Here is a 70,566-nt window from a genome sequence, read left to right on the forward strand (position 1 = left end):
GTAAGTCTGCTTCCAAAGCCCACACTTTCCCCCCTAAACTCGGACAGGTTAATTTTACTTTGATGCAAGCAGAGCCTCACTGAGTGGATTTATACACTGACTTTACGTTGGTGAGGAGTATGTTGGGCTCAAAGACCTCACCCTTCCCAGTCTGTACTCCCTGCAGGGGAGCCAGGGGTTCAGAGGCTGAATATTATGGCCTTTGTGCCCGGTCACATTACTATCATCACCCAGGGGTGCCCATATATAATTATGGGTGGTGCTACAGGCACCGTCACTGCTGTACAGTGACATGCTCACAAAACTCACTGTCACATTTAACCCATGCTGGGACTCAACAGAGGCTGGCTGTTCCTTCCCTTCTCCCAGTCGGTGGAGTGTGCAGCCAGCAGGGGTCGCCAGCACACCAGGAATTACCACTTGCTGGGCCAGTCTCCTTCTGCCCTAACAGGACAGAATATTCCTCCTCCTCTGCTCTTCTCCTAAAATCTCTCTCTGATCCCTCCCCTTTCCTGCTTTCCCTTTCTAGCCCCCTTCCCTTTCCCCAGGCCTTGTAGCTTCTTATCCGCGAGCTGGATAGTTGCCCCTTATGCAGCACCTAAACTGCCCAATCCCAGCCTAGACCAGGGACCAGGGATTCAGGCTGTCATCCTGCTTTAGTGATGCCAGGGAGCTGGTAAGGAGCTTGGAGTGCCCAACCTTCTGGTTCATCCTTGGCCAATTAAGCTTCTCCCTCCTCTCAGTGCCTTCCCAACACCCTGTCGTGACCGTTCTTTTATTGTCCCAATGTTCATGTAAGGATGTGTTGCAAACATCCTCAGACTCCCAGGGTCCTTTAGCTCCCTCATCTTGGGAGAACCTAAGAATGAAGGAGGAGGCAAATCTCTGGTGGAGTGGGTGATCTGCGGCCTGTGGTTTTTGGATGAGAAACCACGATTTGGGGCGTACAGTGGAGGGACCCATGTACCCTGGCTCACAACAGAAAGAAGGGCCAGGTGTCTGCTCCCTGCAGGGAAGCTGTGTCTGCCTTCTGGGAGTGACATCTCTCTGATCTCTTCTGCCTCTCCCCTCCCCTGGTGTAGCAGCAGCGCCCCAGCTTTTCCATGCCCCCTTCTCTCTGCAGCCCCCTCCCCGCAACTTCTGGAGCCCAGTGATTGGCGGCTGCCTGCTGCAGGGCCGGCTGGGTTTATGGCTTTGTGGCCACTAGGTAGAAAGCGAGGCCAGAGACCGAAAATGGAAACCCACCAAGAAATTGAGAATGATGAAAGAGTAAAAGAGAGGGAGACCAAGACAGAGGCAGAAGGACCTCAAGAATAACAGATACCCCAAATCAACATGATGAGAGGAACTAAACAGAGATGGACCCAAAGAAAATTATAGAGATGCTGATAAAAGAGGGGAAAAATGTAAGAAGGATGGGGTGAAAAGGAAAAGAAAAGCAGACAGGAAAACAGTCGGATAAGTCCTGAGAGTAGGGATGTGCAGGGCTTTCCAGGGGGACAGGAATTGCTGGTAATATGTAGAGGGTGGGGTAGACTTCTAGGGACTCCCAGAAATTCTGATACAGAAGAGGCCAGAAGATCTTGCAGTTCTCCTCACACCTGTGCTCCCATTCATCCATTTTAGCCTTTTCCATGTTCACACCCTCCTGAAATTTTAGAGGTTATTACAAAAATGTCCTCCTTAAGAATGATCCATGATCTAGTGTGGAAGGATCTTGTCCAATTTTCCATGAAATGAATGGGAAAACTGAGGTCTGGGATTTGGGAGGGATTTTAACATTAGAGCTACATTTTTTTTGTTTTAAGATTTTTTTGATGTGGACCATTTTTTAAAAATCTTTATTTAATTTGTTACAATATTGCTTCTGTTTTATGTTTTGGTTTTTTGGCCATGAGGCATGTGGGATCTTAGCTCCCCAAACAAGGATCAAACCTGCACCCCCTGAAATGGAAGGTGAAGTCTTAACCACTGGACTGCCAGGAAAGTCCCTAGAGCTACACTTTGTTGCACATGAATTAACTTGCAAGGTTGTTGGCTCTCTGTCATGGCATCTTGATTGGCGCATACCACATTTACCTTATGTTATAGTAATTTCTCTGTATATCCTTTGTGCTAATATATAAATAGGCTCTTTAATAGCAAGATCTGTGTCTGCCCTTCTTTGTGGCACCCATAGTGCCTTGTTCTTGGTTTATTAAGTGAACCAATTAATGGCCACTAGAGATGTATAAGCAGAGGTTGGATGAATATCAACTAGGGGTGGAGTCCAGGGAATTGCTGCACTGAATGAGAAGTTGGAGATATATCTCTAAGCACCTTTTTGGTTTTGAGGTTCTATCAGGCCATGTATAAGAACCTGAGTTTGCTGTTTCTTTTCCCAGTTCTCCAGATATGCAGGGGTAAGACAGACACAAAGTGGGAAACCCCAAATTCCAAAGTAACTACTGTGGGTGGAGCTCTGTACAAGGCATTTTACACATCTGATCTCATATAATCATCACATTAACTGTTCCGGGTAGGCGTTATCCACATTTGCAGATGAGGGCTCAGAGAGGTGAGGTGTTTTGCTCCAGGTCACATGGTTAGGAACTATGACAAATTAAGTCTAGAGGTCTCTAAAGCCTGGTGATTGCCACAACACCGTGTTTCTACCAGTTTAAGAGATTTCCAAGGTTTCAGAAAGGCAAAGAAGGAGTTGAGAAATGGGCAAAACAGGGAGAAGGCATGGCTTCTAAATTAAGGGTTGGGAGAGAGATTCGGAACTCTAAGCTGGGAAAAAAAGTACACTTTTATGAGAGTTAGAACAGGACGTTTCTGCTCTTACCTGATTATCAACAGACCTGGAGAAAGAGGGACAGGGACAGAGATACCCAGAGGTCCGGTGTCGAGCACTGGAATCTCTTGCCATAGGTTCTGGCGTTGTGAGCTTGAGACATACGGGTGCCTATAGAATGCAGTCTTGGGAATTCCAGGCATTTCTCTTTCTGCTAGGAGGGTTGTTGGGAGTCTAGGGATGTCCAGGTTGTGGGTGTCCTATTCAGTGTTAGTGCTGTGCAGTAGAAGTTCTTTTTTTTTTTTTTAATAGAAGAATGTCTTTTTATTTATTTATTTTTATTTATTTATTTATTTTGGCTGCATCGGGTCTTTTAAATTTTTTTTTTTTTTTTTTTTTTATTGGGCTATAGGGGATGGGCTGGGAAATATCTCTGTAAGTTATGCCCTACTAGGGAAATGTCTATTCTCATTTTCCTGCGATAGCTTTCGGAGCTTTTTCTTTTTCTTGGAGCTGCTGCTCTTGCTGGCAGCAGCCTCTTCAGGTCCACTGCTGAGAGGCTCCTCCTTGGAAGAGCATTTCCTCTTTTTCTTGGGGACCCTCTTGTTTCCTGACTCTTCAGGGTCACTATCTGGTTCCTCTTTGGGGAAAGATTTCTTCCTCTTGGTAAGACTTCCACTGCCAGCTGTCTCTTCAAGATCACTACTAACCAGCTCCTCCTTGGAAAAAGATTTCTTCTTTTTGGGTTTGGAGGAGACGGACGGGTCTTCCATTCCATTCTCCTGAGGAGCCTCCTGGGGCTTTTGCTTTTGCTTCTTTTTGGGTCTTGCACTTGTCTCCTCACATTCCTCCGGGGTCCTACTGCTGTTTTCTGAAGGCGCCAGGGCAATCGCAGCCAGCCTTTTCTTTTCCTTCTTCAAGCGTTTCTTCTACTGCTTCTCCAGCTTCCTAGTAATCTCAGCAGCTGCTCCCTCTGCCCGAACGATTGCCTCCTTCATGACATCCAGACTCTTTCGTGGAATCTCTCCAGTCTCATAGGACAGCCGCTCCTCAACTTGTTCTCGAAGCTTCTCCCCAAATACACTGGTAGGTACCTCAGAGAAGCAATCGATTCGTGAAGCAATCCTGCATGTGTTTGCCAGGTATCGGGAGATGCGGCCTCTGTTCTGGGCAGCCGCTCGGCCAATGAAAGTAGAGTGGAAAATGAGTCCGTATTTTGGGGTGTTACCCCTTGTCTTCAGGGCTCTGGAAAGTTGGTCCCTGTGCTGGGCCCATTGAATCACTCAGACACCAGGACTGGCCAGCACTCCGTCGGGTCTTAGTTGCGGCATGCGGGATCTTTATCGTTGCGGCGCGCGGGCTTCTCTCTAGTTGTGGCGTGAGGGCTCCAGAGCTCATGGGCTCTCTAGTTGAGGCGCTCAGGCTCAGTAGTTGTGGTGCGTGGGCTTAGTTGCCTTGCAGCATGCGGGATCTTCGTTCCCTGACCAGGGATCGAACCTGCGTCCACTGCATTAGAAGGCGGGTTCTTTATCACTGGACCACCACGGAAGTCCCTGTGCAGTAGAAATTTAATATGGGTCATATACATAAAGTCTTCTAGTAGCCACATTTTAAAAAGTAAAAAAGGGGCTTCCCTGGTGGCGCAGTGGTTGAGAGTCCGCCTGCCGATGCAGGGGACATGGGTTCGTGCCCCGGTCCGCGAAGATCCCGCATGCTATGGAGCGGCTGGGCCTGTGAGCCATGGCCGCCGAGCCTGCGCATCTGGAGCCTGTGCTGTGCAACGGGAGAGGGTGAAACTAACTTTAATAATATATTTTATTTAACCCAATGTATCCAAAATATTATATCCCTTCAACATGCAATCAATATAACATTATTTTAAATTCATTTTTCTTTTTGGTGTTAAATCTGAGATTTGTTATGCAGTTTGCAGTTGACAAATCTCAATCTGTACTAGCCACATTTCTAGTGTTTAGTAGTGGGGAATTCCCTGGTGGTCCAGTGGTTAGGACTCTGCACTTCCACTGCAGAGGACATGTGTTCGATCCCTGGTCAGGGAACTAAGATCCCGAATGCCATGTGGCAAAAAAAAAAAAAATCAAGTGTTCAGTAGTGGCATGTGGCTGGTGGCCACCATAGTGGAGTGCAGGCTTAGAGCGTGCCTCGGGCCTGCAGGATCTTTGATGTTAGATCCAGACATCTTGGTTCCCACCCTTGATTCTTCTGACACCTTGACATAGGAGTCCTTGTTCTTCTATGAGTATGGAGACATAGTCCCAATTCCCACGGGTCAGAAGAATTGCGTGTCTATTGCAGGGTATCTATTGCAGGCTCTGTGAAGTCCAGCTGCACAATAACTTCCACCGGCAACACGCTCCTTAAGCGCCTCTTGCTGAGCTGCCAGTGACCTCCTGGCTGCTAAACCAGCCGTTTCCAGGGATACTTTCCCTGGCTTCTCTGCTACACCTGCCGCCGCTGGCCTTTCTCCTTGACTCATCTGTCCCCAGTTGCTTCCTATCTCTCTGATCGATCCTTCTATCTTCTCAGTGATTCGGCACTCTCCATCCTTCCCTTCCATGTTGATGGTCTCCTGGGTGCTGCCCTTGGTCCTCTTACCTCTCACTCTACATGCAGGGAGACCTGGGTAATCTATCTTCACTTGTATCACCTTTATTTACAAGGATCTTAAGTCTCTATCTCCAGCTCTAAACCCTTCTGAGCTCCGGACTTAAATATCTATCCAATTGTCTACTGGAGTTCTCTCCTTTGAACGATCCCAAAGACATTGGGAATTTAACAAGACAAAATGGCACGAATCATCTTTTCCCTCAATGTATGATTTCTCCATTTGTATTATTAATTTGGTGAATGGCATCACTGGTTATCTGGTCATTGAAACCAGAAACCTGGGATCAACACGACTCCTTCTGTTCAATTCCCATATCTGATTATCAAGTCCCATTAATTCTGCATCCTGAAGAATTCTGCTTCTTTTCCTCTTGACACTACTTAAGTTCAGTGCTCACTGTTTTTTTGTTTGGTTGGGGGACCTTGCCATGCGGTTTGCAGGATCTTAGTTCTCTGACCAGGGATTGAACCCGGGCCAGGGAAAGTGCCAAGTCCTAACCATTGGACTGCCAGAGAATTCCCTAGTTCAGGGCTCACTTTCCTGGCCCGGGTTATTACAGTGGGTTCCTAACTGGTTTCTTTGGACTTTCATGGTCCAGCAATAGAGTGTAAGCTCCTTGAGGGCAGGCATTCCTATCTGTTCATGCAGATTCCCAGTGCCTAAGACAGCACCTGGCACGTAGTGGGCATTCAGTGAGTATGTGTTGAGGAAATGTATGAGTAAAGGTCTGTTATCTGTCGTTCCAGCCTCACTTCCCACATCGCGTCCAGTCCTCATTCGGCAGCCCTGAGTGTTGAGATTTCTGAGTGAATTAGGTCTTTGAGGTCTTGTCCCGTCTGCCTGCACACTCTGGGCTCCCGTGTACACACTGTTTAAGACTCAGCCCCCATATCATCACCCACAGGAAGCTTTGTCTTCCGAGTCTTGGTTAATTAAGTACCTGTTCTCTGTGGTCCCACAGCATACTGTGCATATCTCTAAAGTAGCGCTTACCTTGTTTTCTTCTATTTGTTAGTTTATGTTGACTGTGAGCTCTTTGAGGGCAGGGTTTTTGACTGTTCCATCTCTAGTCCCAGCAATTGATCCATAAAGAACACTCCATAAAGTTTTTTTGAATGAACGCATGAAATCTCTTTTTCTCCTGTAAAGATTTTATTTTTTAAAATGTAGAGTATTTTGCCATTCTTTTTCTTTTTTTAAATTAGTTTTTATTGGAGTATAGTTGCTTGCATGGAATCTCTGTATCCTAACTGACATCACATCTTGTTCTTTCAGGCCACACAGGGCACTTCAAAGGTACTGGTAATGTTTTTAAAGCTGGTTAGTAAGTCCAGTAATGTGCACTTTATTATTCCTTATCCCTTGTATATGGACATATATATCTTCTTTTGTATGTATGGAGTATTTTATTAAAATAACTTAAAAATTACTTTTGGAGGACTGGTCCTATGTGCCAGTTTCTGTACTGGACTTCAGGGACAAGAGATGTACAAACACAGAACCTACCCTCAAGCTGTTTATAGTCGAGAGAGAAGAAAAACTTGTGAACATGATATAGTGAGTTTTTACAAAGTGCTATGTGTAGTATCACAGAGGATAATGGAGGAAATCACGAAAGGCTTCACGGAGGAGCTATCTTTTGAGCTGAGGCGAAAGCATGTGTTCAGAGGCATGCAAGAGCAGTGCCTATTTCTGTGGAGCCGTTGTGTAAAACTGGACTCCAGGGTTCCTTAGGGTAGGATGGGGAATGGAAAGGCAAGTTGGTGAAGACCCTGACAGGCACACTGAACGATCTGCACATCGCATTCCTGTAGGTAATAGGCAGCCATTGTGGTTCTGTAAGTGGGGAGTGATGTTTGGATTCATTCATCTCTCACCAAATACTGACACCTGAGTTCCTATCTGCTGCTACTTGGTCTAAGCCCATTCAGGTCCATCACTTTCTGCAAGAATACTGGGAAGCAGAGGGAGAGAGACAATCCCTTACAGGAGGGATACAGTAGGAAGGCTGAGTTGCCAAATACCGCATGGTGAGTAGGAGAAAGAACTCCAGTTGGAACCCAGCTGTCTTCCCTCCCTGCCCATGCAGTCAGTTACTCTCCCCTGAGCTCCCTGTGTTGGGGCCATGCACTGGACCCTGGGGTAGACAAATCGTAAGTGACGAAGAGAAATGTCTCTACATTTCTGGGGAACTCCTAGTCTGAAGGTGCCGACTGCACACTTGAAGACATATGACGGGCAGAGAAAGGAGGGACTGGAAACTCTAGATACCCAGGTTAAGGGGTCCAATGAGGGACTGGGGGACTTCGTGGAGGAGGGGAGTAGGGAACAAGTTTGGGAAAGTGAGGCAGCACTGGGCTGGGGGGAAAGGAAATAGGTGAAAATGACCCATGCAGTTTTGGAGGTGGGAAAGAACAAAACTTATGCTGCAGTCGTCGTAAGTGCTTTTAGTCTGGCAGTGTCTGTGTCAATGGCCTTGTGCAGCTGCCCGTGTGGCTCCTGCCGGTGTGTGTGTGTGGCTTTGCAGGGGCTGTGGGATGGCAGTAAAGGCCCTGGGTCCCTTTTTCTGTCGCCCTTCCTCCTCTTCTGCACTGGGGGGGCACCCTTCTAGAAGCAGGATGTCTGGGTTCCAGGTTCTTCCCTCCCCAACCTCCCCCAGACATAAATCCCAAGCGATTTCATTAAATGCACCTCCTGCTGGGGATGTTGGCTCATAACTCCTCTCTGATTAACCCCCACAACCCCGGCAAGTTTACAGGCCAAGAGAGGGAGGGGATAAGGGGGAGGGAAGAAGGAGGGATGGGGGAATCCCAGGCCGGTGATGGATGCCTCTGTCAGCCCGCTCGTATTTATTAATAGTCTTAATACGGGAAGCAATAAAGGAAGAGAGGGATTCTATTAATTAAATCATTGTTATAATTAACTTTCATTAAAGTAGGATCAATAAAGGAGTTGAGATGGAGAGAGGAGAGATCCATTATCTCTAATTTCCTTGGAAGGGATTCAGGGAACGAGATGGGGTTGCTAGGAGACAGCAACGTGAGGGAAGAAGGAAGGATGTGAGATGTCACCCAGGTGGGGTTGGAAGGGGGGCGGGCAGGAGGGTTTCAGGTGGATGGAGAGAGGGGATGGTGGGGGTGGCCCACCCATAGGCCCTGAAGGGAATGGGGGTGGCTGATAAGAGAGCTATTGGGATGGAAACCAGGGGGCTGTAAGCACGGTTAATGCCAGGCATTGCTGAGCACGTGGGTCCTTAATACATGCTTTGTGATGCTGTGTGTGTGTGTCTGCCTAGCCTGTGAAGCTGGCTAGAGTGGATGAATGTGTTTTTGTGATTGTGGAGTCTGTGTGTGCATATGGGTGTGTGAGGATGGCAACAGAGGGAGAGAGGGAGGCAGGGCTGGGAGGAATTCAAATAAGCTCTAGAGGTAGGAGGTTTAGGATATTTTTTACGAAGTGGATACTCAAAGGTGTGCACTCTTCACAGGAGTAATGCCTGTCCTTTGGCTCAAAGTACAGTGAACGCTGCTTTGGAGAGTGAAGGTCTCAGCGGCGGAAACCTCCCCCCACTCCCAAGGCACTCACCTTGGCCCATCCGAGGTCCCTCACTGCCCCACCCCTGGGACTTAACCCTTCCCTCCCCCTCAGTTTGCTCCCTCCTGCACTGCAGTGTTCCCCAAGCCAGACCCCACCTGAGACAAAGTTCCCTCCCTCCTCTCTTCCCACTGGTGGCCAGCACACCAGGGAGGGGCAAGATGGGAAAATACCAACAGCCTCCTGCCCAAGGCAGCGGGGGTGGGATGAGGGGGTCCCTTCCTCCCTCCCTCTTCCCTCCACTAAGGTCTAAGCGTCAGAGGTCTTGACCTTCTCTGATCCAGCCACACCTCATCATAAGAACACATTTTATTAGAATAGTTATACATATCATATAAATATATTTGTCCAGCTACAGGTAGGGAGAGGGATATGGCAGGGGGGAAGCTCTTATTGCTGAGGGGGGACCTGGAGAGGGAGGGAGGGCTGGCAAGTGGGGACACCTGGGACCATTTGTTCTCCCATCCCTCACAGAAGGCACAAACGCATCATTTCTTTCCATGTGAGGACCCTGGGGGGTGGTGGTAGGGAGGGACAGGAGATAGAGTACAGAAAACCTCAAAAATACAAAAGAAACATCCAAACTTAATATCTAATCTTATAGAAAAGGCTGGGCTGGGGTATGGAAGGCAGTGGGGCAAAAGAAGGAGGAACCAGGGAAGTTCAGAACTGGTGGAGACCTAAAGAGGTCATGATGTCAATCCAGGCCCCAGGGAAAACTCAGGTAAACAAACACACACCCCAAACAAGAGAGGGTGGGGTGCCCCAGGAATTGGCTTCGGGGCATCAGAGAGTGTGAGTGTGTGAGTGTGTGTGTGTGTGTGTGTGGGGTGATGGTGGTGGTGGTGTAGTGGCTGGTGTGAGTGACAGGAGCAACCAGGGCCAGGAGGGGGTGATGATTCCCCCTGGAGAAGGCCTCCTCCATCCAGGTTCCTCCAAAACCACTTTCAGGGAGTAAATTCAGCCACTGCTTCCAAGAAGGAACCCTGCCTGGACAGAAGAGCCAGGTAGCAGAGGATGGAGCTGGAGAGCTTGGGATGAAATCACACAGGAGCGGGTCTCAGGCAACAGAATATCATGGAGCTGAGTGTGTTGGAAAAGAGGCATGAAACCTAAGTGTACGTCTATGAGTGTGTGCATGTGTGTAAGTGTGTATTCGTGTGTGTACTGGGGGTGCGGGGGTGGGATCATTCAAAGGTGAAGGGGTCCTGGGTGCTGAAAAAGAAGTGTCCATCCACGTGGTCCTCCAGGGCATCCTTATCACTCTCGGCTGGGAAGCGTTCCTTACAAATAGGACACTCCTTCCATGGGGGGGTGGTAGGGCCCCCAGTGCTGGCCTCTGACAAGGGACCCGCCGCAAAGCCACTAAAGAGAGACAGGAGAAAGGAGAAGGTCAGTGTGCTCCACTGCCTTCCTGGCTTTTGGACCTCTGGGAGAGGGACCCACACATGTGGGCTCCCAGATGACCCTGTTCCTAATGCAGCGCCCTGGCAGTTCCCTCTGCTAGCCTCTCATAGTATCCCTCTCCCCACAATACTGGAAGCCTTAGTTTCCCAGCTCCCCATGCCCTCTTTTCTTTAGTCCCTGCTGGTTTCTCTAGTACAGAGCCCATCCCCCAACCTCCAGCTCTCCTCCCTCCATCTCCGTCTGCTGCCTAATGAGGCTGAAAATGAGTGTGACATCGTCCTTCATCTTCCTGCTCCAGCCTGGAAGGATGACAGCATCACCGCTCCCTGCCCTGAGCCCATCTCACATCCAGGCAAAGCGGGGGGCTGGATGATAAGATCTCTCTTCCCCCCTGCCTCCCCCTCTTGAACTGTGGAAGAAAAGGGAAGGTAGCGGGCAATCTGATACTTGAATTCCCCACCCAAAGCGTCCCCCAGGGAAGTCAGGGAAGAGGGATAGCACCTAAGGGGCGACCAGATGGATGCTGGACCCCAGTCTTCTTTCTGTTCCTGTCCCAAGGGGCCTTGGTCTCCTCTCTTCAATCCCTGACAGAGCCTAGGTACTTACCTGGTGGTTGGGGAAGGGGTAGGGGCAGGAGAGAGGGGATGCAGGGCAATTTGGGCTCCACGGAAGATGGTGCTGCTAGAACAACACAGAAGCCAGTTAAAGGCAGGGCCTCTGAGTGCGCACGTGCATTGATAGGCACCGGTGATTTGGAGTGGTGGGTCATTTTGTGTGTCAGTACAACTGTATCTCTTTTTCTTGGTTGGGGCCAAGAAGAGGGAGGTTGGGGGAAGGGCATGAGGACTGTTCACCTGGATGCCCTATCCGCGGGCATCCTCCCACCTCCCTCCTGTCCTCCCCCTTTGGCCCTCACCTGGCCATGTCATAGAAGGCATTGCCCAGTTCCGGAAGTAGCAGGTTGGCCTCCTCACCACCACTCTGCACAGCTGCCATCAGGACTGACTTCTCATCTTCAGCCTCCTGGGCACCAAAGGGATAGGGGTGAGTTTTGGGGTAGTGTCCCCAGACGGGGGAGCAGCACACTGGGACAGGTAAGGGAAGTCTAGGCCGGGACTGTTAACAGAGAGTTGTAGTAAGAGTGGAGCAGGAGAAGTTTTTTTTTTGTTGTTTGTTTGTTTGTTTGTTTTTTGCGGTACGCGGGCCTCTCACTGCTGTGGCCTCTCCCGTTGCGGAGCACAGGCTCCGGATGCGCAGGCTCAGCGGCCATGGCTCACGGGCCCAGCCGCTCCGCGGCATGTGGGATCTTCCCGGACCGGGGCACGAACCCGTGTCCCCTGCATCGGCAGGTGGACTCTCAACCACTGCGCCACCAGGGAAGCCCAGGAGAAGTGTTTTGATGAGAGCTGGTGCACAGGAAGAGAATGGGTGTGGGGAGGAGCCGCTGGCAGCACAGAGGCTACTGGGTCAGGCTGGTGTCCACTTGGTGGCCCTGAAGAGAGCCTGTGCCTGCCTGCTCTCCCCCAAGAGAAAAGAGAGCCCTGTATGGCTAAGACTCCCTGCTCTGGAGGCTGGGCCACTTGGGGTTGGTTCTACCTCTTGTCCCTGCCCCTGCCCCATCTCCCCTCCGTGCTCACAGAGTCAGAGCTACTGTCCTCAGCTGGTCCTGAGAGGTGGGGAGCGATGGGAGCCGGCTGGCTGATGACAACTAGGGGAGAAGCCTCTCGTGGCCCTGTGGCAGGGGAGGAGCCCAGGTCTCCACGCTCACACAGACCGTAGGGCGGGAGCCTCATGTCTTCTGGAGACTCATCCTCTGAGTCTGTCAGAGCCACTGGGCAGCCTGCAGGTGAGGGAGTGGGCGGAGAAGAAAGAAGGAAGCATTGTTAGAGGGTCGGATCAGCTCTGGCTTCTCTGGATGAGGGATACGGTTAAGCTAATCAGGGGCCAGGGTCTGGGAAGGAAAAAGGCAAAACATAGAGGGCAGAGGCAGCTCCCAGAGGGGTCATGTGGAGCTTTCCCAACACAGGGAGGGAGAGCGGGGAAGAGGTGTCCCAGGACGGGGGGTGTACAGACGCAGCCCCGCAGCGGCCTCCTCGTCCTCTGTGGCAGGGTCCTCATTCCACTTCTCGTCTGCCACCTTCTCCAGGCGGGCCTCCAGCTTTCTCATGTACTCTAGCAGTTCCTGGACGTGGGGAGGAAAGACATGTGAGAGGCTGGGAAGATGCGAACCATGCAGCCCTGCACAGCCTTCCCTTGCATCCAGGATGAACTCTGAGCGCTTCAGGATTAGACGCTTTTGCCAAGGGGGGGGGAGCAGTTTAAGGCAGATCCTCCCCCCACAGCCCCCAGCCCTCTTTCACCCCTTCTTCCCCCAGCAACCCTCCCCTGTCCTACCAAGGCGGCTAATAAGGGGAGCCATGGTCCCATTTTTAGCCTCGGGGCCCTCTTCACAGATGCCAGTTTCTAAGCCAAGAGGTGACAAGAAGATACCAAGTTTCCAGCCCTCAAGTCCCCCACTGGGGCCTCCAGGGGGCTGGGTTATGGCTTCTCACCTGCTTCTCCTCCTGGAGCTGCTCCTTTTCCTTCTGGAGCACGCGCAGGGCTGACCGCAGCTCCACCAGCTCCCGCCTACTCTCTGACAACTGCACCTGAGCAGAAAGGGCCAGAGGGAATCTGGAGCCTAGAAGGTACCTCCCAGAACCTGGGCTCTGACCTGGATGCAACAATCTAGAACCACGACTCTCCATGCCTTCGCTCCTCTCTTGCCCTGACACACAGGAGGCCCCGACACTCTGCTTCCACGAGTCCCTTGTCTTGGCCGCAGGAGACTCACCTGAGTCCTAGTCTCTGTCTCCCAAGTGGGGACCAGAGGATGACTGCCTCTGGGCTGGGGTGCAGAGGGCTCGGTCATAGCAGGGGGCACTCTAGAATTCTCCTAAGTCATCCCTACTGGGCCCAGAATGTGTGCCGAGAGCAGAAAGGGACATGGCATGCTTCGAACCAACGAGGGCTGGGGGGCGTGCAAGTGGGAAGTGAGTGCCTAGAACTTCTGAGCCCACAGCCAAGACAGAGAGAAGGGGCACTGATGCCTCAGGAGGCCCGGGTCCGGGACTCTCGGGTGGCCAGGCGCCTCACCAGGCTAGAGTCCTTTTCCTGGGCCAGTTCAGTCTTGAACACTTGGTTCTGGGTCTTCTCCTCCTGTACTGCCTTTTCCAGTCGAAGTATCTCTGCACTCAGCTTTAGGATCTTGTCCTTCTCGGCCTGGGAGACGCCGAAAAGGAAAACGGGAGGGTGAAGGAAATGGGATGCCACTGGCAACAGCACCATTCCTCACTGTGTCTCTTCTTTATTTAACTGAGTATTTTGGAGTGATTTCCCCTTCTTGCTTTCCTCATCCCCTGTATCCCCAAATGGAGGAAGGTCCCTGACAGCGTGGCGCCTTGCTGATCAGGGACGGGTATCACGGCAGGGCCGGCGCCTAGGACGGTAAATGTTTCTGAATCAAGATGGTAACCAAGACAGGTGCTACGGAGATCAGGATCTAGACACTCTGCTCAGGGAGGGGCCACACCTGGACAGCGACTGTACCTCCCTCACAGCCCCTCCCCACCCATAAGTCCTCTAAGGTTCTCACCCCCGTCTCTCTCCTCCCAGGGGATCTGACCACACAGAGGTGCGGGCAGTAGCAGCCAGGAGCCTGCAGGTCCCCCCATCCCTCTACCTCCACACTCTGCAGCAGCCCCGCCCGCTCCTTGCTCCACTGGCTTTTTTCCTCCTTCAAGTGCAGACTGAGCTCAGCCAGCCTGCCGTTGACTCCAGCCACTTCCAGGCGGCTGCGGTGCAGCTCGGCTATGGTGCGGTCCCTGGCTCCCGCTGCGCTGGCCAGCTCCTCCCCAAGAAGGGCAGCTTTCTGCTGGCTCGAGGCTGCAAGCTCCTGGGCCCCTCGAAGCTGCTCCTTCAGGGGCTCCAGCTCCGCCTCAGGAGAAAGGAGGAGATGGAATCAGGGCTCCCAGTGAGTCTTTGTGAGCCCGGAAGGTAACTAGGCTCCCTCCATCCCCCACCGCATCAGGACTCAGGGTCGGATTGTTTAATCTTGAGCCATGCCTTTCCCCCATACTTGTCTGCAACCAGCCCTGGAACATTTTCCACTCCCTGTTGCCTAGGGGCTTCACTCACCACCCGCTGCTGGGCCTGGCCGAGGGCGTCCTTCATCTGGGCCATCTTGTCCTTCAGGCGCTGGGCCTGAGCACTCTGCTCCTCCTGCCGGCCCCTGGCCTCCTGCAGCTCCAAATGCAAGCGACAGTTCTCCTGCTGTGCCACCTGGAGCTCAGCCTGATGGCAGTAGAGAGCAGGTAAGGAAAGGGGATACATGTTTGGGGTGGCCATGGAGGTGGGCCTCTGTGATGAGAGAAGCCAAGGTTCCACTCCTCAGACTGAACACAAACTCAAGCATTCAACCCTGGCCAGTCCTTCCTGGGTTCTCAGTGCAAAGCGTCTCAATCCTGAGCAACCCGTCTCCAGTGGCACGGCCTGGGGTCTTCCCCTGCCCCATGTCTGCTTCCCCGCTCTTCCTTTTCGATCAAAACTCAATCTGGATGTCCTGCAGGCCTCTCACACCCGGCATATTCTACCTCCCACTCCACCCCCGTCCTTGCCACTCTTGTTTCTGTCCATGGCACTAACTACTTCTCAAGTCACTTGGGCTGGATACCTCAGTGCCACGCGTGGTTCTGTTCTCTCCCTAGTGGCCCACAGGATGGACGCTTCTCCATCCTCCATCTTGTTCACAGCCATTTTCTCTTTTCTACTGTTACCACGACCACATTAGCTCAGGCTCTGGTCATTTCTTGCTTGGACTACTGAATAATCTCACAACTAGCTCATTTTCCACAAGGCAATCAGATTAATAATCTTTTTTTCTTTTTTCCCCCCAGCCATGCCACGTGGCTTGTGCAATCTTAGTTCCCCGACCAGGGACTGAACCCAGGCCCTCAGCAGTGAAAGTGCAGAGTCCTAACCACCGGACTGCACTGGACCGGAATTCCCAGATTAATCTTCTTTAAGAACATTCTTTAAGTATGTGTCCCCCACTTGAAAATCATCAATGCCTCTCACTGCTTACAGAATAAAGACTAAACTCAAGAACCTCTATAATCTGACCTAGGCCTTACCTCAAACTCTTTACCCACGCATTCTGCTGCTCTGAGTGTTCTGGACTCTAAGACTTTGCTCATGTATTTTTGGTTTTTTTTTAAGAATTTATTTATTTTTTATTTATGTATTTACTTATGTGTTTATTTATTTATTTATGGCTGCATTGGGTCTTCGTTGCTGCGTGTGGGCTTTCTCTACTTGCAGTGAGCGGGGGATACTCTTCGTTGTGGTGCGCGGGCTTCTCATTGCGGTGGCTTCTCTCGTTGCAGAGCACGGGCTCTAGGCGCTCGGGCTTCAGTAGCTGTGGCACAAGGGCTCAGTAGTTGTGGCTTGCGGGCTCTAGAAGGCAGGCTCAGTAGTTGTGGCACACGGGCTGAGGTGCTCCGCGGCACGTGGGATCCTCCCGGACCAGGTCTCAAACCTGTGTCCTCTGCATTGGCAGGTGGATTCTTAACCACTGCGCCACCAGGGAAGGCCCTCATGTGTTCCTCTCTTCCTAGAATGGCCTCCCTCTCATCTCTGTCCACTCAAATTCTACCTACTCTTCACTGCTGAGCAAATGGTTTTCAGACCATCTCCCATAGAAGCCTAGGGTTCTGATGAAGCCATTTAGAAGCTGAAATATTTGATTTCAACTTCTTCCAAATTATGAAAAATTATGTTGAAAAACAATGCACAAACTCACAAGTTAGCACACTGGAGATCATCAAGCACTGATATGTGCTTCCAGGTTAATTCAGTTTTGTGTAAAGCTCAGAATAAAGTTTCAATTGTATTTTCTATTGACGTGGAGAGCAAACTGAGATCCCAAGGTAGAAGCTTAAAAATTATCATTTGCACCTGCTTGTGTGTGAGACTCAAGGTGTTCTCAGTACTGTACAACCATGACACAATACAGAAACATATTAGCTGCTGAGGCTGACAAGACAGTCATCCATAACCTCCAATTTCCAAGTCTGGTATCCATCAAAATTATCTGATTGCTTTCATTGCTTTATAAGTAAATGTTATACATTTGAATTTATAAAAGTAAATTTATAGTAAAGCACTGGATGGATAATTGAGAAAGCAAACCAACTCTGAGCCCTTACCTCGCTTTGCTCCTTGTCTGCCTGCACTTCCTTCAGCTGCCCAAGGAGCTTCTCTTGTTCCCGAGTCAGGGCCTTCACCGTGTCTCTAACCCTGTGAGTGGTGGATGCAATGTCAGAAGACCGACTGGTCACCAGAGAAGGAACAAAGACTCAGACTTCTGTCTTGAGCCCTTCTGCTGGGGCTCCTCTAGCCCAGACCTCCACTTCTCTCTGGGATGCCCAAATCCCCAAGCCAAGACGATCCAGTTCTAAGCCCCAAGTACCCAAGGTTCCTAGTTTTAGAGCAGAATATAGAAATAAACAGTTGTTCTTTTCTCCTTATGTATCACTTTAAGGGATGTTCTGCTAATGGCTTCCCAGTTGTTTGCAAAAAATCAAGAGACCGGAATTCAGTCTTTTCTAGACAAGGGGCAGTCATTATTGACGATAAACTTTTGATCTAGGTCAGAAGTTGGCAGATGTTATCTGTAAAGGGCCTGACAGTAAATATTTTAGGCTCTGCAGGCCATGTGGACTTCTGGGGCAACCTCTCAACGCTGCCACTGGAGTGTGGAAGCAGCCATGGACAATATGTAAATGAATGAGTATGGCCGTTCCAGTAAAACTTTATTTATGAACACTGGAATTTGAATTTCATATGATTTTCACATGTCACAAAATATTACTCTTCTTTTGTTTTTCAACCATTAAAAATTGTCAAAACCATTCTTCCCTTGTGGGCCGTACAAAACCACGTGCGTGGCAGGCTGGATTTGGCATGTGGGTCATAGTTTGCTGAACCCTGGTCTACACAGTCCCTGATCTTTTCCAGATGCTCGGTTTGATCCCAATTTTTCTATTCCATGATTTAGAACCTAGACATTTAGTATCTCCCTAGGGCAAGACTAACATATCCTGGACTGAAGAAGCCTTAGTGATCAACTCACTTTTTACTCTGGGTCTTGGATAGCATGCCTCTTTCCTTTAAAGAGGTTTTCTGAAAATATCAAATCTACCACTACTGAATGAAAGAAACTTAATTATGTCATTTGATGAAAGAAGTGTTTCTCCTGGTGAAAATCTGAAGGACAGGCATGGGAGGTGGTCAATATTCGTGCCATTTGGTAGAAAGAATAGTTGTCTGGCAGAAGAAAGAAATTTATTCTATGTGGCTCCAGAGGTCTAAGCCAGGACCAAGGAATGAAAGTTACAGGAGGGTAAATACAACACAAGAGATACAAAAATGACAGCTGTCTGATATTGAAAGAGGCTGTCTTCTGAGGTAGTGATCTTTCCTCACATACCCTCTTAAATACTTTACATTCCTCCCAATGCTAAGATTCTATGATTTGTACCTTTTTTTCAGGGCAGAGATCCTATAACATTTCTGGATCACTGGTTCTAACATTTCCTAATAGTGAGAACAGAGTCTAATCTTATGCTTTGCTGGGGTAAAATCTGAAATCCATCCTCTCTTATCTTGCCTGGACCGTCCTATCCATTCTCTTCTTCCAAATCCTCCACTCCTAGCTCTTGCTTTGCCTTTGCTGCACAATAAATGGTAATGATGATTATTTCCAAAGGTGAGGAATACAGAATAGGTTAGGAAAGATGGAAGCGAGCTTGGCAGAAAAATTACCCCCAGTAATTGGAATACCCTGAGTGAGGTTGAGAAGGGAAAGAGAAACCATGTGAGATGGAGAGCAGGTCTTGCCTACCTGACACGGGAGGCTGGGGTTCGAGGGTCACAGGAGCAAAGGGAAGTAATGGGGGTAGAGGGGTCCCCTCACCTGTCCAGCTCCACCTCTTTCGTCAGCACCTTCTCACTGATAGTCTGGATGTCATCTTCCAGCTCCAGGATGCGGGCCACGTGGTCTCCCTGTTGCCGGCTCAGGATGTCCCTCTCTTCCGTGAGCTCCCCGTGGGACCGGGAAAGCCCCTGGAATTAAGGTTCCCCAAGAAGAAGAGAGAAGCTGAGATGCATCTCTCAAAGAGTGCAGTAAAGGCTTAGGAGAACTCCTAAGTTTGACTATCCACCCTTCTACCCGGTCACCTTCCTTGAAGAAGAAACTGTAAGGGAACATCCCCTTCCCGGTGAAGACGGCCACCTCCACCCTAACTCAGCACCCCTGTGTTCAGAGAACTGAGTCTCACTACAAATTTGGGACGTGTTTCCCATCATATCCAGTTTAACACTACTTGTGACCGCCTAAACCTATATCTTAGATGCCAGCACCATCTTAACAGCCCACTAACGTCTCCCCTTTACTGTCTTCACTGGGTTCAGATTTTGGACCCCAGGTGAGCAGGCAGGCCCCTCCCCCCAGCAGCCCTGCTCCCACCTTGTACTGCTCCTCCAGTGCCACGTGCTCCTGCCTGGCAGACGCCAGAGCCGTCTCAAGCTCCTGTACTCGGCTCCTCAGCTCTGTCACCTGCCCCTCCAGCTGCAGCTTCAGCTGCATCAGGTCATTCCTCTCTTGCTGGCTCTCATCCAGCTGGTTCTACAGGGGACGGGATGAGAAGGGGAATCTGCCTGTGAAGCGCCCATTCCAAGGTCCCATCCCCACCGCTCTGCAGATGCATGTCAGGGCTGGGAAGTTACATCAGTACAGGCTATAAAGAGGCGAGTCAGGGGAGGCCTGGTGTGCTACTGAACCCTGCCCACCACCCATCAGACACACCAGCTCCTGGCACGCTGAACTGCCCACCCCTCTTATCTTTTCCCCGCTGAGGCCTGGTCCCTCCTTTGCCCAGCAATTGCAGGAACCCCTTGTCTGGCAGAAGTCTTTCTCAATCCACATGGACAAAGGGGATGGTTCCCCTAATTTTACCCTAACTGTTCTGGAGTCAGACAGATGTGGGTTTAAATCTCCAATACAATTTTTACTAGCTAGGTGACTTTGAACAAGTTACTTAACTTCTCTGAGTCTCTCTTCTCATCTGTAATGTGATCCCTTAGCCTGGGTTGTTTTAAGGTTTAAATGAGAACAATGAATGTAAAAACAGAACACGGGTAGGAGATCACCCACCTCTGACTTATGTAAGATATAAACATCTTCCTATTCTTGTATTGATTCCATATGTTTAGAGGGTTCCACAGGGCAGGAGTTTGTGTAAATCACAAACTACTCATTCCCACCTGCTGAGCTTTCCTCAGGCCTGTCCTCTTGTCTGGGGAATGTACTTCCTCCCCACCTAGTCCTGTCCTTCACCTTCCTCCAGGAAGTCTTCCTTGCTAACATCTGCCTCCACTCCCTAATTCTTCTCTATTTGGTCCAACAGAAAAATAATACAAGCTACATAAATAATTTAAAATTTTCTAGTAGACGCTTAAGAAAAGTAGTAAGCAGCAGATGGAATTCATTTATCTAACCCAGTCAATCCAAAATGTTATTTCAACATGTAATCAATGTAAACAATTACTGAGATCTTTTACATTGTGTGTGTGTGTGTGTGTGTGTGTGTGTGTGTGTGTGTGTGTTTTGGCTGTGCCACGCAGCTTGTGTGAACCCAGGTCCTCGGCAGTGAGAGTGTGGAGTCCTAACCAGTACACCGCCAGGGAGTTCCCTACATTCTTTTTTTAAATACTAAGTCTTCAAATCTGGTGTGTATTTTATCCATACAGAACACCTCAATTTAGACCACTCACATTTCAAGCGCTTAAGAACCACATGTGGGTAGTGGCTGCACAGGCCTGGGGCCCTGCTGATCTGTTCTCACTCCTCACTTGCCGTGGAAGTGGGTCTCATCCTCCCCTTCCTTGCAGTGTTCCTTCCCTGCGTGGCCTCCCTCTACCCTTTGCATCTTCCTCTAGCGCCTAGGGAAGGCTCCTGGAGAAGGAAGCCTCAAAAAATTCTTAGGAAATCTTGAGTGATGTTGGCCTGTGGGTGGCTTGCTTTCCTACCCTATGTGTTCGTGTCTGTCTGTGTCAGATTGAGACTTTCCTGTAGGCAAGGCTTTGTATAACTCCCAGTGAGGTCTGCAGTTGAAGCTACAGCGAGGGGAGGGTGAAGCGGGAAGGGGCCCCTTGCAATGCTATCCTCCGGCACCCTCGCCCAGGAGCAGCTCTGTTGCTCTGCTCTCACCTGCAGCACAGTTGCCTTGGGAACAACCAGCAGGATGTCAGAGCCGCCGTCAGTCTCCTCCAGGGTCACCAGTTCATCCATGGGCCGTGGCTCTCGGAACTGGAAAGGGGGGCTCTGCCCACACACCCGGCCCTGGCGGTTCACGTACCGGAACTGGTAGAGCTGGGCTCCGGGTTTGGGCAGGTAGCTGGCTGTGGGAAGAAGTACAGACCCAGGACCCCAATATGATCCCAGGCCCTCAAGTGCTCAGCAGGTTCCCCCTCCCCTTGATGTGTCTTATTATCCATTGTCTTTGGCCCCAGCCCCTTGTTACCTGTTCTATAGACTGTTTTCTCTCCTCTCCACCTCCCACAGGCTATTTCTGATCTCTGGGATACTCTTCTCCCTCCTTTCTGCCTAGCCTTCTCTTTCCTCTCTTTCCCAAACCTACCCTCCTTAATAATAATAATAATAACAACAACAACAACAATGCTAGTTACCATTTTTTGAGTACCCATTACATACCAGGCACTTTGCTAACAGCTTTATCTGTATCATTTAAAATTTTCATATTGTCCCTGTAAGCCAGGCATCCCCTTTTACTGTTAAGATAACAGACACAGAGAGGGTAAATAATTTGCCCAAGGTCAAACAGCTTGTAAGTAATTAGAACAGAGATTTGAACCTGGGTCTTTCAAAATCTAATGACCATCTTCTTGTTAATATATGAAGCCACTTTTCCCTCTTCCCTACCCCCTAGTCCCACAAGAAGAGTTCCTCCTTTTTTGGTAAGAGGCAGGACTAGCGGCCCTTTTACAGTTCCTTTCTTGTCTGAATCCCTGATTCTTTGAAAATCCCATGATTCTGTATCTGCTGAGACCACTACCCTCTTCCAAACCTCCATCCCCTTGACTCCTCCCTCCCGGTTTTCCCTCTTCCCTTGTACCTTGGAACTGGACACTGGCATGGATGGGGGAACCATCAGTTACACTTTCAGGCACCGAAGACCACACAAACGTGTGGTAATCCCGGACACAGGCAGCCTCCACCTGTCAAAGCCCACGGTGGGAGAGGGGTATAGTGATGCAACTCCCAGCTCCGGAAGGTGGAAAAGGCTGAGGGATTGAACCAGGGGTGGGTAGGATGGTGTTGCAGTGGCAAGGATGCTAAGAGACAGGGAAAGTGGAGGGATGCTAGTGTGTCAGGAGAGAGCAAGGCTAAGATGGGGAGATGGGCTTTGCTTACACACATGGCCTTGTCATCTGTGACATCGTTCTCCCTTCCTCTCTATCATCATGAGGTTGAGAATTCAGAAACCAAATCATTCCCCTTATTCCAGACAACCCATGGCCCGTAAGCCTGAGCCAAAAGGGGGTCCAGGGATACCTTGAAGATGCCAATCCAGTCGCTGGCACTGGGCACAGTGCCTGGGGGGAGCGTGTAGTGACACTCCACCTTGGTGTTGGGGATGTAGGTCCGGGCCACATTCAGAAAGTTGACTCCACCCCGGGATGGTGCCCGGCTTAGCGATGATTCTTCCATTCTGGCCCTGAGATGGCTGCCCTCCTATGAAATGAAGATTGAATATCCCCCTCTGCCTCTCTGCCCACCAACTCTGTCCCCACCCACAGCCCCTGCTCCTGGAGATGAAGGCGTATCTGGTTTCCAGCCCCTGAGGGTTTAGGACCCTCTAGAGGTATCAATCTTAGTCTCTAGGGCATAGGTCTGGCCTTCTGGGTCAGTACCCATCCTGGCTCACACTGTACCCTCTGAGTCACAGACTCTCCCTAGAGGTAAGAGCTCTCTAATTTCTGCTCCCTTTTCACAGCCCCATTGACCAAGCCTCAGTCTCCCAGGCTCGGCCTCCTGTAGTCCCTTCTTTTTCATCTCTTAATAGCCTTGACCATTCCAAATTCTTCAGCCTCCATCTCCCCACCCCATCCCCTATATCTTCTGGCTCTTGAATTCAACATCCAACTGAGGCGGGGGGCCCCCTCATTCTGAGCAGGCCTCCTTGCCCACTCCAGCTATACCCAGGAATGACTTAGGACACCTGAAAACAGCAACTCTCTCTGAAAGTAACGACTGAGTCTTTGGAGCTGGAATATGGCTGGGGGTACGAAGAGACCAATCTTCAAGCCCCTGAACTCTCACCCTCTCTCCCCGTCTCTCAGCTGTCTTCCGCCATGAGCAAAAAAAAAAAAAAAAAAGCCTGCACTCTCATCCAAGAAACAAAGGGAAAGGGAGGATAAAAGGAAAGATAGGTTCTGTCCCTCACTCATTCCTCCAGGAAGTCAAGAATTCTGGAGGCGGCTGCTTCAAAGGGTGGAGTGAAACACTCAGCAGGAACGTGGTGCTGCGGGGAGATGGAATGTGGGGGCCTGGAGCCAGGAAAGCCCCACCCCCGGGTAGGGACAGCCTGGAAGTAAGGGGCCCTGGGAAGGGAAATGTACACATAATGTTGAGAGAAGGAGAAATGGTTCAAAAAGAACCTCATATTCTTCTCTTCAGGTCTTGCCAGGAGCAGGGCTAGAAACCTACTGGTTTGACGGTTCGTTAACCCATCGCTAGTATTCCCCTCCCCCCCCATTTTCCCTGCTCCCCTTAGCCTCAATTCTAAGTGCCTGAACCCTTCCATCTGCTTGGATTGGTAGTTGGAGGCATGCTATAGGATGGGATTAAGACGAAGCGTTCCAAGTTAGGTGGGGAGAGTTCAATGGAAAATATGAGGCTAGGGTGAGGAAAGATAACAACAGTCAAGAGAACGCCTAAGCCCAGGGCTGTGAGATGGCCCTTGTCATCTCTCATCTCCAGCCCACGGAGCTTTGTCCTGTGTCAGTCACAGTAATGCACGTCCAATCAACCATGGCCACTAGTCATGTGCACGCCCCCAAACATCACAAACCCACACCAGGCTGAAGCCAGGTGGGTAGGGACTTTAAAAGAGGACAGAAAATCAGTAAAGAAGGGAAGGTGGGACAGCTCTACAAAAAGGAGCTACTTCTCCCTCCAAAATAGAGACTGAATTGACGACAAGAAGTTTCTCTGAATTTTCATCTCTCTGAAAAATCCCTAGTTAAAACTAGTCCATGTTTTTTTTCAAATACAATTCTTCTGGCTTTCTAAGAGGGGGTGAACTGTCCTCAAAGACATTGTCCTGGGGACCCCAACTATTCCCCACAAACAAAATTCAAAAAAGCTGGAAATATCCCCCACGCCTGAATGAGAGCTCTGGGCAACTAAGGTGTATATGTGTAGCCAGATTCAGGTGTTTGCATGGGGCGGGGAGGGGGGTGTCCCCCTCCCCCCCACGCTGTAGGGCTCTAGAGTTCTTTGACACTCTACACCTTGGAAGCTTCCCCCGCGCCAAGGGATTCAGCGTGGTAAAGGCCTTTGGATTGGTGGCGGGGTGCGGGGGTTGGCGGTTTGGGGGATTAGGGGTAAGGGAAGGTTTGTGGGGTCAAGTCTTGCCGGGCCGAGAACGAGCCGACTTAAGCCTCCCTCACAACTCCCTTAGGCCTATCAAGCTTTATAGAGAAGGACTGAGAGGGAGGCGAGAACAGCCAGGGGGCAGCCCCTGATCAGGGTCCCCTTGAGACCAAGAACTCCCGAAACAGCGGGGTGGCTTCTCCAGTACGGAAAGTGTTAACACCCAAAAGCTCCTGCTTCCCCCTTCTACGGTTCCCTTAGATTATCCTTTCACAGACTGGGAAGTGGGGGGATCCCCCATAAGATCGCCCCCAAATTAGGCCAAGTTTCTTACCCCACCGACGGATCAGCTGTCCCCTCACCTTTCACCAACAACAAAAACAGCACTCGGCTCCGAGAGAGGGAGGGAGAAGGGTGGGCGCGAGGGCTTCTGGGGTTTGTGGTTCCTCCGCGCGTTTTTTGCCAGTGAGATTGAGCATATCTGGGACTACATGTGCCAGGAGGCTGTGCGCAAGGAGGGCGGAGTAGAGGGCGGCTGTGGTAGCGGCGTCACCGCCGCATCCTGGGAGGCGTAGTTCTCACTTCCGCGGCAGCAAACGAGGGTGTGGCCAGCAAAGGACTTCACAGCCCAAGAGTCCTTGCGAGGGGGCAGGCTATATGAGTGGCGACTGCTGATTGGTACCGTGCGTGCTTGGGGGGTGGGGAGGAGTTACGGCTCTAACGCCCCCACAGTAATACTTCTGAGAGGGCCGAACGAGTTCGGGTGCGCGCTCCCGTTTACTTTTAACACCAACCTGCGAGGTAGGCAGTTTTGTTATCCACCCTTTACAGATGAAGAAACTAAAGCCCAGAACGGTTACGGAACCGGTCTAAAGTATCAAAGCTATGAGATGGTAGGTTTGCACGACTCCAAGTGCTCTCGCCACTACATCACACCTACGTACCATTTAGGGGATAGGAAACTGTATAACAGCTGTGGTAGCTGGTTCTCCTTTGCTTCAACCTCAGGGACAGCCCCTGTAAAAACTGTGTTGTGTGCACCGCTGACCGTTTTTTTCCAACCTGAAGGTTTCACTGCCAGGGGCCTGCCAGTACTCACAGTCCTGGCCTGGGCATCCCTGGAATGGCCTCTAGGTCCAGGAGGAGGATCCATTGGCTGACGTGGTGGTGTGGGGAGAGGGGGAAGCTGAAGTGAGAAGAATCAAGTTGAAAAGGGAACCTGGCATAATTCAGGACGGGTCACAATTCAGAAACAAGACCCTTGTGGGGCTAGTTTGCCCAAGCCTCTTAACTGGTTTGAAGTAATTAGAATAACAATCCATGTGCTTTTGTTTAGAAGAAGTGAAAGATTCACACTCTTCCCACACACACACCCACCCCAAGTCACATTAAAGACTTGGGCATCCTGCGCCCCCTACCTGCTCTGGACCCTCCAAGTAGTCTGAGGCATTCAGAATGATCTCTCTCTCTGTCTCCGTAATAGGGATTTCAGTCTAAAGATTGATTTGATCTTCCTGGGTGCCTGATTTAATTCTCTGCTGCATTGTTACGGAGCCTCTGCCTTTTCCAAGTTTTGGGGTAGTATTTTGCTTTTATGACTGAATAGGGTGGCTGGTGCCTGCCCTTGGGTGCCTTTCATCTGAAGACCTCCAAGCACTTAACAATAAGTCATTGGGCTTCACAAACATTAAGGTGACATGTCTGTGTCATTAGTCAGGATTTATGAGTTACGGAACAAGCTGGTGGTTGCAGAGATGGCTCAAGGTCCTGGGGTGGGTTCAGAGTGAGGCCTGTTCAGGGACCCAAGTCTCAGTTGTTCTTGGTTTTTGTCTTCCACCCAGAATAAAGGCTTGGGCATCCTGCTCCCCCTACTCAGTCTCAGCTGGAGCTAAAAATAATAACAACTTCCATTTACTAGGTGTTTACCATGTGTTTAAACTATGCTAAGGATTTTTCCATTTAATATAACAGTCTTATATAGTTGGCCTTATTATCAACCCCATTTTACATATGATGAAAATTGAGGCACGGACAATTAGGAGAGTTACCTGGGGTTATCCAACTAGTAAGTAGTAGAATCAGGATTCAAGCACAGCTAGTCAGTACACCATATTACCACCCCAGAAACTCCTGTTATGGAATACTAACACCCTTTGTTCTAAGGAACAGTACTGTTATTCAGGGGACAGGTGTTCACTGAACATTTATGTGCAAGGTGATGTTAAACAGATTAATTCAACAAATAGATGTGACAGGTACTATGCTAGGTATTCAATAAATTTAGTTGAAAGAATAAGTATACAATATAGATATTTGAGGGAGGAATTGGATAGTTTAACAGAACAGGGTCTGAGATGGATAAGCTTATGCCAGGCTGAAGCAAAGATGCAGCGGTGGGAATGTATAACATGTACTGGAGCCTAGGAAGTCACATAAGAAGAGCACATCAATCTCAACTTTTTTCCCCCAAACTCAGATTATTGATAATGACTGCCTGAAATGTTGTGTTGAGGAGGATTCTGAGGAAAGAGTGCTAGGATTAATCAGTAATATCTGTCATGTACTCCAGATGGAAGATGGCCGTTGTATTAGATTGACTTATTGTTTGAAATCATTTCCTTTCTCCTTCTCTGCCCATTGCCACATGACTTGCAGTATCTCCTGTGGAAGGAGTATATGTCTCATTTCATTGATTTTGGACTCGATCATTTTTCGTGTTTTGGCCAATGGGTTGTGAACAGATGTGACTCATGTCATGTTTGAGCATGTGAATTTACACTTTCTTGTTTCTCTCTGCCACTAAAATGGACATATTCCACATGAGGGTTGCTCCTTTTGCCTGTGTCCCCGAATGAGAAGTGCTGCCCATGGTCTGCATATACGGAAGTCAGAGATCAGTCTTTGTTGCTGCAAGCCACTGAGATTTTGGGATTGGTTGTTCTGGCAGCAAAGCTGACTAATGGCCGTACCTGGGTAATGGTATAAAGTTTGAAAGGTAAATGGTATCAAGTGTGAAAGGTAAGTTTAAGCCAGGGTGTGAAGAATCTTGAATGCCAGGTGAGGCAGGGCCTGCTATGTGTTTATCAGAATCTCTTTCCTTCTTTTTCTTGGACACACAGCTGGACCACAGTTTTCGGTTTCCCTCTAAGTGATGCAGTTCCATGCCTGCCCTGTGAAACCTCCCAAGGGAGATCCTTCCTGTTCTTTCCTTTTTGGCTTGATGCATAGGACCTTAAGTACAGTGGACTTGAAGGCTAAATGTTAAAGATCGTGGGGCCACAGGTAGGAAGGAACCTAACTCCCTGAATCACTACTTGGCAGAGAACTACCTGCTAATCAGGAACATGTGTTTTGGACTTCACGTGACCAAAAAGTCAATTTCTATTTTGTTAAATCACTAAAATTTCGGGCTTTATGTTTTGTAGTAGCCAGTGTTTTCCATCAGGTTAAAAGATTTGGACTTGATTCCCATTAGGAGTAGGAAGTTAGTCGCTGAGAATTTTTTAACAAGGAGAGTAATGTTGTGAAGACTGGTGGAAGTGATAGCTGTAGGGATTAAAGAATCCTTCTGGGACTTCCCTGGTGGCTCAGTGGTTAAGAATCCATGCTCCCAGTGCAGGGGGCCCGGGTTCGATCCCTGGTCAGGGAACTAGATCCCACATGCATGCTGCAACTAAGAGTTTGCATGCCACAACTATGGAGCCTGCGTGCCGCAACTAAGGAGCCCGCCTGCCATAACTAAGGAGCCAGCAAGCCGCAACTAAGGAGCCCACGAGCAGCAACTAAGACCCAGCACAAACAAATAAATAAATATTAAAAAAAAATCCTTCTGAGTGAGGTTGTGAGATCTTGGGACTGTTGCTGTTTTCAGAATACAGGCTGACTCCTGATGGGGCTGGGGGAAGAGTGACATGATCTTTGGAAAGCTTTCTAGAGGCTATGGAAGAAGGTGCTACAAAATGAATCCTATCTTCCTGAAGTTTAAAGTCTCTTTTATCTTTTGTAAAAGCCCTAACTCTGGTATTGCTTCATCTAGCCCAGTGCCTGATATGTAATAAATGTTGAATGGAAGGTGGTCTTGGACTCTTGGAATGTTTTGAGGAGCTACCACTAATGGAGTGCCTACTGTTTGAGAGGGCCCTTTCCCCCACTGAATCATCACAATAACCCTGCAAGATGCTATCAAATTTTACAGAGGAAGAATCTGAAACTAAGAGTAACTTGCCCAAGGTCTCTCAGAACAATCTTATTCTGAAACCCATACCTTTTCCAATATAACAAGATGCTTTCACAGAAAATCATAATGGCTAGTATTTGCTGAGTGCCTGCCATGTGCCAGGCACTCTGCTGGGTGCTTTACAAACATACAGAAGCAGCTGGTGCATCAGACATTGTAGGCTGTTACCAGTGTATCCAAACTGTGTACTCTGTGGGAAGTAGGTGTCTTAGTCTGCTTAGTCTGCTGCTTAGTCTGCTCAGGCTGCCATAATAAAATACCATAGAATGAGTGGCACAAACAACAGGAATTTATTTCTCATGTTTCTGAAGGCTAGAAAGTCCAAGATCATGGTGCTGGCTGATTTGGCTCCTGGTGAGGACTCTCTTCCTGGCTTGTAGACAGCTGAGTTCTCACCATGTCCTCACATGGAAGAGAATGAGAAAAGACAAGCTCTCTGATCTCTTCTTATAAGGGCACTAATCCCATCATGAGGGCCCCACCCTCGTGACCTCATCTAATCCTAATTACCTCCCAAAGGCCCCATCCCCAACTACTATCACATTGCTGTTTAGGGTTTCAATATATGAATTTTGAGTGAACACATTCAGTCCATACCAGTAGGAAAAACATTAACATTATTTTAGGGCAAAGTTGGATTCTTTCGGATTTCTCTTTAGGGTCCCTAACCCATTTTCTTTTGTCCTCTTAGTTCTTTGGCTTTATTTCTTCAGGCTAGGTGGAAGGGTGGTATAGTATAGGGTTCTCAATAATACTCAGGTCCTGGAGCTCCTCCTTCACTCCGTGGACTCACAGACCCCCTCTAATCTCAAAGTGTTCAGATCACCTTAGTCCTTCCTTTATTAGTGACGAGAAGATGTGGCTCTGCGAACTCATCCATCTATTTATTCTCATTCATTTATAGTTATTTATTCAACAGATTTTAAATAAGCATTATTTGTCAACTGCTGGAATAACAACCAATGACAATGTAGCTTTCTGGTTTCAAAGGCCTTTTAACCTTCTTGGACTGATTTGATCCCCACAACCAGTACTATGAAATGGCTTGTATTATTATTGATACTATGTAATTTTTATTAATGAAGAAACCAAGGCTCAGAAATACTAAATAACTTGACCAGAGTCACAGAACTAGTATGATATTCAAATCAGGAATTGCTGGGACTTCCTTGGTGGTCCAGCAGTTAAGCCCCCACACTTCCAATGCAGGGGGTGTGGGTTTGATCCCTGGTTGGGGAGCTATGATCCCACATGCTGTGCCATGCAGCCAATAAAATAAAATAAAAAATAAACCTAAAAAGCGGTCTTGTCTTTAAAAAACAAAAAAGAATTTCTGAATCCCGGGAATTCCCTGGTGGTCCAGTGATTAGGGTCCTGTGCTTCCACTACAGGGGGCATGGGTTCTATCCCTGGTCAGGAAACTAAGATCCTGCATGCTGGGCGGCGAGGCCAAAAGAAAAAAAAAAGAATTTCTGAATCCCCTGTGCTTCCCTCTGCCTTCTACATCCGTTACAGTCCAAATTCTATGGTGCCTTAAGCCTGGTTTCTTGCCATTTTGGCCTCATTACCTTGATTCGTATATTAGAGTAGATATAACAGCTGCAACAGACAACCCCCAGATCTCAGCATCTTAACATGATAAACACTATGTATCACATAGTCTAATGTGAATATTTGTAGTCAAGTAACTTGGGAATCTGGATCTGTTCATGCTGTGGATCTGCCATCTTAACCACATGGCCTCGGGTTGCCCAGGTGTCATCCTGCCAGCAGATGGGGAAGAGCAAGCATGTGGAGAAGCCATAACCATTATTTTTTTTAATATAGATTTTTATTTGTTTATTTATTTATTTATTTATGGCTGCGTTGGGTCTTTGTTGCTGCGTGCAGGCTTTCTCTAGTTGCAGCGAGCAGGGGCTACTCTTCATTGTGGTGCGAGGGCTTCTCATTGCGGTGGCTTCTCTTTGTTGCAGGGCACAGGCTCTAGTTGTGCGGGCTTCAGTAGTTGTGGCTCACTGGCTCAAGAGCGCAGGCTCAGTAGTTGTGGCGCACAGGCTCAGTTGCTCGGTGGCATGTGGGATCTTCCCGGACCAGGGCTCAAACCCGTGTCCCCTGCATTGGTAGGTGGGTTCTTAACCACTGTGCCACCAGGGTAGTCCCCATAACCATTGTTAACCTCCTCAGTCCAGAAGTAACACATCACTTCTGCTTATATCCCACTGGTGATAACGAGTTATATGGCCTCACCTCACTGCAAAGGGGTTGGAGATCGAATTTAGCCGTGTGCCAATTCCACTTTCCATCAGCGTGGGGTTGAGTCAACATTCTAGATTTGATAGAGTTGTCCTGGGAGAAAAGATACCTCTGGAAAGACCTTCAAATGTTGGTGGAGCCTCAGGCCCCAAAGTGACTGGTGATAGAAGTGGTCTTTTCCCCTCAATAGAGCGTTATTCCTATAGTTTTTATTATTTTTACATTCTACTGAAAAGTTTGAGATTTTTCACATTATTACAAAATAAACAAAGCTGTGTTATGGTCATAAATTTAGTCGTTGATTTTATGCCCTTGACAGTTCTATCACCTTTCTAGCAGTTTCAAAATACTTCTCCCTGGGAAATTGTGTGGGTGGGCATGTCCCCTAAGCTTTGCAGACCTCCCCAGTGCCATGAGAATAGAGAGGGTAACCCTGGAGCCTGGGAAAGCAGTAAGGAGGCAGCTCAGTCATCTTGCTGAGAGCTGCTTCTCATCTGCTAGAGAGAATGGAGCCAAGTGGGTAGGCTCAAGAGTTATTTAGGAGGTGGCATGGGCAGGTTGTGGGAGTCAAGGAGAGGGAGGCAAGTCATTTTGATGCCTATGGACGTGTGACTCTAAAAAAGTTAAACTTTTAGCTTAAAAGAATTGTCGCTTAAATCAATGAGTGCAACAGACTTCCTAGTCCTATCCCTAACCCAGGGAGATGGAAGAGTCATGGCTGATCCCAGGTTCCTGGCTTGGTGGATGGGAGTTCCTCCTTGAGATGGGGACCTTAGTGGAAGGAGCAGGTGTGGGGCTGAGGCTGGGTGGAGGAAGTTGTTCTGCTTCTGGACATACATGGTCCGAAATACTTCCCAGTCTCCGGAAAGCCATTCCTTGTACTGTGGAGCTAGGCCTTCCTGGCCATCTTTCTGTTGCTCCAGACTTGCTCTTAAAGGAGAAGATTCAGAAATTCAGGCATTGGGAGAAACAGAGGAGCCAATCATAGACAAAATAAAGAGTGTGTGGGGGGTGGGGGGTGGGGTGGGTATGTGTGTGTGTTTGTGTATAAATACCATTAGTAGCAGGTTGGGATTACAAAGACAATAGATGTTCATCTGCACTCACTGTGCATAACATTTGCACGTTAATTAGTGCACATAAAAATGCATTGAAAAAGGCCCCCCCCAAGTCTCAGCCCCTCTCCCAATTGAGGAATCATCCTTCTCTTTTCTGGTTGCGCCGCCAAACCCCTAATTCCTGTTGTGTAAATTTGGGCTCTTCATACTTGAAAAAACTGGTTGGCTTCCCTCCTGCCATTTCAGGGTAACTTCCCTTTGTGCCTGGGTCAGAGTTATGGGGGAGGGAGTAGCTGTTGAGGGGCCAGGATGGGGACAGAGACAGGCTTAGTCTGGTCCCAGGGGGTGTCCTTGTCTGTATCTATCTGGGTCCCTCTTTCTGTCTCTTTCCGCTCACAGATTGTGTGGCATTTTGGAGGGTGGAGTGCCTGGGCACCCAGCCCACTACATCCCGCCCCAATCTGGCCCTGGGCACGAGCCACATGGTGCTGGCCATCAGCCTGGCCTCTTGCCCATCCATTATAGCCTCAGCTGCCAGACTGGCACAGGTATCAAAAGGAACTTCTGCTAGGCCCTGACCTCCCCCAATTCTGTTCCTAGGGCCAAAGTGAAGGAGAGTCAGATGGAGAGAGCACACTCGTGGGTGGGGAACCAATCCCAACACCCACTCCCCATGGTGGAAGAGGGTGTCTGGGCCTTGGGGAGGACTGCTGAGGCGCTAGGCTGCAGTCCATGGAGGACCACCTTAGTGTGTATATGGGCTGGGGGTAGTGTTGGGAGGAGACACCATCAGTTGCTATGGTGTGAAGGAAGACTCCCTACTAGGTCCTAGGAGATGTCTCCCTTCTTCTCTCTGTGTCCGTGCAAATCATGTGAACTTGTGCCTGTTTCCTACTTGTGGGCTTATCCCCTGGTGGGACCATGCACAGAGCTCTGATGCTGTGGGGAGGGGCCTTTAGCTCTGCCCAGGCAGCGCAGAGGTGAACCTGCAGTGAATATTGCATGTCAGGATATATGAATCTGTCCCATGCAGGAATGACATCTGTGAGAGTGCCGTTAGGGTACAGGAGACGTACACGTATGGCTGAGGCGTGGGGCCTTTAGTCCCCTGGTATGGACCAACTGTGTCTGCTCTATGGGGCACACGAGTACCATATACACGGACCCTGGTTATAGAAGACATGCACCCTCATTCCTGAAAGCAGCGGTCTGGTCCGGCTGTAGACTGTATCTGGGTGTGGGCAGCAAGGGATGGTCTTGGTGGGTGGTATGTCCCTGGAGAGTGCTGGTCATGCCTTGCCTTTACACCTGTGTGAATTGTATGTTCAAATATGTGAATCCCCTAGAGAGATGTTGGGTGGTGAGGGGGTGGGAAGCCTGAAAAAGATGGGAGAATTTATGAGCTGCTTTTGTCGGGAGACAGTCGTAATGAAGAAAATTCAATTTTCTGCAGCTCGAAGAGTCAATATGTTAAATCTTGGAGAAGCTGTGGAGTGACAGCGGAATGGCAAAGTCAATGGGACGTGTGTGTCGGGAAGCCGTCTATCTGTGTCTGCGGTGAGGCTGCCTCCTCTCTGTACCCTTGAACTACAGCTGGGACAGGATGGAACCAGATACCTGAGTTCTGAAACTGCCCCTCTCTCCCTTCCTCCTCCAACTCAGTGGCCATCGTCTCTTGCTTCCTGCTTATAGGGAGAAAAGTTGCTCTTTTCCAGGCCCAATCCGATCCTAGCACTTCCCCAGGAAGTCCTTCCTGTAGTCTAACCAGCACTCCCTCTTGCTGCAGTTATTAATTTCAGAGTGACTGTTTGTAGCCCAAAGTGATTAGTAGGAAAGTTCTCTTTTCTTTCTAACTTTTCATCCCCACTCTCCCCTCAGCTACTCCATGACTGGCCTCCTGTTTCCCAGCAAGTTTCAATTTTTCCTAACCAGTCTTTACCCCCTCCTTTCCAGCCTTCTGTTCTAGGAGGCAGGAGTGTGGAGGGGTGGGTGTTGGGGAGAGGAGAGGGAAGCTGGGGTTTCCTCTGTGAGCCACAGTGTCACCAGGAGCTATGATTAGCTGAGCTGCTGGCTGTGTAATTAGTGTGTGCCCGCGTCCCAGGGGTCTGGTGTGTTAACAGCGGGTCCCTGTGGTAAGTAACGAGATCATGCCCATGGCTGGTTGCACACGCTAATTAATTAGTGCTCCTCTGGTGTTGAGGAATGAGGAGGATCTGGGGGAGGTGATGGTGGGGGTGTCTCAAAGCCCAAGAGCCTAGCTCTTCAGAGCCCAGAGGTCACCTAAGGTTCTGCTGGAATGGGGGCATCAGGCTGGTGTGCAGAGTTAGGGGTCAGAGACTTGGGTGCCCTAGCTGAAGAGAGGGAGTGTGGGGTACTGGGCTCTTGGTGGTGGGTGTCCTGGGCTGGGCTGCTGGAGGTGGATGGAGGGGAGGACAGCCCCCTCAGCTTAGGGAGCTCTCCAGGCTCAGGGCCTGTCTTAGAGCATCCTTTCTCCAGGTGGCCCAGAGAGGGAGTGGAACAGGGAGGAGGCATTCCAGACCCTTCCAGCCTCATTCCTGTCCCCTCTACCCTCCCTCACCTCACTAAGCCCAGCTTCTCAATCAGCCATTTCACACTTATTACACACTCACTGTGTGCACAGAGCTCCAAAAGCCTCTCTCACCGTTCTCACTGTAATAACCACTGCCTTCCCCCTTGCCTCCCTTGCAGATAGAGACCCGAACTCCTCAGCTCCTGGGTCTATCTTAAGAGCCCAGAAGCCGCTTCTGAAGCCTGGGATGTGGAACCTAGATATCTGGGAGAAATATCATGGAAAACCTGAAGAAACGGGGAGGGGAGAAGGTTGGGAGAGAGCCTCACAATTTCGCAGAACACTGTGGTCACAGCAGCAAGAAGGATTAAGGTGAGAGGAGAGGAAGATCTTCCAGTGAGCAGGCAGCTCTACTCGTTTCCTGAGGCAGAAATCCTCCGCCGATACAGGAAGGGATCAGAAGGGAAAGGGAACCATAGAAGGAGATCCTCTCCCCTTGAGCGGTGGGATTCAGCAAGGCGGGGCGGGAGTGGGGAAGGGGAGACAGAATAGAGAAAACGGGCAGAAAAGAAGACGAGACTGCGGCAGGGAATCTTTGGCTTCCGTGTGGAGGCGCGAGTCCCATTCCAGCACACGGTAATTGCTAAATTACCCGCCATCTGCTCGGCTCTCAGACATAAATTATCTGCGAGGGGAAAAGACGCAGAGGCTGCGCACTTTCCTTTCTCTCCCCCAAACCCAGCGAGGAGCAGAGGGGGTGCCCTTCCCTCCAGCCCGAGTGGCGGCGAGGGTGGTGAGACCACCTGATGGGGGAACAGTCACCCTTTGCCTCTGCCCTCTCCCGAGAGGGAGTGCCTTTGGGGTGACCGAGGTCCCAGCGCTGCCAAGAGTCCCGTCGGACTTGGGGCGGGGCGAGCTGTGGGCTGGCCTGGCCGGGCCTCGCGAGGTCACTTCGGAGGGGGCGGGGCGCGCCTTAGTGGGCGGGGCTTCTCTCAGGTGTGACCGAGTTGCCTCGGCAGGTTTTTCCCTGGCCACCCTCTACCTCCCCCACCTCCCACCCACCGCTTTGCTTGTGGGGAGAAGTCTCTTCAGCTCTCGTTTACGCTTGTCCTGTCTGCCAGAAGGAAGAGAGGGAGGAGGGCAGGCAGAGGGCTTGAGGAGAGAGGAAGGAGGGGCAAACCTTCCTTTCATTCTGCTCTGAACCTCGCCCTTCCCCTCTAGAGTCTGAAGAGTGGCAGAGGTGTGAAAGCAGATGTAGGGGCAATGACTCGAAATGGGGCAAAATGGTAGAATGCAGCAGGTTGGAGAGATGGAGGTAATGGGAAAGCAGAGCCCGCTGGGAGGTGGGTAAGAGAAGCAGGTGGTCAGGCTGGGGAGGTGAGCCAGGAGGGGAAGGGAGCAGAGTGGGAGGTGGGCAGAATGAGGGGGTCAGAGAGATGGGGGTGGGACGGGGTGGGGAGGTGGAGAGATGGAGCAGGTGGAGGAGGATGGAGTGGTAGAGAGATGGGGTGGGGTGGGGAGGTGGAAGAACGAGGATGGGGCGATGCCAGATGGAAACTCGGAGATGGTCAGGGTGGTGAGTCTTCTAGAAGGAGAGCCGGAGGAGGATCAGGGTGGGGATGACAGACAGGAGTTCAGGAAGCAGGTCAGGCTCTGGAAGGAATGTAGGGAGCAAAGGCTGTGGCAGAGAAAGCAAGGGCGTTTGTGGGTCCTTGGAGGGTCCCAGGAAGGTGAGGGTAAGACCTCCAGAGCCACTTCCCACTCTGAGGCAGAGGCGCGACTCTGGAGGGGAGTTGAGGAGGCCACTTAAGAAGCTGGGGTGGGTGTGCCCATGGGGGTGGGGGTGTGTTGGGCGGCTTCCCAGGCCCGAGAGCAGAAGCTAGTGGGGTTTCTTCCGAGCGATTGTTTAGTATTCATGGGGCGACGCAATCTCTCCCACATCTGCTTAGCACAGCAAGTCCTGTCATATAACTGTCTCCCGCACTGTCTGTCCATAAAGAATGTCTCGGAATTGGTGTAATTCAGAGAAATTAATGACGACTTTCCGCGGGACTGCTCCCTGGGGGATGATTAACACTTCATCGTCCATCTGATGCGCGGGGCCCATCGCTCCATTGCGAACATTTGGGCCGTGGCCAGCCGCATTAAAGGTTATTACGGAAAACGCGACCTGCAAACGGGCGAGAGGCATGATGGACCAGGAGGGGCGGGGGCGGGGGAGTCGGATGGAGCCGGCCAAGTCCGAGATCAGGTTTTCCGAGGTGCGCGCACCTGGGGGTCTGAGGCTGAGGGAGACTGGGTTTCTGTTTCAAGGACTGCAGGACTGGGAGGGTGTTGGGGAGACGCTCACCACGGGGCACTGGGGAAGGGGAGGAGGTGCTTTCCACGGTGGACACGTTGCTGATGGAGGCTTTCCCTGTCTTTTAATCCCCACAGAATTATTGGGTAAATTTTATTTAACCCCATCTTACAGGTGATGAAACTGAGGCTCAGAGAGGTTATGTAAGGTGTCCTAAGTAACACAGTTTATTAAGAGGCAAAAGCAGGATTTGAACTCGGGTCCTTGATTCCTGGGCTCTTGCTCTTTCCACCACACCATTGGGCAGAAGTTCTCACTGTTTTATGTGTCCGCCTCAGCTTCGCGCACATAGGGGTGTGTGTGTGTGACAGATAGGTGCTCCAAAATGTTTGTTGTATCAATGAATGAATGAGCTTTGCAGGTTCCACTTCCCTGGTGTGGGCGAGAGTCCCAGAGACTCTGGAGGCAGGAAAGGGAACACAGCAAAGGAGTTTCAGTTTGGGTCAGGAAACTGGAAATAGGTTTCCTGTGGATTTCCATGCTTCCCCCCCCCCCAACCCCGGGCATTCTAGACCTCTAGAATCTAGAGGGCTGGGCTCTTCATCCTTAGAAGAAAGGAGTAGAGACACATGTATGTATGTATACATGTGTGTTTGATGAAGGTAGGGGTGTGTGTAAGTTTGTGTGTATATGCTTGTCTGTAAATGTATGAGTTTATGAGCATGTGTCTTTGTGTTGCATACGTGTGAGAATGTTTGTGATGTTTGGTTGTGGATATGTGTGTATTTTGAAGGTATGTGTCTATGGGTATGTATGAGTGTGTGCCTCGCTGTGTGTGTATCTGCGTGTGTGCAGGTGAGTGTGTGTATGATATGTGTGGTGCCCCGGGGGGAGCCTCACAGCTGAAGATGTCTTTCATTTGCCCAGATCTCTAGCATGTTCCAGGATGTGGTGTGTGGTGGGGCTGAGGTGAGAGGCCAGGAGAGGAAGGCTGTTTCTGCTTGGGGCGTGGGGGATTGGGTAGCCTGATCGTTGGGTGCCTCTGCCCCGCCAGGCATGCGTCAGGGTCCTGGTTCTGAGGCTGGGTGAAGACTGGGCCCTGAGGTCTTCACTCAGGGCTTGTATTGGATGTGCTCAGAGGCCCTGCTCTGACCAGTGGAGCCCAGACAGTGGAGGAGTGAGGCCTACTCTTCACCTCTTCCCCCACCAGGTTTTAGGAATGTCTTCTAAGCAGGCTGCAATTCCTAGCTCTAGGCTCCACCCATTCCGCCTTAGGGTGGTAGAGTCCCTGAAAGTCTTTGTGTGAAGCCTTCCGACTCTGGGGGGACCATAACCACGGTGAAAACTCCTCTCTCTAGTCAGCACTACCCAGACAGGTCCAAAATAAATGTCCTTGTCTCTTGGAGACATACAAGCTGAGGCTTTCAGACCCCTTGTGCTGGGAAGTTCTTCCTGAGTCTAACCTCAAATCCTCTTGCTGCACCCTGTGCCCAGTAAGCCCAGGCCGAGTTTGTGAACTTGGAACCTAGCACCTCCTGCCCTTTGGCATGGAAACGGTTTCCTCTGAATAGGGGAGTGGGTCTGGAGTTTAGGGACACTGAGAGAATGGGGGGCTAAAGCCTGGTGGATCACAGATGGGTTGGACCATTCTTGGGGAGGAGGGCAATGATCAACAGGACAATTTCAGAGACAGGAGTTCAGAGACTGTGGGTTCCAACTCTCTTACTGTACATACAGAGCCTCAAAGGTGGGAATACTCACTCAGTGTCCCCTGCCCCATGGTGGCCGCCTCTGGAAAACCCAGGCCCCTGACTCCTGGTCTAGGAATCCTTCTTGTGTCCCATTTGGAGAACCCTAGACTCTGCTTCTATTCTCTTGGTTTTAAGGTGGTGGGGAGAGAGGGAGGAATACTTCAGCTAATTGGGGGGCTGTCTCCCTTCTCGCTGAAGCCTACAGCGACTCCTTCCTAGCCTTCCCAGCTGGCCTTTGAGGCCTCTTACCCACCAACACCTGTTCCTTCAATTTCCCATCCCCCTCGCAGGAGCCCGCCATCTGCTGTCTTAGATGCACCTGGGCAGCCGTCCCAGCATTTGGTCCTCCCCTGCCCTCTCCTAGCCTCATGGTCTATCCCCAGTCTGAACCATTTCCTCTCCTCCTCTTTCTGCAGACTAGCCTCTTGACCCTTTGCAATATCACCCCATACTCTCCTTCTCTGGGAAATCTTCCTTGATTAATCCTCCTGTTTCTGGATCCCAAACGTTCTCTTTCTAAACCACTGCCAGGGGAGCTGCAAGTCTCTCCTCATTCTTTTGTCTCCTCTTTCCAGCTGTGTACCTTGTCCCTGTTTCCCACTCCCACCTCTGAATGGAAGGTGCTTCTGCGGGCAGGGCTGTTTGCTCCTCCCTCCCAAGACTCCTCTCCACACACCAGGAAGGTCAGGACTGCTGTGGAGAATTGACTGAACCCTGCCCTGTTTTCTGTGTTCTGAGAATGTCAGAGATAATGGCATCCAACTGGGTCTCTTCCCGAGGAGGGAGGTGGCAGTGCAGAATAAACACCTTCCCGGTGTTTATTCTGGGTTAGACCTCACCCCCAGCTCCCGTTCCTCTTCCTGTTCTTGGTTGCCTCTGGCCCAGTTAACAGGCCCCTCTAGACTACTGCCCTAGTAACCCTGGGATTCTGGGCCTGGTGTGGGGAGTGACGGGCAGCTCCACTATGATGCCACAGGGTTGGCATCCTGCCTGGGCAGGAGGGGGTGGGATGCGTGGAGGTCTGGGTGGAGGAGTGGGTCCTGGCGCTGGTGAGGCATCAGCTCTAGCTCTGGACCAATCGGTGTGTTGGCCGCCACCTTGTGGCAGGCACTGAGAACTGCAGGGATGGGGGCCTAGTGCTAAGAGTGGGACCTCCAGGCAAGAGAACTGGGAAGGCCGGTAGGGGTGTGCACTGTGAGGGTAGCAGGCCTCAGAATTCCTAATTGACATTGATGGTTTCTTCAGGGAGCTTTTGAATTCTTAGTTGACAGGGGAGTAGAAACCTGGGAGGAAAGCCAAGAGGCAAGAACACTTCTACATGGAGAGAGATAATTGAAACTCTGTCCTCAAGTCTCAAACCTACTATTCAAATTCTCCCTTTCCAAAAGAGTCCTAAAAGGGAAACAGCATGAAATGAAAGCAGGAGGAGTTGAGGTTTGACCTGCAGAAGAACTTCCTAATAAATCCCAAAGTGTATTTGGATGTCACTGCTTCTGATAGTTGCACAGCTTTTTCAAAGCCACCCCCTACCCCCATACCCAGTAAATTGCCCACCTTCTCCAGCTTCCCTGATCTCATCGTGCTCAGCTCATTGGGCCTATTCTGAAAAGCCCAAGTTCCTTAGCCTACCCTACCCCAGCCTGTGCTGTGGCTATTACCAAGATGCTAACCTGGGAAGTCCCTTCTGTGGTCTGACTCCAGTCCTTCCTATAGCACTGGAAATGGAGGGAACCACCATACAGCTAGCAGATCTGCAGCGGGGAAGGTGGCCAGAGAAAGGAACCTGTGAGGAAGGTTCTGAGGGAGGGCAGTGCTGCCTCAGTTTCTCCTTCATTCTCTGCTCCCCTGCCCTACTGGATCCTTGGAAGTGAAAGGGGATGGGACAGAGTGGTCCACTTCATGGGAGAACTCTCTCTGTTTGGACCTCAGGATTCACAGGTGCTGGGGGAAGGCGAACCCCTGAGTTCCAGTCATGGCCCTTGTTATTCTCTTCTGTAGAGCAGGTATTGTGGGGAGGGAAGATGGGGGCAGGATTTTGTCTTCATCAGCCTGAGTCTTTCTGGTTCCACCTAGGGTCCCTGTGAAGCCTTCTTCTTTCCCTGCACCCACATCCCGGTTCCTCAGAAGCCCTCACAATGATCCCTCCTCCTCCACTGCCCCAGTCCAGCCCCCTTCCTTGGCAGGCTGAGAGTCAATGGGTCCTCGCCACCATCTTCCCTGTGCTCCCGGTGGCACTGCTTGGAGATCTTGGCCAGGAGCTCTGGCTCTGCAGGCTCCGGGTCGGGGCCACGCCCTGGCACCCTCCCTCTGAGGTGCCATTCCTCCCCTGCCTCATTTGCTGCCGCTGACCTTACTGAGTTAAATTAAAAAGCAATGTTCTGTGTGCGGCTCCAGCCCCGTGGAGCTTGACTCAGGGAAGACGAACACAATTACCGGCCCCTCCATCTCCCTCTCGTCTGGCTGCCTTATAATTTTTCCCCCCGCTGCCTGGTATGCAACATTTATGTTTTTAATAACACCAGAATGGTTTTGACCTTGGGAATTCATAGCAGAATGGGCACCGTGAGAGGCCCCAACGTGATTGGCATTTGTCTCAGTACTTTGCAGGGAGGAGGCTCTGGCTGGTGCCTCCTCAGTACTGGGGAGGGTGTGGGTGCTGCACCCAAGGGGGACATCTCAAAAGCCAGAGTGGACAAAGGGGCACATGGGGAGGGGGAAAGACAGGGGGAGGGTTTTGTCTTTTCAGATCTCCCCTGGAGGATGAAAGTTGGAATAAGGTGTTTGAGAGACTGGGATATTTTTCTCCTCCTGTTTTATAGGGAAGGAGTCCTGGATGGGGCAATGGCGTGGAGTACACATGTGGGGGGCTATGTGGAAGGCGTGGGGTGTGGCACCCCTGTATGCAGGTACTCACACATGAGTTTGGAGTTTGCATGCGTCCCCCTCTGCCCCAGGCTCCACCCCTCCTCACTCACTCTCACCTTTGTCAGCTCTTTAGCCCCAAGGAGAGTAGAAGGAGTGAGGACCGGCCAGAAGACTGGGGTCATACTCTAAGTAGAACTTCCCCACTGAGTGTAAAGGGAATAGGACAGAGCCCTCACCTGGCTTGCAACTAGGTTTTCTTCCTTGTCCCTCCCACCTTTCCTTCTCTCTCTTTTCTGTGCTCACCTCTCCAGGTGACTCAGCTTTCGAGGTTAAAGGAGGGCTAGTGGCAAGAAGGGTCTGGAGGAGGAGGCCGGTCAGCAGAGGATGGGAGAGGCAAGGAGCAGTGAAGGGCCTGGGAGAGAGGATTTCTGGGAAGAGAGAGTGGCCTCTCTCCTCCATCTGAACAGGGCACTGGTAGGAGGGACCAAGGTTACAACCAGGAAAGTGCATCTCTGTCTCAGCTTTGAGGAGCCTCTGCAAATACGGTTAAAATCGCAAATTATAAATGAAGAGAAATTCCTTTTGCAGTTCAGGAAGTAGGAAGAGAGGGGCGGAGGGGTGTGTGCGCCTAAGGATGAGGGGGTGCAACGCTGTGCTCTGTGGTTAACAGTCCCATGTGCACCAGTTACATATGTAAACATGGGGAAGAGTGTAGCTTTGACATTTTTTTTTTTTTTTTTGCCTGCGTCTGTGTGGCTTGCGGGATCTTAGTTCCCTAGCCAGGGATTGAACCCAGGCCCATGGCAATGAAAGTGTTGAGTCCCAACCACTGGATCGCCAGGGAATTTCTGACATTGATTTTTTTTTAAACCAAAGGTTATAAGCTGGTTTTCCATTGGGGCCTGTAAAGTATGCTTTTCTTTCAGGAAAGGCAACCAGCATAATGGGAAGACCCCTGTATTGAGAATCAAGAAAACTTGGGTTCTAGGTCTGGCTTCAGTTATCAGCTGGGAACCTATGAAACGTCCCTTCTTTGAGCTTCGGTGTCATTTGCTGTACAACCGTGATGGAAAAGCCACAGGGCCCTTCTGTGCCAGCAGACCCAGTGCTGGGGGGCCAGAAAATGGAAGGGGGCTGGGGTGGTTGGTAGGTGATGGCCTTTCAGGGGCCTAGGAACCAGAGGAGAGATGCTGGTGGAGAGGGATGCAAGAGGGATTTCCTGAATTCGGAAATTCATGGGTTCTTGCTGGAGCAAGACTCCCCCAGCCTGGGCAGTCCAGCCCCATCTCAGCACACAGGGCCAAGGTCTGGCTCTGCAGGGAGCGCCATTCTCTGCCGCCCTCCTGTGGCCGCCGAGCCCTTTGCAGGTCGCCGCTGAGAAGGTTCCGCCTAAGTCCGCAGAGCTACGTCCCTCGCCCCCTGGTGGAAATTGAGTATATTACAAGAAGCGATCTTCGGTTGTTCAACAGCATTTCCCCCCACAACCAGCTTCCTAGTTTCTGGAGACCTTCCTAGTTTCTGGAGGCTTTCATGACTTCCTTAAAGCTGGGAAGGTCTTCCTGACATGTTAAGTTTTTCTTTTGGGGATGTGCGGTGGAGACAAGGGGCTGAGACCAAGATATTGACCAGAGAGGGCAATTTCTCTTCCTTCTTGGGTTCCATCTACAACCCCAGTTTCCTAGGATCGTCGGTAGTTCTCAAAGATATCAGGGTCTAGTGACATTCCTGGAGGAAATGGGTCTGGAGCGGACCAGGCATTATGCGTCTGGGCTTCCTCGAATTTGCACCTGAGCTCAGTCGTCAGCAGGCAGATGGATTGGCAGGAACCAGGAGGCAGGAGACAGGGATGATGGAGGGAGATGGCATATTTGACAGATGCTGACAGGGCTCGTTATTTGCTAGCTCTGGAATCCCCTCCCACCCACCAGGCTGCCCTTGGCCCTCCCCTTCTAGTACTCAGCGCTCCTTAGTGACTGACTATCTTTGGGGAGAAACCTCGTGGGCCAGGCTGCACTGGGGAGGGAGAGGAGGCGGGAGGAACACCAGGTAGATGATGGGATGGAGTGGTTGGAATGACTGGGATTTGGAACTGGGGTCCGATGATCACTGGGGTACTTGGAAGGCTTCGCAGGGGAAATTGTCAAGGGGGCAGTTGCTGGGGGTGAGTGAGGAGAGGGAATGGGGAGGCATATTTAAGGGAATTGAGCTCCACAGATTTAGGTGCTAATTTTGAGAGAACTGGTGAAACATGAGTCAATAATTTTATCGGGAGCTTCCTATGCACAAGGAAGGGTTATAGGTGCTATGTGGGGCGATGAAAGAGGGGCAGTCATCTCTCTCTTCTCCCTGGACTTGTTGCTTCACGTGTGCCTATCTGAGGGGTGCAAGGAGCTGCTAGGCTATTCTCGACCCGGGATGATGCTGAGACAAAGCTCCAGGGCGCGTTTCTGTTCTTCTCACCCCTGACACCTGCCCACCTTAGACAAAGTACCTCCAGGCGACCTCACACCTCTCTTCATTCCTTTTCTCTTAAAATGCGCAAGACGTGTGGATACCTGAGTGAGAGAAGGGGCCCTCGGGTCCCCTCCCAGGATTTCCAGTGGCTCCCAGTAGACGAACTGGGGCAGGGGAGGGGTGAGCCACACAACCCTGAGCGGCAGGGTAGCAGGCAGGGAGGGGCAGGCGTTTGGAGTCGTGGAGAATGTTGGGCGAGGAGGAGAAGGCTGCAGTCGGAGCCAGCGCTGCATCCTAATCAGCGCTGCGGAGGCTGCGCCGCGCGGCCGTCAATCTTCCACACAAAGGGCCGCCTGCCCCCGTCCCCTCGAAGCCCTCCGCGGCAGCCCACCCATGACTGCGGGGCAGGGCGGAGAGGCAAAGAAGAGGGAGACAGACACATAGACAGGGACAGAAAGGCCCAGTAAATTCAAGCCAAGATCGACACTGTGGGACCAACATGGCAGAGTCGGTCACAGCACCCTGGAGATTAAAAGAGATCGAGACACAGAGGGAACGGAGACAGACACTGGCAGAGTGGAAAGGAAGAGACAGGAGAGGGACCCAGAGACAGGAGAGAGCAAAGAGAGAGGAGCATCCGGAGAGCAGAGAGAAAAATGGAAGACAGACACAAAAACAGAGACACCCAGAGGCCAGAGACAGCAGAGACAGACAGGGACTCAGAGACAGACAGGGACTCAGAGACAGAAATTGCACCTAAGCCACGGGGAATCCGAAAGTCATGGACCCAGAGCCAAAGGCAGATCCACCTGGGGCCAGGGCGAAGAGAGAGGGAGAAGGGAAGAGGAGAGAGGGAGAAGGGAAGAGAAGAGATGGGAGACAGAGGAGGGGGTGGGGAGGCAGTGAGAAGGGGCAGGTCGAGGTTGCAGAGGATGGGATGGAGACCCTGAGTCTGGGGCTCTGCTGGCTTCTCAGAACCTGGGACTCTGTTGGGAGGAGAGGGTGTGTGTGTGTGTGTGTGTGTGTGTGTGTGTGTGCAGGAACACAGCCATTAGAGCTCTAGTCAAAACGCCAGAATCATCTGGTGCTGAACTAGACTTCCACACACCCTCCCTCTGCAGTGACTGCTCTGAGCAATTGAGGTGCAGCATGGAGGAGAGAACAGGAAAAAGATGGAAGTTAGAGAAAGACTGAGATTGGAAAAGGAATGGCAGAGCCTCAGTAGAGATCAGGGGAGAGAAACTGATATTGAAAAAGGGAGTAGAGAAATTGACAGAAGACAGACAGGGACAGACAGGTGGAGAAAGAAATATGCTGGAGGTTGTGTAGATGAAAGACACGGAGGGGGAGGGAGCCTCTAACTGCAGGAGGGAGAGGGGAATGGAGAGAGACTTGGCTGTTGAGAAGAGAGGAGAGAGACTAAGGGGGTGGGGTGTAGCAGGCAGGGCACCTGTCTCTCCAAAGAGGTTGGGTTGGGATGAAACAACTCTTCGGGTAAGTTGGGGAGGCAGTCAACTTGTGGATTTTTGGGGTGACCTTGTGTGGTTTTTGTTTTTACTACAAAGAACCTATTCCAATGCATGCCATCTTCTTCAAAGTAGCACTTTCGGCTGCTGCTACTGCAGTTGCCTGGTCATTCCTGGCATCCCTCTTTGGGGATCACCTTTAGAGCCTGCTGTACAGCTCTGAGCATCCTCACCAGAGGCAAATTCTTTAGGGTGAATCTAATTTTTGAAAAGAGCCAAATTTTCTCCAAGGGTGCAGAATGAGGTAGCACCCAGTTGGGAAGCCATACTGGGAAGCAGTATTTCCAGTTAAGAACAAGGTGAATGTGGGAAGACCCAGTGGAGGGTATGTCCTCCAAAGTGGCTCTGAAAGGTCATTCTGAAGGAGACACTTGCAGGATGTGACAGAAGGAGACTTTCCTGATGGCTTCTTGAGGACCAGTTTCATTTTTCTGTCTGTTAAAACCAGGTAATAGTACTCCCAGGAACATTCCAGCCTGGCACTGAAGCCTGACATTGGCCTGAAATATTTGGTCAAGTGGTCCTGCCCTTGGGGAGCTTACAGTCTCTCTCCCTGCCAACGTAATAGCGTGGTGACACACACCACTGCACAGATCAACAAGTGTAAACGACCAGGGCAGATTCAGAGTCAATTAGTTCATCAAGGAAGGCTGCCTGGAGGAGGAGAATTATATGTAGACGGTGGAGGGAGAAACCCAACAAGGCATGGAATGGAGTAGGAAAAGAGGAAGAACACCTCTCTGATGGCTCTGGAGCAGGAGCAAACCATCACCCAGGCAGGGGATAGCTTTGCTGGCCTGAAATAAAAAGTTGGGGTGGGGAACCAGCATGAAGGGGAATCGAGAGGGGCACATTCTGAAGGTGGGGCTGGGTGATCTGAATTTGCTGTGAGAGGCATTGGGGCCCAATGGATGGTACACTGACGTGTCAGGCAGTGACACATGCACGCACAACTGTCTGGAGAAGTGTGTACCCAAGTTTGCATGTCTTCTGTGTGTGTTGGGGGGGGCGTGATCCAGTTGGCTTTGTGCCCCAGGCTCTCGTCTTTCCATCTGCATGTGTGACTGGCAAGTTGCTGTGTCTGAGAGCGTTTGCTCATTTGTGTGTTTCCATGTAGTCTACGTGTGAATGGCATCTCGGTTTTTGTGTGTTTTATTTGGCTACATGCAGTGGATGTGCGCGGGATCGTGTGCGTGTGTGTATGTGTGTGTGTGTGTGCGCGCGCGCGTGTCTATGGGAGATATGTGGCCGGCAGGGAGCACTGGCTGCCCAAGCATCACCGTCTGTCTCTCTCCCTCCACTGGCTCCATCTGCCCTCCCTGAGGTCGTGACAAGGAGGCAAACAGCAAAACAGCAAAATGCTACGCCCAGAGCGACCAGAAACATTGTAAGCCAAGCGAGACTCCCCCTGCGGAGGAGAAACCGGCTTGAACAGCCAGGACAGACCGACAGACACACAGTCTCCGCAAACAGGCCGCTCCGCGGTCGCGCTCCCGGTAGCAGGTGCACTCACACGCACACGTACTCAGTCACACGCAGGCCTGCCACGCACAGGACATACACACTCGCTCGTGACCTCCCTCTCCCCACCCCTTCTCCGAGCCCTGCCTTCCATCCCCTCCAAACGCCTGCCTGCCTGCCGGGGTTTGGGGCCACGGGGCTGGGGACGCTCGCTCGGACCTCGGAGCCAATCACCGGATGTTTAATTGCTCCTTTGGCTGTGTAAGGGTGTGTGTTTGTGCGCACCCCCCTCCTTCACTCCTTCGCCAGTCCCGCCACCTCCTACCCCCCTTCCGGCCCGCCGCAGTTTCCGAAATCTCACCGCGGCTGAGAATTCATTAGCGGGAGGCGGATGTAAACGCAGCGCGGTGGAACGTTTTAATTAGGCCTGAACAATAAACAAGCTAAACGAGGCGCGTAGGGCTCCCTGGCGGACCCTCAGCCTCCTCCGCGCGGCGCGGACTCATTACAGCTGCAGCCAATTTCATGCCAGCGCCGAGCACGGGCTGGGCCAGGCAGGGGTGGGCAGGGAGTGCGGGCGCGTGGACGCGGAGCGGGGGCGGCCGGCTGGGCCGATGCCCGCCCCGCCGGGGTCGCGGCTCCCCCATTTCTCCACCATTTATCTGCCTTTCTCAGTGTCCTTGAGATGAAGGTCTCTTCCCCCACCAGACGGCCAGAGTGCGCTTCTGGCTTTTTTTTCGCGTCTACTCTTCCTCGCTTCTCTCTCCGTCCTTCCCCCCCACTTTCCCTCACTGCGGCTGACTTCAGCTCCCCCTCTCCGCGCTCTGCCTCTAACCCTCGGGTCCTCTTTTTGTTCCAGTCTCCGTGTTTCCTCCACAGGGTCTCTCCCTCCCTCCCCCGATTCACACTTTCCCTTGAACTTTATCTTTCCTCCCCCTGCCGCCGCCATCGATCTCTTCTTCGCCTTGTAGACGACGTAGCCCGCTGCCTCCGCGCCGTTGTCCTTCAGTTCTGTCTACACGCGCCTTGGCCTCCTCCTCCGCGTTCACCTTCCTCTCTCGCGCGCTCCGCTCGCGGCGGCCGCGGCCTCCCAGCCCCCGAGCGGGCCCTCTGTTTCTGCCCGGGGCTCTTTCTCTGACCTGTCTACCCCTAGGTTTCAGGTGTGGTCCCTGGGCTTTGCTCCCACCCCATCCTGATTCGGGCTCTTCTGGTCTGAGCCAGAGTTTGAGTTTGGTCTGTTTTTTTCTCTGCTTTCCTTTTGTGGAGCTGCAGGCATGGATTGCTGGCTCCCAGTCTCTGCCAGGACGTCCCTGGTTGTGGGTGGCAGTTGTTAAGCAGTGGGTCTTGGGCTAAGTTTGAATCCCAGCCCTAGTTCCTCACCGTGTAGCCTCTTAACCTGGGCGTACTCACCTGTAAAATGTGGGAAATAATCTTAGGTGCGATTAGCACTGCGATTATAGATGTAACACACTTGGCACACAGAATGTACTCAGTAAATATTAGACCATTATTATTCCTCACCCTTCCTCAATTTGCTCCCCCCCCCCCCCCGTCTCCTTAGCGTGGAGTTAAAAAATGTTTCGAGGACAGAAGAACCAAAGTAATAGACTTTATAGGCCCCAAACCAATTGAATATCAGGAATTTTAACAAATGCTCTAAGCTCTGAACCCTGAGTGTGGACAAGAAGGGAGGATGGGGATTGCACTGAACGGCAGAACATAGGAAACCACGTGGATTGGTGCACTGGACTGAGCAGATTCAAGTCCAGGGAGTATGGGGCATGCCCAGAGTCCAAGCTGTGTCAGTCCTGCAGCGGCTGCTCTCTGTAGATGCAGGCATGGGACTTGATCTGCTGGGAGGCTGCAGTGTGTCTAGGACTCCAGTTTCCCCAGTACTCCAACCACAGACAGGAACTAGACTCCTAGAGCCTCGGATCCACATCTTCCTCTCCCCTCCATGCGGGTCACACAAGCGCGCACACACACACACACACGTATCCAAAGGTACCCTGGAATTCTAAAGGAAAGCAGTACCGCGCTGGACAGCAATTCCCTCCAGCTGCCTGGACACTAAACCTTACAGGGCAAAGTGTGGGCTCAGAACTCTATCCTTGCTTGGGTTTCTTTCTCACTTCCCTCCGCTCTCCTAGGGAGCAGAATCAGTGAGTCACACACTCTTCCCAAGTAGAGTGAGGGGAGATCCAGAGGGAGGAGCGTGGGCCCTGCCTTGGGAGAGCTCCTAGGCTGAGGGTAAGATGAGGCTAATAGCCAAGACCTAGAGGCACTCTGGGCACTCCCCCATCAAATGCTTGTGAGTTGCGTTGGTCAAAAGCAACTGGGCCAACAACATGACTGTCAATAGTCATGCCAACATGACTCTGATGACAGGAGACTGGGAATGACTGAAGGAGGGAAGGTGGAGGAAGACGAGGAGGTTTAGAAGACTTCCTAGAAGACAAGGAAAATGGCACTCATTAAGTTAGCTGGGAGCAGGAAAATTGAGAGGAGAGGGACAGAGTTTGAGCTCTCAGTGAGTGCATTATCTTGGGGTAGGGAATGTGAACCTTGGAGGCAGATGACGAAGAAACAGGTAGATTCGAATGTAGACGCGCCACGCCTGTGTTCTCTTTGGGGAATTTGTGCTGGGGAGGCAGGGGGTTGGAGGAGGCAGGGTTTGGGAGGGCAGCATTGCTGGAGGGAGGGGCTTGGGCTTCGAGCTGAGATGTCCCAGAGGACCATCCCTCCAGGGATGGGATGTGATGGGGTGGCCGTGGTGGTGGTGTTGTGGAGCAGCAATAAGTGTCCCACACTGTAGCTCCACAGTGACCCTGGGCTGGGTGGACGAGATCCTGGGAAGCCAGGCTGACTTCCCTGGCCTTGCTGTGGCCTCTTACAGCGTGAGGATAAATGAGGCTGGATTTCATGGGCTAGTGAGATGCGGCTGGGTGGAGACAGCTGCTCAGACTGTGAAATGTGGGGAAGAGGCCTCCTGGGGTCAGTAGACAGAAAGAGGGAGAGGGAGATGGGAATGGGGAGGGGTAATGGGAAGACCGAAGACTTTGAGACCTTTATCCTGGCTACTCACCCCTTTCATGGATTGAGTTATGCATATTAAAGCTAAAAATCTTCAATCAATTACCTGGTTTAGCCTTCCATCTTCAGAGGTTAAGATATTACTTCCCCATTTTGCAGATGAGGCCTAGACAAGTTGACTAACTAACAGGGGTCTCCTGAGCAGAAGATGCTGAAAAAGGCACAAGGAGGCAGGTCTTTTGCCCTCTGGGGATTAGTCTCTTCTTTACAGAACTAGACCCCAAGCCTGGCTGCTTCCCAAGAAACAGAACCTGCAGGAGTTGGCACCAGACACACAACTTGATTCCTTGCTCTGCCACTTACCAGCTCTGTGAACCAAAGCAAGTTACTCAACTTCTCTGTGCCTTAATTTCATTATCTATAAAATAGCGATACCAGTACCTGCTTCTGTGGCTTTTGATTGAGGATAAAATGAGATTTATGCAAAAGAACTGTGTACTGTTGTGAAGTTTTATAAATCTAAAGGTATTAGGCTTTTTTTTTGTGGTACGCGGGCCTCTCACTGTTGTGGCCTCTCCCGTTGCAGAGCACAGGCTCCGGAGGCGCAGGCTCAGCGGCCATGGCTCACGGGCCCAGCCGCTCCGCGGCATCTGTATCTTCCTGGACCGGGGCACAAACCTGTGTCCCCTGCGTCGTCAGGCGGACTCTCAACCACTGCGCCACCAGGGAAGCCCTAAAGGTATTAGGCATTTTAAATCATCCTCATCCTCACTTTTGCTATCTTCCCAGCTTATTCTCTCCATACCTGCTGGACAGTTCAGCCTCTTGCCTCCCAAGTCCTTTGTACCTTCTAGCCTCTAATCCTGGCATTTACTCCTCTGATATTGCTTTATACTCTCAATCTTTATTTCTACTCTCCTTTCCATAGGCCTCTCAGTACTTGAAGGATCTGGCTACACTCTATTAACTTACATGCATTTTTTTTTTTCTGCCTGGATCTCCTGTCTTGTGTGTCTCTCTTCTCACATTCCAGAGATCAGGGCCCTGTCTTCTCCTCTCTTTGGACCCTTTCCCTTCCCCAGGACTGGGTTCGCAGGGTGAGTTCAAAGGAAGGACACTGAGAGGTACAGAGAGGTTGAGATAAAACGGAAGAGGGAGGGCTTGGGGGACAGGACAGCAGGCTAGGCACCTGCACGTGGGGCTCTTACCTATGGGCTGTGTAGTCCTTCGGCAGCATGTTTGCCATGACCCTGGAGGGAAACAATCATCTCCCTCCTGGAGCTTAGGGTTAGGGGGAAATTACTTTCCTCATGTTTAGAGAGACTGTATTTTGCCCCATGATGTGGGACACATCATCTGGAGGTCAATCCCACATGAAAAGAAATGGCAGTCAAGAGTGTGTTTTCCTTTTCCTCTTTGGGGTATGTACTTGTGTGTGTGTGTTCCTCTGTGTGTGCATGTGCTTCTCTTCTTATTTGTTCTAGCATTTACCAACCCTAACTCTAAAATACTTTTCAAAGTGTACTTTAAATTTCTTTTGCTGAAATGAAGCCCATCTCTTTAGTGGAGATATTTTCTAAAGTTCAGTGTCTTTCGTAAAACATGTGTGTATGTGGGGGAGGAAGAGGGTAAAGGGTAGAACTTGGAGAAGAAATGTAATTACTCAGCTCCTGGCTTTAATTACACATAAGCCCTGGACATTCTGAACTTTATTAAACTACTAAGTGTCCATGGGAGTGGGTGGACCTGGTGGGTTCTGTTCCCTTGTCTTCTCTGCAGGGTTTCTCTGGACGGTTTCCTCTCCACCCTCCCTCCCCATCCCAGCCTTTGGCTACACCCCGTTTCACCCAGCTACAGGTGGCACTATAAATCAGCTCTCCCAGAAATGAGGCTATCACCTGTCCAGTCCAGGTGTCTCACTGACTCTCTTTATCTTTCCAAGATCTTCTGGTTCCTTCTCTCCAAACCCACACGCTCTCCCCAACACTCCTTTTTTGGATAGCCCGTCTGTCTGTTTCGGAGGGAGGGGCTCTTTCTGCAGGGAGCCCCCTCCCTTCCTAAGTGGCTTACTAATTACAAACAGAGAAAGCCTGGTTTGTGAGGTTAGTCTGTCCCCAGCTCCCTGGCTTGGTGGAGGGAGCCAGGAGCTGAGGGATTTAAAGTGCAATTTCCTGTACCTTTTTCATTTCCTGCTGGGGGTTGTGGAGAGCAATAAGCAAGGTGGGTGGCAAGGACCAGACGGATTCTGCGGGTGGGGGATGGGCTGGGGGAAGCGCCCTTCCGTACACTCTTCTGCCGTCTCCCCCTTTCCAGGTCTCAAGGTGAATTCTTTGGGGATGGGGAACTTGATAAATCAGTGCGTGGCACTCCTTCCAATCCCCCTCTTACCTCCCTAAGGTAAAGAAACTGAGTAGAGAGGAGTGGGAGATGATCCAGGTGCTGCAATTATTAGCATAATAGGATACTATATATAGGACAGGAAGGAATCTTAGAAAATCTTACAAATCAGCTGGATCTCCTCAGGTAACAGATGGGGAAAATGAAGTCTTTGGAGAGGAGGTGTTATCTGCCCAAGGTCACATATTTAGTGGTGGGCTGGTGTGGCTGGGATTTACCTGATCCTCTGGGCTTGAAGTTCAGTGCTCTTTCCTCAGTCAGCGTGGGCTGGGGGTCGGTGATTAGTCTGTGTGCGTGCCTGTGTGTGCGTGCAGTGCGCTTGGGGGACGCGATGGGATAAGGAGTAGGGGGTTACAGGGAGGTGTCTGGATAGCTAGGGATCCAGGTCCTGAAATATTCACCCTTTGGTAGGTCTTGCAGAAGAGCATAAGAAAGTCCAACCTTGGGGAAGGTTTCTGGGAGTTGGTCCAGGAAACAGACTTGTGAATAAAAAGGAGAGAAGGAGGCACATGACCCTTGGAAATGATTAGCCCCACAGCTCTTCTTACCCTCTCTGCAGTCAGAGGTGGATGGGGTGGGGGAGGGGGGCACGGCACAGGACAAAGGAGCCAATTATTGAGTGAGTGGATTAATTGATTAATTGTCCAGAAGCTTCCAGTGATCCCCCAACAATGACATCCCCTCCTCCCGACCCCAGTCAGGCATGGCCTCGGTTGGCCCGGATTATTAATTAGGGCTTGAAGTCATTTAACGATGATTTCATTATCGATGTGCTGTCTGTCTCAGGCTCAGCCTGGTTGCCAGGGCGACTCTGATCGATTGCCTTCCGGTCTCCTCCAAGTCCGCCTGCTCCTGCCTCTCCGGAGCCTGGCTGTTGGTGAGCACTCCCTGGCGATCCCCTCTAGTATTACAGAGCTCCCCAGTCGCAGCTTTGCTTGATCCAGCCAAGAAACAGATCTAGAGCTGCCTCGCAGCGTCCATCAGCTGGCCTGGAACCTGGGCTGCCCAACCTTGGTCCCTATATCAGAAGTACTGACCTACCTAGCTGTTGACAGGGACCCTGGGTATCGGGTCTTCCTTTTCCCTGCTTCGTGATGTACCTCCTTTCCCGTCCTCTGGTGGCCATCCACCCATACCCCTTTGAGATGGCTGTAGGAAGAGGTAGGTGACTTCAGTTATTGTCCTGCAGCCTCCGAATTTACCTCTGGGAGGCCCAAACCCACTGCGTTAAGATTCTTCCTGCTGCTAAAGAGACTCTTTGGGCTCTAGCTATAATCAGACATCAGGCCTCTGGGACCTTCAAATGCAGCTGATGGAGAAAGAGGTGGGGAGAACAAGTCCCCTTCAGACTGCGTGAGTTGTTGCCCTGAGAGGAGCTGGGGGAGCTAGTCTTTGCAGAGCTCAGCTCAAGAAAGCCTGGGGAAACAAGGCGGGGTCCAGCTTGCCATGCTAAGTCTTAGGTCTTCGGAAACTTGGCTGGTTGCTCCATCACTGTCCCTTAAAACCTAGATTCACGCAAGTACACTGGCCTCAGGATCTCTATTCTGTGCCTCAGTTTCTCCTTTTTGTGGGTTTCATATTTCATGTGTATATTCGTGGGGGCATTTTATAGTGGAGAGTTGCTTGAAGGCATTGATCACGATTGCTCAGAATGTGTCTACATTGTCGACCCCCAATTAATGGACAGTCACGAGTACCTTATTTCACTTATCCTTTGCATGCTGCTTATTTAGCTCTCAAAGGCAGACATCTTCCCAGTCCTTCCCTCTCCTCGCTCTTCTCCGAGTGATCCCTAAGCAAAGTGTGTCCCCAGCACTTCCTCGAGGACTTGCCCGCCTTGCTTGCCGGCCTGCCTCTATTTCTCTCTCCTCTGTCCCGCTGCACCTCGCACTGTTTGCATCAGGCTCCATTAACTCTGCAAAATTTCGGGCCAAGCTTCAGCCTCTTTTGGTTGCAGCATTTTGGGGGAGGAAGTAAGGAAGGCGGGCTGGGTTTTCGTCTTCACGCAGGGGTCTCTGGGATCCCCCCGGCGGGCACTGGGAGAGAGCCTGGGGGCAGCTGTGGCAGCAGCTTCAACCTATCAGCTTTCTGGGCACATCCACCACCGAGCAGCACCTGAGAGGGGAACCGCTCAGCAGTGAGCCGAGTGAGATTGAAGAGGATCATAAAGAAAATATATCTCCTCCTCCCCGGCCTCGCTCCCTCCTCCTTCTCTGCACTTGCCTCCTGCTCTCTCTTTGTCTCGCTCCCTCCCCTCTCCTCACCGCATCCCTGTTTTCTTTGTTTCTTCTTTGCCTCCTTCACCTTCATCTCTGTCAGGCAGATCTGTCTGTCCGGGTCTATCTGTCTGTCTCTCTGACTCCAGATATTTTTTGGTCCGAGTCTTTCTAGGACTCTGTCTGCCATCAGCTCCTCTCTTTCTCTCTCTCCCTCCTCCCTTCCCTCCCTCTCTCTGAGGGTCTCTCAGACCATCACATCTTTATGAGTTTCACCGTGTGTGCCTTTTAGTCTCTCCATCCCCACCTCCTCCCATCTGTCTCCTTTTGCTGCCTCCCCCATCACTGTTCCCATCTCTTGCCTGCCCTTCCACCTCTCTTTTTTGCTTCTCTTATCTGTGTGTCTTTCGGCCTCTTCCCCTGTCTCTGGCTCCTACCCCTGCCCGCCTCTCATCTTCCCTCCTCCCACCCCTCAAGGTTCAGCTACTTCATGTGAAATCACCTGGATGGGCTCCAACTGTCAGGTCCCCCCATTCTGTACCCCCTCCTCCAAGGGAGATTTATGGCCCCAACTCTGCATCCTCTGCATTCCCCCCAGCCCTGGGCCGGTTCTTTTCATTACCTGGTGATTATCTGGGGGCCCTGGCATTTCCCCCAGCCTCCACCCTCTACCCAGCAGGCAGTGGATAGCACGGGGAGAAAGGGGAAGGGATTACTCTTGGGACCAGATGCAAGGACGTGGAGACCCTCCCCCTGCACCCGCCCTTCTTTCCCTCCAGCAGATGCACATCTGGGAAAATCCCAGCTTGAGGCAGGGGAAGACAGCCTAGGACTGTTGGAACAGACATAAATCAAACGCGCAAATGCCCCTCCCCTACTGTTCTGTCATTACAGACATCCTTCCAATTCCTGCCTGTCTCCTTTGCCTCTAGGAATTTTGGTTCTGTACCCTTGGCTGGGGCCACTCATCCAGTATCCAGCATAGTGCCTGAAACAAAGGAGGCGCTCAATTAATGCTCTATGCCCGGCAGGAGACGCGTTAGGGCAGGGTCAATGACTTTTCAGTTTTCCTCAGTTGGAGGTTCTTTCTGAGATCTGGAGCAATTCTTTCTACTCCAATGTCAGTATCTGTTTTAATACAGTTAGTATAGACTCCAAGTCTTCAGGGTCCTGTCTTGACCCTCTCCTCCCCTTCCTCCCATCTCCACCCCAGTCTTTACTGCACCTAACTTAGGGTTTAGAGGAATAGCAGTACTGTCAAGTAAAGGCAGGGGCACCCCTTTTTCTCGAGACCGACGGCTTCTTGGGCTGATCACTTGTCCATCCAGCCCTCAGTTCCTAAGTTGCCTTACCTTCTCCACCTCTGCCAGTTTACAGACTTGCCTCTGTTTGAAGATTAACATTTTGGGAAGGAGCAGGCACCTTCCTTTGGTCACTATTTCAGAGTCTTGGAAGCCCTACTTTTTTTTTTTTTTTTTTTTTTTTTTGCGGTACACGGGCCTCTCACTGTCGTGGCCTCTCCCGTTGCGGAGCACAGGCTCCGGATGCACAGGCTCAGCGGCCATGGCTCACGGGCCCAGCCGCTCCGCGGCACGTGGGATCCTCCCGGACAGGGGCACGAACCCGCGTCCCCTGCATCGGCAGGCGGACTCTCAACCACTGCGCCACCAGGGAAGCCCGGAAGCCCTACTTTTTGAAGGTCTCGAGCAGGAAGCTCTCTAGGCAGGGACTGTAGCCTTCATCTTTATTTCCTCTAGCACAATACTCAGTGCATATTCACTTAGAAGATGCTGTGAAGCTGAACGACTGTCTCAGTCTTCACCTTGTGGTGAAGCTTAAACCAGTTCTCTTTTATTAATTATTTTATCTCTGGAGTGATGGGAAATGTGGGTGAGGACGGCTCAGCTGGGTGGTGAGGGTAGAGCGACCTGGTAGGAGGATTCTGGAAGAGGCTGGTGGGGGGTTTTGCTTCTATCCTTGTTTAAAGGACTCTTGAGTGGAGGTCCTTTAACTGAATCTGGGACTGGCCCCCAAATCTCCACGTGTAGGGCTCCACCACCTCCCCAGACTCTCCTCAAACCCTCCCTCATACCCAGGACCCTGGAAAGCGTGTTTACTTATCAATTCATAGTCTTCTGTTCAGTCTCCAACCAAAAGCTCCATTTAAACCCTCATTCCACCCCCTCACCCATACAGGGCCCCGCTTGGCTTCCATTGCCCACCTCCAGCTCCTGCGGCATTCCAGGCTAAACCGCGTCCTTCACACTTTCCCACCCCTTCCCAAAGCCCCGCCCAGCTTCCCAAAGCCCCGCCCAGCTTCCCAAAGCCCCCCTCCCCGGGTGCCCTGACCTTCTTCCCCGAGCTGCTTGGCCAAGTCCCTTACTTACATCTCCCTAGATTTGGCTTGTTTTTTTCTCCTCAGGTCTTTCTCCTCTGAGGTAGAAAAAGACCATCAGTAAGTGGTTTCTTGTGGTTATAGACTTGGTAAGCAAATAGCCAGGGCCAGAGAGGAAGAAGGCTGGACCCGGAGGGCTGCTGCCTATAGACGTCCTGTGGGGTTTGAGCAGAGGGTACTCCACGGTGCCAGGGCAGGACTTTGGGTTGGAGAGTGCAGACGAGAGGCCTCGAGAGCTTGGTGGGTGGGGTGGGGCGGGTAGGTTTGCTGGAGCTAGAGTGATTTGGAGTACATTCTCCTCCAAACCAGAAAAGTCCTCAGCAGAGCGGGTCCTAGAAAAATATGAGTTAGGGGAGGTTATTCCCTGGCCCTTCTTCTGCAGAGTCCTTCCCTCTTCTGCCCTGCCCTCCGTCCTGGCCTTTCCTTTCTGGACCGGTGTGGGGCTTGCTTTATTCATCTTTCTTTCCCACACGGCCTAGCACATAGTGTGCTTAGACATGACCTTTGAATGAATGAAGATTCTTCCTGCGGGGTCTGCTGTCTCCTTCATGTTTTGCCACCTTTTCTCACTTGAGGTTCTGAAAGTATCTGTATCTCATCTTCTTAGGGAGGACATTGATGTGGATCCTGCAGAACATTAGTCCAGCTTGATAAGGCCGTCCACACTGATGAGAGAGCTTTGGAGGGGCTTCGTGCTGGATGCTCAAGGAGCTAGACATGTATTTTTACATATGCTGAAGGTAGTCTCCTTGCCTTTCTCATCTAGTTTTAAAAAACCGAGGTGGGGACTATAGGCTAGGTTGGATTGTGGGGGGGAAGATTACCAAATTCCACCAGGGGTTTGGCTGCCTAGTGGTCTTTATTTATTTATTAAAAAAATTATTTTATTTATGGCTGCATTGGGTCTCTGTTGCTACGCACTGGCTTTTCCCTGGCTGTGGCGAGCGGGGGCTACTCTTCGTTGAGGTGCGTGGGCTTCTCTTGCTGTGGAGCACGGGCTCTTGGCGTGTGGGCTTCAGTAGGTGTGGCGCACGGGCTTAGTTGCTCCGCGGCATGTGGGATCTTCCCGGGCCAGGGATCAAACCCATGTCCCCTGCATTGGCAGGAGGATTCTTAACCACTGCACCACCAGGGAAGCCCCGCCTACTGGTCTTTAAAACATTGTAGGAAGGCTTGTCTGAGGTCCCAAGTATATTATAAATGATCCAGTGCTAAAGAAACATTGAAACTTGATGGCTCTGTTCTCTCTCTTGGAATCTGTCAATTTTATGTACATGATAGGCATATTTATCGATTGATAAAGCATTGGAGGAGAATCCTGAAATAGGACTGACTTCTTGGGTCTCCAAGAGGCAGTTAGCTGCTATCACAAAACATGTTTGCAACTCTGATTTCTAAGGCACTTGGAGTCTTAAACTGTTCTCCTTAGCCCGTACCCCTCCACACACTTTGGTTAATACCCCAACACCAGGAGCCCAGACACACTCATCCATGCATGACACCTTTTTATTGATTGTATGTGGCAAGTGTTTATTTCTAAGTTGTCTTCTCTTGCCCTCCAGCAGCTCTTGGGCAGCTTCCCTCTGTTACCAATTGACATGTGATGTATGCTTCCAGAAGGCAGACTCATTTTAACTTTAGTTTAAGCAAAATCATGTGGAAAGGTTCATTTCCTTTAAAAAGTATATTCCAAATTAATAAAAATTATTTTTGGATTCTATTCTATTCTATTTGTCCTTTTTTCCCTCCTCTTATTGTCACAGAAATCACAAGGCAGACTGGAGAACAGAAAGAACCCCTGGAAGTCCAGAGGTTAGGAGTCCGTGCTTCCACTGCAGGGGGCTTGTCTAAACAAAGAGAGAAAGAGAGAAAGAGAGAGAGAAAGAGAGAGAGGGAGAGAGGGAGAGAGGGAGAGAGGGAGGGAGGGAGGGAGGGAGGGAGAGAGGGAGAGAGGGAGGAGGGAAGAGGGAGGGAGGAAAGAAGGGAGGGAGGAAGGAAGAAAGGAAGAAAGAAAGAAAGAACCAGGGAAAAAGGATAGAGAGTGTCTCCTAAAAAGCATGGTGGTGAAGTTTCTTTGCTGTAGATTATGATGCATGAGCTGGGTGGGTCTTGGTGGAGAAGTCATATTGATCTATATTTGGATAAGACCTCAGGACTCTGAGGCATGATACAACTTTCATATGACAGATGATCTGGTGTCTTTCCTAAAACAAAACAAAACAAAACAAAACAAATTAACTTTCTAAAGGACATGGTGGAGGTGTGGAGCAGCAACCTAGGGCTGTAAGAGGAACCAAGTGAACTCTGGTGAGAGAGGACAGAAAGAGAGATGGTCATCTACTCATATGGGGGGACAGAAGGATACCTGTAAAGATATGAAGGAAGATAGCCAGAGAGATAGTTGGTGTTTCCTAAGCCACCTTGTGTGCAATGCGTTATTGTGGGTGTTGGGAGAAAGTCCACGGAGGAAGGGGCCCGTGGACTCTGGCTGCTCACAACTGCTAGTAGAGACAGGATATAGTGATACATGGGACCACTGGATGGATTTCTAGATTCTAGTTTTACAAGGAAAGGAAGGTTTGGGAAGGGGGAAACAGAACTAAAGCTATTTAGCAAGGCTTCTTGGAAAAAAATGAGTGTGGATTAGTGCTCACTGAGACAAAGCCCATCCTGTACTACAGTTGTAGATTGGAAAACAAGGTGGATAGGCAGATGGATTTCCTTTTACTGTTTTCTCCTGAGGTCTTTATTTAGAAATTCTGGGTTGATAGGATGCAGGGTTGAGAAAAGGGGAGTAGAGAATCATAGGGGGAAGGGGAGAAGGAACTGACTTTCACTTTTGACGTCAACATACCACATCATTTACTAATCCTTTAATTTCACACCCTTCTTGGCTTTTTGCAGCTCTCTTTCTGAATCCTGTTTGGAAAATCTAATTCTGATTCTTTCTAGTAGCCCATCTAGTTACTGAAGGGCTCTATAAGCAGAGGCTTCTGCTTCTGCTTTTGGATTTGTCGGTCATCTTGTTTGGTGTGATAGAAAGGTTAAGAATTTCCAAAACTGGGTTCTGACTGAAATTAAACCTGCGAATGTGTCAGATCATGAATGAGGAATGTTGGATTTAACATCAGAGGCTCTGGCTCTCTGATTGTTTACCCAAATAATGGTGTAATGATACTATGTAGTGTCTGCCTATAGTACAGACTCCATGAATATTGAGGGAAAGAAGCAAAAATGTTCTGGTCTACAGCTACATGCGTTTTGGTCTACATTTGGGTGGGTGGATTCTGTCAACACCATATTGGTGTAAATTTGGTCTGGAGTGTTTTGGTCTCTATCAGGATGGGTTTTCACTCACTTGGAATTCAGCCTCTGTCAGACTGGGAAGGGATGTGAGAGGTGTAGTGCTGGCGGTTGTAGGGTAGGTAGTTTAGTTGGATGAGGTAGCCATTTGGGGACTGCCACAGCTTTCAAGTTCAAGTCTTGGTTGCAACTGACAATATTGACTTGCAGAATTATGGTTTCTAGCCTCAGTGAGAGAACATGAAGCAGCTTCTACCCTAAGGACTTTTTATTTTAGAAAGGGAGACAAAGTATTCTCCCAAGTAACATTCAAACAGAATGCAGTACAAAGTAAAATCATAGGTGGGGGGAAGATGCCTTGTAAGCGATCCGTTTGGTGAGGTCGTTTTTTGGGAAGACTCCTGGGTTATAAGCTTGCATATTTATTTTCTTTGGTATGGGCTGAAGTTGGTTCCTTCAGCTTTCTTTCCGACCTTTCAGGGAAACTTTCTGAGCTTTTCTTTTCTCTCTCCAGGGGAGAAGTAAAAGACTTATTGCACTAAAATGGTTTCTTTCTGACAGACTCTTACTTTTCTGCACAGACCAGGACAGAGAATTTTTATTATTATTGTATTTTAGTATCGAGATCTGTATTTGTATCTGTAGCAAATATTTAGCTGGATCTGTATAGTTGGGCAAACTGGATTTACTGGTTCAAAGTGTGGTAAGGCTTGTTTTGTTTTGTGTTTTTGGTGGGGGGCTGGGAGGAAGCCCTCAGTAAGGCTGGATTTATTGAATCATAGCCCAAGCATCACAGTCATGAAGACATAGCTTGAACTGATATTTCCCTGGGAAACACTTAGACAAAATGCCAAGATGGAGCAATTCCCCCTCTTCCATGCAGCCTTTTCAGACTTCCCATGGTGCACAGAAGTTGCGCTCTAATCTTGCCAGCACTGGAAAATGAAGCCCACTACTCTTTTCTTCTATCAACTGTGAAGTCATCTGGGATCTTGACATGCCCTTGCCTCTGATGTAAATATCATACTGTTCATTTCTGATTTAGGGATACCCTTTCCGGTTCCTGGTTTATGTATCTTTTACTTTTTTGGGGAGGTGGGGAAGAATTCACGTAATGCCCCTAATTGTAAGTTCCCAAAGAGGGGAATTCCCTGTTTGTCACCATTATCTTGCACTGCATATAAACAAGTGTGTGGTGATTTGGAGGTGATGGTGGTGATGTTAATGATTTACGGGGAAAAAGACATTGGTTTTGCTTGAATTCTTTCGCACAAAGAATCATTTTGGTGTCTGAATTTTCTAATTTGGAATTTGTCTTTGTATGCATTTACATTTAGTTGACATCTGATTTTTAATAGTTTGAATACAGTCTTTCTCACATGGAAACTTTTTGTGGTTTCCACAAGAAACCCAAACCCACATAGGGATTATACAGTTTCTCACGTTAGACCCAACCCAAACGAAACAGAATCTATCTGTGTACTAATTTACAGACAGCATGGGATAAATGATAGCACATTCAGAAAATTCTCTTCTCTGGGAGCTTACAACATAAGGACATTTCGTGCATATCTCCCTATCTTCCCAAAACAAGTAAAATCCTATTCTAAACAGTATCCAACCATTTGACTACTGGACCACTTCTCCCTTCTGTAGTGTAATCTTAAGCTTAGTTATTGCAGTTTGAGTATCATATCATGTTGCCTAATGGCAAAGCATTAGATGACTTATTTTCCAAATTAAGTAAAGCAATGAAAGTAATAAAATTCCGTTGTCTGTCTGTTCAGTCATTGGACATCAAGGGGGATGACACTGGGGCAAATGATAAATGTCACAGATAATGTGCTTTGTCTCAGACAATATGGGTTATTCCCTTTGTACTTTCACTTTGTTATGGGAACTTATATTTCCCTGGCTGTGGCCAGTTGACTCTTTGTACCTCAGGCTTCAGTGAGAAGGAGTGGTGAGCTGAAAGCTTCCGCAGGTTGAAACTGCACTCCTCCGCTCCGTGTCACCATCCACTACTCCCGCTCTTTTCCCCAACTGGGCATTCTCTCAGTGCCAAGTTCTAGGCCAGTGAGTTTACCACTGAACACTAAGGAGGGGGGAGCAGGGGGCAAGGAGAGCATACTGGAGAGATCAGATATCTGTAGGTGTGGCTGGAGAAGCTTCCCGAAGGAGGGTCATGCTGAAAAAGATTTGGAAATAGGGTGTTCTAGGCAGAGAGAGACAGTCTGTGTGAGGGCTGAGGTGAATGACAGCAAGATGTTCACGTGTGGGGAAAGATGTGTCCTGTTCAAGCAGAGAGCCACAGAAAAGGTGGGGTATGAGGTAGAAGAACAGTGAAAAGAAAGTCCTGGAAACACAGTTTTAGCAGTTCGGATTTAACAGAGAGCTGGAAACTGCAGGTCTGGTTGGGAGAAAGGGTGTGTGTGTGTGTGTGTGTGTGTGTGTGTGTGTGTGTGTGTGTCTTTTTAAGACTTGAGGAACGTGTCATTTTCTAGAAGGAGGGTAGAGGGCACTCACACTTCAGTTATCTACTGCAATGCAGCAGTCAGGGTGAATGTGATTTAGGGCTGTAGCCTGGTTCAGGGAAGGACAGCACTCTCTGATGGCTGCTGAGTGAATCGGAGTGGGATCTGAGAGCATCTCATTGTCTAGAGTTACCAATTTTATGGACCAGGAGGGTGGACCAGAGAGTATGGCTGCAGGCTGGCCCTGGATATACAGTATTTGCAAGCTGTAGGAACCTACTAGGTAGAAGTCTAGTGGGGACAAGGTGCTGAGTGTTTAAGTGACTTCATGTCAGCTGAATTGAATTGAGGGCTAGGAGAGTGATTCCCAAATATCTGAAACCAATGATTTCAGTTGAAATTCCTTAGGTTTAATCTAAATTTTAATGCAATTTCCCTGAATAAAATCAGGATCCTTAGAAGCTGCTTTGCCAAGACACATCTGGAGCTCTCTTCCTTTTGAAACGAACATGGAAAGGCAATCCTTTATCTTCTCTGTTGATCTTCCTATATGCACAGCGTTTCCAGAATATCCATTATTTCTTATCTGGAGTCCGTATTCCACAATAACCTTTACAAAATAACGAGGAGATCCCAAATAAAGACTAAGAGGTCTGTGTTGATGCCTGATGTCCATTGGTCTTTGTGCTTATTTCCATGGATGATTAATAAATATTAAGAATGTTCTAGGCGTTATGAGCTCAGAGCTGGTCACAGATGGGTTACAATGGGAACACTAATGCCCATTAAAAAAATTATTTAAATTAATTAATTAATTTTTGGCTGCATTGGGTCTTCGTTGCTGTGCGCGGGCTTTCTCTAGTTGTGGCGAGTGGGGGCTACTCTTCGTTGTGGTGCGCGGGCTTCTCATTGCGGTGGCTTCTCTTGTGGAGCACGGGCTCTAGGCGCGCGGGCTTCAGTAGTTGTGGCACGCAGGCTCAGTAGTTGTGGCGCATGGGCTTAGTTGCTCCAAGGCGTGTGGGATCTTCCCGGACCAGGGCTCGAACCTGTGTCCCCTGCATTGGCAGGCGGATTCTTAACCACTGCGCCAGCCGGGAAGTCCTAATGCCCATTTTTTATATTCTACTAAGTCCAGTCTCTGGTTGTCAACAGCAATCTCACCACACTGATCGACCTGATGTAGCTGAATTCCTTTCTCCCGGAATCATCATGAATTTTTAGCTCTGGAATGGGGTTAACCATGTTTTAGAGTGACTGACATACTGACATTTCTCTGGTACTGGGTTCTTCTGGAGGAGATCGCTGTTCTCTGGCAAACATTCCCCGTCGGCTCCTGATCGGCAGCCAAGTCTGGGGAGCAAATGGCCAAGTGAATTAGGAAGCTTAAAAGATGCTTTGTTAAACTATCCTCATTAAACTGGCACCGTCTGCCTTCCCACTCTCCTTTGTCCCAGTTGGGGCTGTCCTTTGTGACAGATGTTTCCTAACAGTGTGTGCCGGCAACATCTGGAAGCCTTGGGTGACGGCTGAGGTTTGGGAAGGCCAAATCTGGAGGTATTTAGATTGTCAGGGAAATTTCAACCGTCTTCCTGCCACTGGGCTCCCATTTAAAAAATTGTTTGCTCCCCCACCCCCATCTTCCTTTAGCCAAGGAGAATCAAGATTTCATTTCCTTCTCTAGCACTTTCTAACCTGAACTGAATATGGTTTTATTCTTCTCAAGAATGGTGTAGTGAATAGAAAAGATTTGGAATAGCATGAGGAAAAGAGTCTCAGAAGGGTGACATATAGACATCTAGATATATTAGCCTATATTTCCATTAAAAGCCAAGCAAAAGGAGATGGGTTAAAGTTGTGGGTAAGAGTTATAATTAGATGTAAAATTATATCTGGGAACTACTGGAATGGTCACAGGGATGCTTTGGAATCTCCCTTCTTAGCATCTAAAAGGAAAATCTGGAGACATTTTGGCCCTAAATTGGATTAGGATTTTAGCAGAACATGGTTTAGATGGAGCCTTCAGATTTAATGATCCAACTACTTCTAGCCCAGGTCCATCAGCATCTGTTAGGGGAGAAAGGGAAGTCATTGACAGGGGCTGACTTGGACACTACGATAAGAATTGGCTCAGATTCTCCATTAATAGCCATTAATTTTAATGTTTGTGGAGGCAGAGTGTTGCAGTAGAAAGAACATGGGCTTTGAAGTCACAAAGAAACAAGTTCAAATTCCAACTCTTCTTTTTATTGGCTATATGATCTTGGGAAAGTTATTTAATCTCTCTGTCTGTAAAGTGGAATAATCATACTTATTTCATTGGGTTGTTACGGAGTTAAATGAATTAACATATGTGCATTACCTGCAGCTCAACAAAATTCTGGTTCTCTTTCACCTCCCTCTCCAGGTTTCTGTAATTCTTACACATACACCTGCTATCCCTCTTTTCCAGATACCATTTTTCTCTGCCTCCAGCCTCTGCAAATCTTCCCCAATGCCTCACAGAGTTCAAGTCTAGGGCCCTGATTTATTAATTTGTGTTAGTCCCACAAAATGACAATAACAGTATGTAGTTTTTATAACCATACCAACATGAGCCAAGGTTGTGGTTTCTTTCCAGGCATTTTTACTTGCTGACAATTTTGGTTGTAAATCAAAGGCAAAGGAGTTCTATCTTCCTACCCACCCCTCTGATCTAAAGTTCCTGATTTGGGGCTAGATTGTTCTGGGTGAGATTTTCCTTCAAACAAAAGTGATGGCCAGCTTGTTTATAAAGGTCATTCAAGGAAGGAGACTTCATAACCTTTACTACTGGGACATTCTTGATTTCCTCCCAACTCTTTAGTTTGAAAAATATCAAATGTACAGAAAAGTTTCAAGAATAGTGTAATTAACACCCACTTAGCTTTAACCACGATTGACCAATTGTTCATATTTTGCCACACTTGCGTGCTCTCGCTCATATATACATACGTATATATGAAATGCACTCTATGTGCAAATTTCGCTAATTGTCCAATAATGTTTTTTCTTGTAAAATGTTTTTCCCCAATCCAGGTCCAATCCAGGGTTATGCATTGCTTTTCATTGTCATGTCTCTTTATTCTCCTTTAATCTGGAATAGTTCTTCAGCCCGTCATTTCTGACATTGACAGTTTTGAAGATTATAGGTCAGTTGTTCTGTAGAAAGTCAACTTTCTGTAGAAAGTTGTTTTGTAGACTGATTGTTTTCATCGTTTGATTCAGGTTACGCATTTTGGGCAGGATATTATACAAGAACATTCTTTTAAAAATTTTATTGAAGTATAGTTGATTTACAATGTGTTAGTTTCTGCCGTACAGCACAGTGATTCAGTTATACATACATATACATTCTTTTTCATATTCTTTTCCATTATGGTTTATCACAGGATATTGAATATAGTTCCCTGTGCTATACAGTAGGACCTTGTTGTTTATCCATCCTGTATATAATAGTTGCATCTGCTAATCCCAAACTCCCACTCCATCCCTCCCCCAGCCCCCCTCCGCCTTGGCCACCACAAGTCTGTTATAGAAACATTCTTAAAGACAGTGAGTACCATGTAGGCAAGGAACATCTTTTTCCTCCCTGCTGTGTCCATCATACCAAGCACAATGACTGGCGATTAGAAGGTCTTAATAGTTACTGAATGAATGAATAAGTGACCTAAAACTTTCACTGCCCTTTAGGTCCATTATTTTTCTACCTGAGGAGAGCGGGAAGAACAGCCTTCTCCTCTATCCTAGTCCCACTTTTATTATAAATGTTTGCGGGCTTAAAAAAGGTAACCCAAGACCTCTGTGATGAGACCACAGAGAAGGGAAGTGAACTAGGTACTGTGACATGAGGCGAGCTGCGGCTTCTCTACCCCGGGTTGGGGGTTGGCAATCACACTGTGTTCAGAGAAGAGGATGAATAAGTTGGTTTCCGATGGAAAGAAAAACACACAAAATCTAGGAGTCCATGGCCTGCTTTCTTGTGGAGAGAAATTAGTTATTTAGGTTTCCAGATTTTACCAAACTTCCCTCCCCATTTGAATCCTAAGAATGCCATAGTGAAAATTGATTTCTGTCCCTCCTCCTTTCCCAGAGGGGACAACCCCATAATTCTCTCCTTCTCTACCTTCCACCACCCCCCCGCCCAGCACAAGTGTGTATTTTCTAACATTTATAAACGGTGGTTGGGCGGCCATTCTCTCCAAGTTATTTATTGTTGAGAAAATCTATAACTCCTTGGACTTCTCATTTTGATGTAGAAGCTTTCATCCCTGTCGCCCGGGGGAAGCGAGGTTATGAGAGGTACTCTTTGCCTCTCGAAAATGTGTTTTCAGCCTTCCCTTTGGGGCCCTTTCTCTCCCTAGCTCTTATCATCTCAGACATTTCTGACAATCCTTCCTGAGGCATCAGGGGCTTGGGACTGAATTCATCCATTTAATTCTGAAAGGCTTGTGAGTGCCTGATTCATATTGTTCCTGCCCCTTTTCTGAGAACCCACCTACCCCTGTCTTTGCAGCCCTCAATTTTCCCAGTTTCCAGAAAAAGCACCCTTTCTCTCCATGTCAGCGCTTGATTATCCACAATCATGGAGGGGTTAATCTAAAGGAGTGAATGACACCAAGATGACTTCTGTTTGATTTTTAAGAGATGGAATCCTGGCTAAAGATAATCCATAAAGGGAACAACTTTGATGAGAGCGATCCATCACGTTAATCTCCCATGAAGGATGTGTGGCATCTCTTCTTTTGTACCTAGAGAGAGAGGCAGATGGGAGAATCTCAGCTTGTGCAGCCCTCATTGTGTTGTCAGAAGCACCGGACATCTAACTTCTCTCCGTGCCTCGTTTTCAAACTCTGGAGGACTATTCTTTAGTCTGAGAACCAAATACTTAGTTCAAAGCCAACATGCAAAACTATCACTTTATCTAGGGTTCCCATCACACCCAGAGTAAAAGCCACAATCTTCACAGTGACTCTCAGGCCCTACTGAGCCTGAGAAGGCTCTGGCCTGCTGCTTTCTCTCTGACCTCATCCCCTGCTGCTTCCCCCTCACCCACTCTGCACCAGCCCCACGGGCCTCCTTGTTACTCCTCAAAAGTGGGCAGTACTGCCTCACACCCATTGGGATGGATGGCTGTTATTAAAAAAAACAGAAAATAACAAGTGTTGGTGAGGATGTGGAGAAGTTGGAGCCCTTGTGCTGCTCTGCTGATGAAAATGTGAGATGGGACAGCCACCGTGGAAAAATAGTATGATGATTTCTCAAAAAATTAAACATACAATTACCATGTGATCCAGCATTCCCACTTCTGGGTATGTATTCAAAAGAACTGAAAGCAGGGACTCAAGAAGCTATTTGTACACCCATGTTCACAGCAGCACTATTCACGACAGTCAAAAGGTGAAACAACCCAAATGCCCTTCAACGGATAAACAAAAAAATGTGGTATATACACACAGTGGAATATTATTCGGCCTTAAAAAGGAAGGATATTCTGGTACATGCTACAACATGGATGAACCCTGAAGATGTTATGCTAAGTGAAGTAAGCTGATCACAAAAGGACAATATTGGATGATTCCTCTTGTATGAGGTCCCTAGAGGGACCAAATTCCTAGAGACAGAAAATAGAATGGCGGTTGCCAGGGGCTGGTGGGGAGGAAGGGTTGGGGAATTACTGTTTAATGGACAGAATTTCAGTTGAGGAAGATGAAAAAGGTCTGGAGATGGATGGTGGTAATAGGTGCACAACAGTGTGAATGGACTTAATGCCACAGAACTGTGCACTTAAAAGAGGCTTAAACGATAAATTTTATCTTATGTACATTTTACCATAATAAAAAAATTCATTTAAAAAATGGCCAAGGTCTTTGTACTTGCTCTTCTCTGAGATCTGCATCGTGGCTTGTTCTCTCACCTGCTTCTGATCTTTGGTGAAATGTCATCTTCTCGGCGAGGCCTTCTTGGACCACCCATTTTAACATTGCAACTCCCACTCTAACCTTTTCTTGCTTTACTTTTCTCTGCAGCACTGACTGCAATCCAACACAATATGTATTCTTTTTACTTATTTGTTTACTGTCTGCTTCCTCCTGCAGGAATGTAAACAACTTGATTGGAGGGATTTTGTGTTTTTTTCTTTGCTGTATCCTCAGTGCTAAATAGTTGGGGGCCAGTACATATTTGTTGAATGAATGAATGACCACGACTAGAGACAGAGCAGGCACAAACAGAAAAGAAATGGGAAGATTCCGTTTTTCATTTGCCTTGATTAACTAATTTCTTCTAACCTTGGATATGAGATTTGGATCAGTTTTCGTGGTGGCTTTTGCTCTATTTACCTTCTCATGTGTATTGTCAACTGTTCCCAACTGGAAGTGTTGGTCTACTACATACACCACACTAATGATTATTGAAACCTTTCACCTTGAACTCGAAGCCTGTGCTCTTGGATTCCTGACTGCCCCTACCAGAGTTGCAAGGGTGCTTGAGTTAGGACTTCGGAAACTCTGGGGAAACTCAGATACCCAGAAAGTTTGTACTTGTTTGTTTGGGAGACACTGGTTTGATTGGTTCTGGGAGCTTTCATTCTCTGGAAATTTTAAGGAGGATGAGAAAACTCATAGAGTTTGGGGTCAGAAAAGGAGCTGTACTTGCATACAGAGGATTGATGTAATCTCTGGAAATGTGACATTTAAAGTCCACTTCTCTGAAACGCTGAGACCTAAAAATAATTAATAGCCTCGTTAGCCTTCCTCTCTCAAGTCTTGATCAAACTTCTAGCAAAGCAACTTGGATCCAAACTATATTTGAAGCTATTCAGCAGGAGCCATGAGGCCAAACTTCTCGATTGGCAGGTTTCTTAACACCCAACCAAGGGAACCAGTGGAACTTACTGCCTTGGACAAATGTTTTGAAAAGGAAAGGCCCAGAGGGAGGGCAGTGCCCTTCTTAGAGACAGAGGAGTGAACACAATGACCTCCAGGGTGAAGGAGAGTGGGTGGGGTTGTCTGGGAAAGCAGGACAGCCTGGAATTTCGTGTGTGGATTGTTGGATGTGACATGGGTTTTCTTGGCTACTCGGGATGGAACTTTTGTTTTGGAGTTTGGAATGAGCTCAGAGCTGAAACACAGGGAGGAGGAGGGAGGGAAGGAGGAAGCAGAGGGCATTCTGGAATTCACACAAGCTGGCTTCCTGTTCCCTGGGCTCTCTCATCATTTCTTTAAGCACCTCCCTTGCGTGAAGCATCTCCTCTGGGAGAGACTGTTTCCTAATTAAACTGAGATTCACAGGCCCAGGGCCCTCATTAGGAAATGTCCTTAGGAAATGCTCTTGAAATAGATGATTGTGCATGTTTTCGACTCCTGTTTCCACCTCTCTCTGGCCCTTTCTCTCTTAAAATATTTTTTTTTCCTACTTCTAGGAATCTCAAGGTTTAGTAGTCAATCAATACATCTATATGTTCAATACATCTATATGTTCTCTGTCCTAAATGCCTCTTTTGGTTGCCTGGTACAATTATGAGCAGATCCATGCCCTGGGTAGAGAGGATTGAGGGGTGGGAGTGTGGAATTCAGAAAGAGGAGGTACATGGATTCTGACCCTGCCCTCTGGGAGCTTTTAGACTATAAAGGAGTTTAAGGGACACACCAAGGGCACCACCAGACGGAAAGGGAATATTTATTTCAGCTGAGAATCAGGGCTAGCTATAAGTGCTGGTGGGATGGGGAAGAATGTTGGAGATTGGGAGATGGTTTAAGAAAGGCTTTCTAGGAGTGGTGGGGAGGGTAGTAGAATAGGATTAAGCAGAGCTATAGGGTCAAGACTGACAGAGACGAGTGAGGAGGGCATCGCTGGCAGGGCAAGTAACTCACACAGAACAAAGGCTCATTGCATGGAGGGTAAGTCAAGATGTGAGGAGCTGAGTTAGGAATGAGGTGATGGGCCTGAGGCTGGGGAGGAGGTAGAATTAGGGAAGGACTCTGACAGCTGGGTTGAAGAGTCTGGACTGAATTCCAGATTATTGGAATACTTGGAATAATTGGACTATTCACAGATTATTGCACAGGGAAAGGGCGTTTCCGAACATTGCATTTGAGGAAGATGTTTCTGTTTATTGTTATAGGCTGGGTTGAAGGTAGACATTCTCAGGATTCCCCATCAGATGTTTGCTATT

General features: G+C 49.6%; 1 protein-coding gene across 1 annotated transcript; it reads right to left on the reverse strand.

Moving 5' to 3' along the window:
• Positions 1 to 9,290: 9,290 nt before the first annotated feature.
• CALCOCO1 (calcium binding and coiled-coil domain 1) lies at positions 9,291 to 24,500 on the reverse strand. Its single transcript, XM_082849756.1, has 15 exons — positions 24,458 to 24,500; positions 22,081 to 22,260; positions 21,641 to 21,743; positions 20,716 to 20,906; positions 18,973 to 19,131; positions 18,421 to 18,569; positions 16,652 to 16,742; positions 14,583 to 14,738; positions 14,128 to 14,382; positions 13,542 to 13,667; positions 12,959 to 13,054; positions 12,480 to 12,588; positions 12,044 to 12,246; positions 11,323 to 11,429; positions 9,291 to 10,364 (listed from the first exon to the last, which is right to left on the reverse strand). Exons 2-15 carry the CDS (start codon positions 22,234 to 22,236, stop codon positions 10,187 to 10,189), a joined length of 2,079 nt encoding a protein of 692 aa, XP_082705882.1. The 5' UTR covers positions 22,237 to 22,260; positions 24,458 to 24,500; the 3' UTR covers positions 9,291 to 10,186.
• Positions 24,501 to 70,566: the final 46,066 nt, after the last annotated feature.

This window comes from Leucopleurus acutus (genome assembly GCF_964270905.1).
Source record: "Leucopleurus acutus genome assembly, chromosome: 11".
NCBI lineage: Eukaryota > Metazoa > Chordata > Mammalia > Artiodactyla > Delphinidae > Leucopleurus > Leucopleurus acutus.

Excerpts from the sequence above, each read along its gene's own strand:
- CALCOCO1 (XM_082849756.1), bottom strand. The coding sequence starts at position 22,236 with ATGGAAGAATCATCGCTAAGCCGGGCACCATCCCGGGGTGGAGTCAAC. Across the intron at positions 16,743-18,420 it reads AAAGAGGTGGAGCTGGACAG|GGTTAGAGACACGGTGAAGG; the intron begins GTGAGGGGACCC and ends CACCACTCACAG. Across the intron at positions 13,055-13,541 it reads AGGAAAAGGACTCTAGCCTG|GTGCAGTTGTCAGAGAGTAG; the intron begins GTGAGGCGCCTG and ends CTTTCTGCTCAG.